General features: G+C 36.5%; 1 protein-coding gene across 1 annotated transcript; it reads right to left on the bottom strand.

Annotated features, from left to right (window-relative positions):
• Window positions 1–6,827: 6,827 nt before the first annotated feature.
• On the bottom strand, window positions 6,828–47,088 carry Decr1 (2,4-dienoyl-CoA reductase 1). Its single transcript, XM_003479888.5, has 10 exons — window positions 46,805–47,088; window positions 31,333–31,535; window positions 29,582–29,639; window positions 29,372–29,458; window positions 28,363–28,510; window positions 15,062–15,161; window positions 10,222–10,294; window positions 7,995–8,141; window positions 7,101–7,163; window positions 6,828–6,998 (listed from the first exon to the last, which is right to left on the bottom strand). Exons 1-10 carry the CDS (start codon window positions 46,871–46,873, stop codon window positions 6,939–6,941), a joined length of 1,008 nt encoding a protein of 335 aa, XP_003479936.2. The 5' UTR covers window positions 46,874–47,088; the 3' UTR covers window positions 6,828–6,938.
• Between the last annotated feature and the right edge of the window lie 9,330 nt (window positions 47,089–56,418).

The following is a 56,418-nucleotide window of genomic DNA, read 5'->3' as shown; positions in this document are numbered from 1 at the left end:
CTTCTGTCTCCAATGGTCTAAACAGGTTGTATCTTATTGGATTTTGCTATGTACGATAGTATAAGAAAAAACCTTTTAAAGACAAGGAGATTATACAGAGACCATTGTTCATTTTCTGTTAGTCGATTCTAAATACTCTATAATGCTGTCATTCTCTTAAATGGATTTACATTGTTTTGATATACTTAATGCTACAGTATATGAAGTTGTACTCAAGGACTTCAGGGAGGGAGTCAATATGGTAACTATTTTTGGGTCAGGATTAGCTGGTGGTGAAACACTATTCTGCTTAAATGGTTATGTTTTGATCTGCCCTGTTTCGCTGTTATGCCCTCTTTTTTCTCAATCTCCACTCCATTATTTACTTTTTTATTTTTATCCATTTAATTACAGGGAAAAATATAGCAGGATATAATATAGTAACCCACTTTGACTTTCTATTATCTCGATTTGAAGCCCTGTATTACTCTCACCATCTTGTTTTTGACTGAGGTTCCTATATTCTGTTTTGCTGGATAGTATCAGGTTCGAAAGTTTAGGCATCAGCTGAGAAGATAATGAGATTCATTATAACGCCCATTCTCGTTGACTTTTATCTACTTTTGAAGACCTACAATATCTCCAATGTTTTGGTTTTGTCGGTTTTATTCTTTACGGTTTTGTTCAATTGTATTACAACTAATGATATAGGCAATTCTATTAGAAATAGCGGGAGGCATTATGGTAACCATTGTTGATCACCTTGTATTATGTTTTTATATTATATATTATGTCCACCCTTTTGACTTGACCGATTCTGTTCTGTTATGTCACATTTGGTTTTACTCTCTTCCAAAAAAGCAACAAGAACCGTGGGAGCAATGAAACCCAAAATGTGTAATAGTCACTGTACAAAAGAGAGGAAAAGAAAGTGCTCTAAACTATATAACTGCATGTATATTTAAAAGTATAAGATAGAAAATGATATCACAGAGTTTTATTGGATCATTGAACAGAACTGTTTGCAGTATCATTGTTGGAATGTCCACTCTACAAGCTTTAATTTTGTGACTTGAACAATTATTTCTAAGATGGCAATATGTAATCCATTAACTAGTGATTTCCTACTGCGCATTTTTTTATTCTGTAAATCTGTATAACTTGTACCCCTTCACTGTTTTTTTTTCTTTCTTCTCTTTTCTCCTTAAATAAAAATTAAAAAAAAAAATATGAGGAACTCTTGAAGATATTATGTAAAATAACAACCCTAGTATGCTTATACCACCTTGTTTTGAAGGCCTATATTGTCAGTGTCCTGGGATCTTTGCTATTGTTGTTTATATGCCTTTTTGTTTCATGTATTTCTAGGAATTTTGTTTTGTTTTGTCTTGCTTTTCCCTCTAATACAGAAAGGATACATGTAGAGACTCATGCATGCATAGAACTTCTAAAAAGTTTATGAAAATCGATTATATAATGCATGATGAAATGACTGCTACTTTGAAGAAAAAGGGACATTAAGGTATCCAGTGCTGATTCCGTAAAATCATGATGTGAAATCCAGCAATGCTATTAGTCTCTGTTCAGAGTGATTTTAGTCTGTTTGTTTTATTTAATTTCAACATACATGAAGGGACGGACAGCCATTTTGAAAAGAATAAGAGACAGTATGGCAGCCATTGTTGACTTACCTTTTGTATGGTCTTGAAGACCTAAAATGCCTTCATCATCCTATTCTGATCAGTTTTATACTATTTTGTTTTGTGTGAATCCATTGTATGTAAAGATATGGACAACTATTTAGAAGAAACCAAGAGACAATATGATAGACAGTGAAGATTTCCAGTTGTCTTGCTTTGAAATCTGTTTTTTAACATTGTTTTCTTTATTATCTGTTTTGTTCTGTTTTGTTATGTTTAATTTTACCCTCTTAAAAAATAAATTTTTTAAAAAAGAATAAATTTCAGATATTTCACAATAAAAATGATGTAAGTAAGCTAGGTGATGGATTTGTTAACTAGTTTGATTTAATCGTTCCACATGGTATATCAAATCATGAGATTGTACTTCCATAATTGTATCCAACTATGACTTGTCAATCAAAAATAATAACTATTAAAATACATTGGCAAAAGAGGTACCAATAAGCATGTTTGAAGAAAAATAAGTTATTTTAATTTTTAAAAACTAGTTAGAAGGGCTGGGGATATAGTTCAGTGGCACAGTGCCTTCCTGGCAAGCACAGGTCATGAGTGTCCTGGTACCAAGAAAAATAAATAAAAGGAGTTTGAAAAAACATTGAGGAATATTTTTAAAGCTATAAAAATGTAAATATAATACCTATTTAATAAAAAAACAGGGATATGGATATATTTGTAGAATTAATGGAGGGGAAGGGTGTATGCACATTTATGCATCTAGTGAAAGGCAGGAAGTGGATTGTAGGTATGGAAATGGGATAAGAGTGATAAACTATTATTCATGGAAAAAAGTCAATGAACTTTCTAAAACTGGGTGTGGTGGCACATGCCTGTAATTCCAGCAATTAGGAGGCTGAGGCAGGAAGATTGCTATGATTGGGATGAGCATCTAACTCCAAATATGCACTCATTGGAGCACTACGAACAGTAGCCCAAACTATCTCCTATGAGGTCACACTACCTATCATTGTCCTCCGTCCTACTTCTAAAAGGGTCATTCTCCTTAGTTAAGTTGGCAACTCTAAAGAATACTTGACTACTTCTATCTATTCACACTCCCAAGTAGCTTATATATAAAACAGGGCATTGAAAATGCCTAGATGAGTTTTATAACCCACAAACAGTAGGTTTGGTCCTGGCTTTTTTATTAATAGTTAGAAGAACTATACATGCAAGAGTCATCACACTGGTGAGAATGCCCTCTAAATCAAAAAGATCAAAAGGAGCAGGTATGAAGCACATTATACAGTAGCTCATAACACCTTGCTTTGCCACACCCCAGTAATAAAAATTATTAGCCAAAAAGTTTGACTAAGTCATGCAACAAATATTAGGACTGGTAAATTTTGTGCCAGCCACTGTAATCATACCATTAACAGAAATTAATAAATTCCAGGGTAAAAAGTGTTTTACAGAACTGAAAAATAAGATTAAATTTTATCTGGGTTATAAAAAACTTCAGATAAAATGAGCCAAAAACGAAAGTAATCTTAATATATCTAAATGCACAAAAGCTAAGGTTTAAACTGGGATTAGACAGCCACTATACTTAGCCATAAACATAAAAATTTTACAATAAAAGCTTTCACCTGAGAACTACTAGCAACAGCTTAAAACTCAAAGGACGTGGCAGTGCTTTACATCCACCTGGAGGAGCCTCTTCTATAGTTGATAAACCTCCCTCCGTTCACCTCATCTCTGCTTGCTAATTCAGCCTGTCTACCGCCATCTTCAACAAGCCCCACTATGGAGTTAAAGTAAGCACAAGTATATCACACAAAAACGTTAGGTCAAAGTGTAGCCCATGAGGTGGGAAGAAATGGGCCACGTTTTCTTATCAAAAGAACAATTCAACATAAATCTTTTTGCAAATTAAAGATCCAAGGAGGATTTAGTAGTAAATTAAGAATAGAGAGCTTAATTGAACCAGGCCATGAAGCACATATACACCACCTGTTACCCTCCTCAAATATTTAAATTTTTAAACTCTAAAATCAATACAGTGTGAGAGGAGACAGGTCCTAACAAGGTAAGCATACTGAAAATTGTGCTTGGAAAACAAGTGTAGCTTAAACCAAAGCATTTGGCCTACAGTAGGAAGATTTTTCCCCCTTTTTTTTTTTTTTTTTTTTTTTTTGTCTTTTTGAGACAGAATTTCAGTATGCAGTTTGGGCTGGCCTTGAGCTCACTTTGTATCCCAGACTGCTCTCGAACTCACAATAGTCATTCTGCATCAGCATCCCAGGTGCTGGGATTACAAGCGTGCACCACTTTATTAAAAGTTATTAACCTGACACAGGAGTCCTATTCAGGAAAGGCTGAAAAAAGCAAAAGGTACTCAGCAAACATAGATCCCACCTGTTTACCAAAAACATCACCTCTAGCACTCCAAGAATTAGAGGAACTGCCTGCCCGGTGACAAGTCAGTTTAATGTCCACAGTGTCCTGACTGTGCAAAGGTAGCATAATCACTTGTCCTTTAAATGAGGACTTGCATGAAGGCCCAATGAGAATTTAACTGTTTCTTGCTTTCAGTCAGTGAAACTGACCTCCCTGTGCAGAGCTGAGGATCGACTAATAAGACAGAAGATTCTATGGAGCTTTAATTTATTCTTTACCACTTCCAGTTTGTAAGAACATAAAAATAAGATTTGAATTAATAATTTTGGTTGGGTTGACCTCGGAGAACAAATCCTTAGAATGATATTAACATAGACACAAGTCACAGTCTACCATCATTAATTGATCCAAAAACATTTTGATCAATGAACCAAGTTACCTTAGGGATAACAACACAATCCTGTTTCAGAGTTTATATTGACAGTTAGGGTTTACAACCCTGATGTTGGATCAGGAAATCCTAATGGTGCAGCCACTATTAAGAGTTCATTTCGTCAATGATTAAAGTGATTTGAGTTCAGACTGGAGTAACCCAGGTCAGTTTCTATTACAAATTTCTCCCAGTATAAAAGGACAAGAGAAATGAAGCAATTAATCAAATATACCTTAATAACTAAAAGATGATATCATATTACATTTGAAGTTATTTCATTCACAACCCAAGAAAAGTTTAAGATCGTGATAAATTACATAAAACTTAAAACTTTACATTCAGAAGTTCAACTCCTCTCCTTAACATTTATGTTCACAATCAAATTTTTTCTATTAATTATTCCTTTCTCCTAGCCATAGCATTTCTTACCTTAACAGAATGAAAAATTCTTGGCTACATACAAATATGTAAAGGAACAAATCTCACTGGACCCTACCTTCACAAGCAATCACAGATGCACTACAACTATTTATTAAAGAGCCACTTCACCCATCAACCTCCTGAATTCTCCTCTTTATCATAGCCCCGACCCTAGTCCTTATACTTGCTCTATACATATTAATCCCAATCCCAAGGGCAGCTGGGCTGCAAATTGAATTTAAAGCCTGTCTCAACTGCATGGTGAAACCTTGTCTCAAAAAAAAAATTAGAAGAATAAATAACTTTCTAACATTTCAAGAAATAGAAAAACAAGTAGATAGCATTAAAAAACAGAAGTGTATGCCACAAAAAAAGAAACAGTTAATTGCTACAGAATGTTAGCTATGGAGCAGGGAGTACAACAGACACTGCAAAATATATACACACAGACTACTTTAATAAACGCATAAAAAAGAAGAGGCAGAAAATAATACTCCAGAGTTTTTCTTCTAGGGATTAGTTTTTCTTTACCTATTCTTTGTACTATTACTTTCACTAAGATAGTCATGTTTTAAAAATGAAAGGATGTGAAAGATAGGAAAGCCCGCTTTTCATTTGTGTGCTTTATTATGTCAGTGTTTTTCTTGTTTCTTCTCACTTAAATCTTCATAACAACACCTTGGAGCAGACAGTGTATAAATACTATACTCTTACAGGTGATGAAAAGTAGCAGTCATGAAGCACGTATCACTATTAATCATATAACCATTGGTACTTTTTATTTTTTAACACTACTAGAAATACTAACAATTTAAAAAGAAGAAAGATGTGGATAAGAGAAACAAAAATAAAGATAAATATGAGACTTAAATAGAGACTGAGTATCTGCAGTGAAAGACGATGCAGAAAAAGTATACAAAGCTAGTAAATATAGAGCATCAAGGCTCCTTATTCTAAATATATAACATCTTATTTGTATGTTATTCATAATAGATGCAATTTACGTACATAATTAACTGTCAATGTATAAGGAGTTCCTATGAGAAGCATAGTGAATGTCATTCAAATAATAAAGTTGAATTAGTCTGTGGATCTTTTCAAATGGAGAGAGAATCTAGTCAAAGAAAGGAGATAATCAGACTAGCAAGTGAGTGGTCCGTATGAATGCAAAATGGACTTTAAAAACATAATAGGCTCAAAATTATAAGTTTTAGACTGAAGACTGGCCTATTATCTAATTCTTATTGCAAACTAGCCAGCACAAATACAAAATTTAATTAAATTATTCAGAGAATATTTTGAACTTTGTTCATCTCTGTGCAGAGAAATCTGTTCTTTTAAAGCTGAGAGGGAATGCTATGTTATAAGTGCAATTTACTCTAAAGTTGGAGACACAATGGACTCTTTCTTCCTCCACACCTTAGTACTGCTGGAACAATGTTTATCACAATGTAACATACATAATTATTTACAGGTCTGTCTATCCTGCTGGATAATGAAGTTTCGAGGGAGAAGAGCCATATGTTATTAGGTACTAAATAAAACATCTAGCTACAAAATAAGTTCTTATAAAAATGCAAGGTTTGAGTTAATATAAAACTCTCTAGAGAGGATAATTCACAAGTCTAAATGAAAACAAATATTCTGGAAAGATAGATTCTATTCAAATTTATGGTAGATCTTTTAATTTCATTGTTTCACACAATACCTAGGGTATAATACGTAACTAAATACTGCTTCCCTCATTAGGTTTCTCTTGATTTTCCAAATTACAAAGAACATCTTCCTTGCTCTGTGCTTCAAAGGACTTTTTACCTCTATGAAAGCCTGTACCTACTCTTATCCACCTAAATTTTTTAAAAAATGTGTTTTAAGAGATGATTACCCTCTTACTTACATTTAAATACACAAATGGCTACCACTGGCCTGGCGCAATAGTATGCAGTCAGCAAATGTTTGGTATTAGAAACTTTATTAGAATTCAAAATATTCAAAAGATTACAGTCAGTTTATAACATTTCCACGTCCTAATTTGGACTATATTTTGGATGAGAGCCACAGTGACTTCAGGAGCCTTTTGTATTTCGAATGAGTCCTTCTATTGTGTCCCATTCTTCTTTGGTGACCTGACATGAGAAGAAAATGTCGATTTAATGAGGTTCTCGAGTGGTTTTAAAGCCCAGCATCCTAGCTGCTAATATTATGTTAGATACACAAAAAGGCATTACCTTTCTTAAGCTGTTGAATTCACCTGAAATAAATGCTTCCTCTCCACCATCAAATCTAATGACCTGAAAAAAACATTAAAAACTCTGAAACTAACTTCATTTAAAAGTTTCTGAACTCTTATCCATTTTACCTTTCTAATCAGATGAAACTCTTCTGCAAACTTCCAATGAAAACTCAAGTGTTAAGAGATAATACTTATTTGGTTTTACTCTCTTCCAAAAAAGCAATAAGAACCATGGGAGCAATGAAACCCAAAATGTGTAATAGTTATTGTACAAAGGAGAGGAAAAGAAAGTGCTCTAAACTATATAACTGCATGTATATTTAAGTGTATAAGATAGAAAATGATATCACAGAGTTTTATTGGATCATTGAACAGAACTGTTTGCAGTATCATTGTTGGAATGTCCACTCTACAAGCTTTAATTTTGTGACTTGAACAATTATTTTTAAGATGGCAATATGTAATCCATTAACTAGTGATTTCCTACTGTTCATTTTTTTCTTCTGTAAATCTGTATAACTTGTACTCTTTCACTTTTTTTTCTTTTCTCCTTAAATAAAAAAAAAAGAGATAATACTTATGATTAAAATTAAATTGTTTTATTCTATTTAGAATCTTCTTTCTAACATCTCTACAATTTCAAAATTCCACTCAATCTTAAAGGTCATCTTAAAGCCATATCTACCAGGGTAACTTACATCTAATAAAATTATTTATCATGAAATAAACTTCATAGGCTGAAAAATATATGTATAAAATAGTTTTACATTATTTTATGGCTAAGTAAATACTCTAAATTACATGTACATTTATTCTTATCAGGATTGGTTCCAAAATAGGTCTCTTCACCCATCCCTCCAAAAAAGTCAAGAGATAAAACAATACTTACTGCACCACTAATCCAGGAAGCATAATCACTGCAAAGGAAAATAGCAAGATTTGCAAGCTCTTCTGCAGTCCCAAGCCGACCACAAGGAATTCTGTCAATCATATCTTTCTCGAATGTTCCAGTTGGGTCCATGCGGCTGAAGGCACCCTTAAAAATTAAGAAAACAATTAGGCTGCATGTGTATGTGTGTGTGTATGTTTAAATACAATCCTCTTCCTATTTTAGAAACAAATCTACCTAAAATGGAATGTTACTATATAGTATCCTCACTATACTTTAGCCCAGTAAGAAATAGCATTTTACAAAATCCTTTCACATTTACTTTAGGCTCAAGCAGGTCATTTAAAAAAAAATGCATGGAAAATGATGTTTTACTTTCATTTCTTCTTTGGAAAATCAGGACATGTACCATAGCTAACTCACAAAGTTGTTGTAAAGATCAAGTGAGCAAATATATACCAAAATATTCTGAAATATATACAAGCTTCTGTGATAGAAATAGCACTACTGTTAATTCATTTATTAAACACAGGAAAGTGACCCAAGTAGGAAATTTTTAGGAGGTGGCACCTTTTCTTCTATTTGGGCAGAAAAGCTCGTATTTCATTTGTGTGCTTTATGTTTTAGTCTTCATTCTTACTTCTCACTCAATCTTCTAAACCACACCTGAAAGCAGATAGTATATGGATACTATACTCCTGTAGTTTATAGGTTAATAAAATAAGAAGTAGTGAAGCATACAAAATAATAAGAAAATTTCTCTTTATGTTAATGATACGCAGGAGGAGACAAAGAGGTGTATATATGTAAGCTAATTAAGAAAAACGTCTGCATCTTTCTGTACTAGAGCCTTAAAGACTAATTTTTTTCTCCAATGATAGAGGTACTGGGATATAACAAACAATTTCTGGAGAGATTTCCAGTTGTCCCGGCCAGATGTAAAGCAGCCAGGACAAAAGTAGTTTTGGTCCCAATCCTGCTTTGATATTGTTCATTTCAGTTTTCTTTTAATCTCATCAAAACTGCATACCTATATCTGTGTAAGGTTCTTATCTGTATTGCTAGACTACAAGTTCCTTGACAGCAAACATTTTGTCACAAATGTTTTGGCATCCTTCTCAGTACAATTGCACACTGTAGGCAGTCAATAAATATATAAAGGGCAGGTGACTATTTGTAGATATTGAGGTCCAAGAAAGATGTTTCTATAAGTTCTTTTCTGGTTATGCTTAGCACTGGGCTACCCTGAATCATGTTTTAATATGTGCTTTTGAAGTATTATTTCACTAATGTGTTAAGATTTTTTTACCATTCAAATACTGGAAAAATAAGATCTTCAAGCAAATTTCACTCAGGTGTTTTTTTTTTTAATTTTCATTTTCTACCCATTAAACTGCTAAACCAAACTAATATGGTGATTTCCACATTAATATTTAATACTGCAGGGCTACCAACCACCAAAATGTCTTGTAACACTATTTCCAATGTGTTTATGCATTTTGAATGAATTTCCAATCTGTATCTTAGCTGGAATTGTAAATTCTAGGTTTACTTGAAAACAGAGAGAGGCATGAGTGGAGTTTTGGTGCTCACAGTAGAAAACAGAGAACCTGTGGACATTCTGTGAAACCTCATTAATAACATTAGTGATAATTATGAGTTGCAGGGGGAATCTGTAAGGATTATTATGAGAGGAGACATGCATGCCTTCAGAGGCTGTTTAATCAGACAGATGTAGGAGTTAGATGACATGCATCATTGAACATGAAAAGGCACAGACGTGAGTCAAAGGCAGTGCTACAAATAGCAAGGCCACACCTCATGACAAATTTGTACAGCCCCTTTTAAACTAAAAATACAGTTCTATTTCCATGATTTGAGAAGAAAAGACTGTCAGTCAAAATATTAAGAATCTTAAAATGTGGTAAAAATTAAGAAATATGGGACAGTAACACATTTACAGTAATAGAAGCATATTAGAAAAACTGCCAAAATTGATGATATAAAAGATGCTAAAAGATTAAGCAATTGAAACAGGTCTTATTGCAAAGTTACACTGCTGCCAGAACCATGGCTAAGTCATTATGTCTTACACTGAACAACGGGGAAAACCTCTTCCCTATAAAGCACAGCTTCAGGAAAAGCCCATCACACACAATCAGAGCACATCTAATACTATTTCATTCTTCAATCATTTACAACATTATAATGGCCAAGTAAAACTTACTTTGGTTTTTATAGGTCCTGGTTGAATTATATTGAATCTCATTCCATATTTACCCCATTCTGCTGCAAGAGACCTAGACATTAAAACAGACAAAAAAAGTTCTAAAATATTATGCCATATATGTGTGTGTGTGTGTGTGTGTGTTATATGTTAAAAATACAAATAACCAAGAATCACTTCATGCTTAATGCATGCCAGGGTTTATAATCAAACATCATACACTATTATAATTCCTTAAATTACAGATACGATATGTGAAATACAGCAAGGTTAACTCATTTGTCTCTGTATCTCTTCGAGCTAACCTATCAACCTCAAGGGTCTAGCTCCAGAGTTTGTGTCTTAATCCTTCTGCTCTATGCCCTACATTTAGGTTTCAGTGTCCCTGGTCACTATGCTACACAGTCTATCACTTATATCTTACAATAAGATCCAATATAAACACAAATTTTCATGTGGGTCTTCATTACTTACAGAAAAAGAAGAGAACTCAAGCTTTTTCTTTCACATTTTGTGGAGTTCAAATTCACATTTACAAGGTTCATTATAATTTTACTTATAATTTGTGCAATGGAACACAATGCAGCATCACATTTTCACTGAATAAAAGATGGATTATATAGCCTTAAAATATTAACCACATCCCTGTTTAACTAGAGTTTTGTGTAATTATTGAACTGAGCTTCAAAGGAAATAGGAATCTAACAAAATTTTACTAAATACCTTAAAAATATAACACTAATATTTAACATGTAACCATGATACAATCGGTTTTTAAAACGTACTTCCTGTATAGGCCTAACTTTTTTTTCAACTTCAAGTTATTTTATGAATTTATAGTGATACATATACCTATAAATCTTCAAATACATCTAGATAGATAGATAGCTTCAAAAATGATTCAAGGAGACTTTTTAAAACACACAAATAATTCAAATGAGAAAGATAAAAATGTAAGAGAAGCAAAGAAGGTGAGAGAAAAAAATGCAGGAAAATGTAAAAGGGCTGAGAATGAAGTTTTTATCTAAATCCATGATGATGTTTCATATAATTGCAAAAGGCAGGTGACAAATTTTCATGACCCCATGTAAAAACGGTAAGCCTATCTCCCCTATGAGAATTCAAAAATATAAATGAAAAGCATAAAAACAGATAAAAGGAAACAGGGAGCTAGCCCTACTGCACATGGAAAGGGGACCAAGAAGTGGAGGAAGGGGTAAGGATAGAGAGGAAGGCGGCATAAAAAAGAATTAAGACGTGTCATGTACATGGACCAAGCACCCATCATGAAAGTAGTCATTATGTGTCATACATGTATACTAATAAATAAATTAAAATTAAAAAGTAAGCCTAATCAGTTACACAGTTCACAGTGCCCACAAGAAAAAGCAAGCTAAAATTGCTCAGCAAAAGCACAAATATTTCTACTACAAAGAATAAATAAATAAGTAAAATCAGAAAAACATTTCTTCCTAACACACTTACAAAGGAAAGTTGTATAACTGTGTAATATAATAATGTTCCTAAGACACTATTTATTTCTAACAAATAAAATGCAAGTAAGGTAGCCATTCATAGAGTCTGATAGCATCGTTTCCAAGGTCAGTTCAGTTCTGTGAAGGAGAGGACATGCAGTGCAAACCGTTAATATAACTGAATTGGGGGCTGGGGATTTCGCTCAGCAGCATAAGCACCTGCCTTGCAAGCGTGCGGTCAGGAGTTCCATTCCTAGTACCAATTTTAAAAAAATTATATATATATATATATATATATATATATATATATATAACTGAATTGGCAAGTGCATTTAAAAAAAAATGGGCAGGCTTCCTCACTTGAGACAAATCATATTTTAAACTGTTTCTGTCAGTTGAGCTGATGGTGAAGCATATTAGATGATTCTACTTACCCCAGGGATGTACTCACAGGGAACCCACTCCAAATTGCTAGAGAATAACTTTGTGTCTTAACAGAATTACTCAACCAAGCAGTCTATTTCACCCTGTGAAGAACTGAGCAACCTACTGTGGAAATCTGCCCAGAGGAAGACCAAACCATTGCTGCTCAGATATATGCTAGGTAATTTTTTTCTCCTGCTTCCGGTTCTCATTAAGCTAGTTTACACACTGGAGAACTGTTGCACTATGATAAAGAATCCATCTCATGGAGTTCACTCCAGGTGTTACTATGCTAACCACAATATACCAACATGTATTAGGCATTATTATCATTCATTCAACAACTGTGTACTATGTGCTTACCCTGAGCCAACATTCTGTAAGTATTGTTAAGCTTCTAGAATGAAAATCGATCTCTGCTTTCAAGGAAGCAGTCTGTCTGTTTCCTGAGACATCAGTTGGGGAGAATAAGGAAAATGTGACTAACTCAGGAACTGTATAAAGTCTGCCACGGCTAACTGAAGGAAGAGCCACCTAAGCAGCCTGGAAGTGAGGAAGAAGGCTTCCATAAGGAAGCAGTAGTTGAGCGGACACTTGAAGAAAGATTAGACATTTGCTGTGGGAGGCAGGGGTAAGAAGAGGATGCATGGGTGTTTACAGAAACAAGGATGCTTAGGTGTCAGTATTTGTAAAAGACAAAGCACAAACAGCATCCAGAATGTGGGGATCTACACAACATATGCAGTATGACTGTGCCCTCTTACGTATGAAAAGAGGGTCAGTACGGGCTAGGGCTGTAAGGAAAGGTGCATACATCTGTTAAGTGTAATATACTATGCAGGGACATGAAGAGAGCCATGGGGTATGGTACAGGGTATGATACTGAAGCTTTAAAGGTCACAACAAAATAAATATTAATAATGTACAAATGCTGCCAAAATAGTCATGTGCAGTGTTTAATTTCTAATAATTTCTGATTTTTTTTAAAAGTAATTGTTTATACTAACACTCAACTTTGAATAAAGCTATTAGGCCTTTTGTTTGACACTTAATTCACAATGTAAGAGTTTGGACGGTGGAATCTAAAAAGAAGTGATTAAGTCATGAGGACTCTGCCCTCTGAATGGATTAATGTTGTTATCTCAAGAACGCTATAGGAAGAGTGGACTTACTGTAAATTGAGTTCAGCCCCTTCTTGCTCTCTTCCACACTTTCTCTCACTTTACATCTTGGGATGATTTAATAAAAAGATGCAGGCACCTTGATACTGAACATTCTCGGCTCTAGATTACTCAATAAATACATTTCTATCATTATAAAATACCTAGCTTCTGGAAATCTGTTACAGCCACAGAAAACAGACTAAGACAGAAAGCAGTACTTTCTCTATCAAACAAATATGTAAAACTGATCTAAATGCTAAAAGTACTTTGATATTCCTGGAAAACAAGAGCAAAATTTCAGCTCAACAAGCACTGAACGCAAACTACATAGCAGATCCTACTGGGTAATGAGAACTCACACCCCTAGAGGGAAGTCAGATAGCTGTAGGGTCATGTGTAAAAGTGTATTATGTCCTTCTGTCTGTGCTCTGCCACCCTGATATACTACCTGCATCTCAGAATCCATTTTTCAATGTGTCACCTCATGAGATAGGATTAAACAAAGTTTTATAGAACAGATGATAAGGACTGGTTAATTAATTCAGTGTAGATAATGAAAAAAAAATATGCCAGAACAAATGATATAATAAGCTTTAAAATTAAGCACCATATCACAGCAAAAATTAATAACAGCATAACTTAGATACAAACACGTGGCATACTTAAGGGAACAATAATAGTAAAGCTGATAAAGCCCAGGAATAATGGATGGAATGATACGACATCAGGTGAGAACAAGGACTGCTCTATTTCCAGTCAAGCATGGTGACGCATGCCTGTAATTCTAGCACTTCGGAGGCTGAGGCAGGAGGATCACTGTAAGTTCGAGGCTAGCCTGGGCTACGTACTCAAGGCCAGCCTGAACTATACAGCAAGACCCTGTCTCAAAAAAAAAAAAGTGTTGTTGTATTCCCATGTCCACCATATGCCTGTATCTACCACAATGGCAGGCACACTGTAGGTATGTGATAGTTAAGACAGTTACTGCTTAAATGAATTAATAAACAAAGGCCTGGACAAATTTACTTAGAATGTCATGCTGTTTGGACCTTTATTCCAAACAGTAATAGAAAATGAGCTAATGTTTTTAGCTAAAGAATAACAAAAAACATATATATTTTTAGAAAGATAATTCTGATAGAAATATAAACTTAAAAAATGAAAGGGAAAATCATCGATAGCAAAGGAATATACTGCAGGATTATTGTATTAGCCAGATGGGCAATAATGAGAATGCCCCATTACAACAAATACAATGGAGAAAGCCAATGGGGAAAAAAATTTAAAAAGCAATCATTATCTCCTAAGCAAAGGTCTAGACCTGGCAAGCGCTCAGAGTCTGTGTTACTCCCAATAACCTTACGCAGTAGGTACAATAAAAAGATGAAGATGTGTTTACAAGGTTAGAGATGACACTAATCAGGATGCGCAAAAGGACAAAAAGCCTGTGATGTCTGAAGAAGACATTAGTCACATGTGACTCTAAATGTTTTAAATTCAGGTTCTCAGTCACAGTGGCCATATTTCAAGGGTTCAATCACTACATGTGGCTCTTAGATATTGCAGATTTATAGGACATTTCCATCAAAAGTGCTATTTTAGGCAATTAGGATTCATCTAGGAAACAGAATGTGTCTCTTGGTGAACCCAAATTAGTCTTTTTTTTTTTTTTTTTTTTTTTTTTCCTCTAGATGGAAACCAGAAAACAGGAATTTAGGTCCATGAGCTACCAAAGCACTTCATTTATCTTCAGCAACAGGATGAACATAGAAGGCTCACTTGTTCATGGCTTCCACGCCAGCTTTGGAAGAAGAACTTGGTACAACAAAACCAGATCCCGACTCAGCATAGATTGTTGTAATGGCAAGAAATGCTGCTCCTGAAATTTTACAGGACACGGGTTATTAACAATACAGCTGTATCATTATACATCAAGAAAACTCGATTTACAAGAATAAGATCTGACTCATGAGGATATAACAAAACCTGGAGATTAAAAAAAAAAAAACACTTTTACTAGCTCCATACTAATCAGGGAGTAATCTAAGAATATTGCTTTGCCTTGCTAGTCTTGCTATGATTAGGTATCCCTTCTGCACATACTTGAAATTTTCTACACTTACTGAGTCAATACTGAGGCATAAATCTTGGAGGCATGTCCCTGTAATACCTCATATAACCAGCTGGATAGCATTTCCAATAAGTAGCAATCAGATAACAATACATCAGCATTAAATGAAATTATGAAAGACTAGCCATGATGGACTTGACCTCCTGCTGCATGTTTTATAAGAAAAATGATACAACCATTTTTAGATACTGCACAGCAGGCAGAAAAGGACAGGAATCTTTCACAGAAGAGGAGTCTCTGCATCATTTTTTTTTCTTTATGTCTAAGCATACCACACAGACTGTAGCAAAACAGGAATCCAAGCAGAGAATTGCAAAGAATTAAGGAGACAGAGATTAGAATTATGGAGCCTGAAGAAACTGAGCTTTCTGAGTAAGAGTCAACCCAAAGAGAAAAGTATGCTGGGACAAGCTCCATGGATCTTCAGAGTCCCTTGAGTCTGGCCAGATGCCAAGCCATCTATGTTAGATACAAGATAAACCACTCCAAGGTCTCACATATACAGGAATTCTAAGCAAATTAAATGAATACAGGGCTTTCTGTAGAAGGCTCAGAAAAGATACAGCTTAGTAGAAGAGATAAATTAGTCCAAATTAGGCTCTATGTTCACCCAAATAAATCTTTAAAATGAGATTTAAAATAATTTTAAAATTAATAAAATGAAATTCAACATATCTCAAAGGAAAATTTAAAAGTCACACACAATTTCAATTTCTGAATATATTACAGGAAAATATATATAGAGAGATATATAGATATGTGAATATATGAATATATATATATATTCCTAGAAAAAAAGGTACCTGAGAAATAATGACTGATGAAAACAAACCTCCAAATTTAGTAAAAACAATATATAATTCTACAAATCTAAGAAAATGCCAACCAGGATAATGGTTGGGGTGACATTATGGCAAATTTTAATCCCTTAACTTTGTAATAAAGAAAAAAATCTGAATACCAATAAGGAGTATGAGGAGAAATGGAGGAACACAGATAAAAACGTTCACTGATTCTCAGCAGAAACAGTGTAAGCTAGACCACCACGAGAAGATGGCAGAGTGGTAAGCAACAGAGAAAACAGCCTCTCTGAGAGTCACCATACAGACGCTGGAAGACAGCACTGTGAGGAAAACAAGGAGGAGGGAAGCGGGTCCCTGCACCCAGACATAATTTCAAGCATGAACTGAAGCCCATAGCAAGAGTGAAGAGAGAAACTTCAGCAAAGGAGGTAGCTAGCAGTGCCTTCTTCCTGAGACGGGACTCACTACGTGAGCGGAGCAGCTTGAACCTGCAGACGCACAGTAACTTGACTGCCGGTGACCCTGGTCTCTGCGCAGAGGCAGGGCAGTGAAGGGGAGCAGCAGATGTGAGACTACACTGGCTGGCAGTGAATGCAGAAGGCTTAGTCTTCCCACGGGGAGAACTGGCCAGAAGCTGTCTTAGAGACGGGCTAGCTGAGCTCAGAATCCAGAGCTGATGCTGGCTCCATCTAGTGACTCCCAGCTGGGCTCAGACCCATGAAAATTGCTCAGACAGCCGTGAGTTCAGTGAGTCTAGTCTCAGGAAGGCCTGCTGAGATTATCCAATACCCCACCCAAAAGCTACTGCTGGCTTGCTGCAATAGATCTGCATCCATCAGCACTCTGTTTCTAAAGACTGTCTACTAGTGAAACCAGAGAGAATCCTGAAAATGGACTTTTTTTTCTTTTTTTTTTCTTTCCTTCTTTTTATGAGTTGAACGTGATTCCTAGCCTCTTTGTGACTGTGATCCTGTTCTGTTTTTCCTTTTATCTCTTCCATTTCTCTTTTCCTTCAGTCATATGTCCCTATTACCCAAGGTTGGCATGATCCCCCTTTGTCCTTCAGCTTAATTCTAATCTCTTCTTACAGTTCTCTGTTTTTCCCTAATCTATTTTAAATTTTAACCCCCAAGGACAAATTGACTTTTTAAGGACTTGTATACTGCATATAATTTTGTTTTGTTTTAGATTTTATTATATAACCACAAATCTAGTTCATATGGTTAAAAGTGGGAAATTAAGAGTTAGCTCAGTTTGACATTTTCTAGACTGTGTTTGATACTGTTGGTACCACTACAGCCAAAACCAACATAACTGTTCTAAACAGCTGTTTGTCCTAATATTCCATGACTGAGATGAACTAAGGATCACAGAAAATACTGTGGCACAGTGCCAATGAACCAGGAACTGAGCCAAACAACTAAAAACATCTCATCTCTAACAAATTGCAGAGGTAAGATCTTCCAACAGACTCAAAACCCAAAAAACCAGGTACACCTAGAAGATACCTAAACGAAATAGTCATTACCTAGAGGTCCTTAGCAGTAAAGCAACCCACCATAGGCAGTTTACAAGCATCACTCCAGGAATTAAAACTAAAAACAGAAAGAAAAGAAAATGAGAACACACTTAAACAAAATGCAACCCCAGACCTCCAGTTCGCCAAAGGCAAACACAGGAGCAATGAGATGAGACAATCCAAAAGCCTCCCACCAGGCCTCTCTGAAGTGGTAACACAGAGCAATTGAAAGAAGCTCTGGAAAAAATAAAATCCGAAATAATCTCTCAGCTAAATACAGAGATGGTGTGTAAAATAAAGACCATGCTTCACGATACTAGAGCAGATACCGACAAAAAAAAAAAAAAAATAGATGAGCTTAAGAAAATTATGGAAGCTCATCAAAGGAAAGAAATGGAATTCATAAAGCAGATTCAAGCAGATATTCCAGAGAATAAAAATTTCTTGGAAAAAAAATCCATTGAAAGTATTCGAAGCAGATTAGGCCAGTGTGAGGGCAGGATTTCATATACTGAAGACAGGCTTGCAGTTAGCAACCAAGAAAAGAAAGATTTCTCAAAAATAGCAAGGGAACATGATAAATCAATCCAGCAACTGCTAGATGAGACAAAGAATAACTTAAGATTGAATGGAGTCAATGAAAAAGCAAAAGATACCACAAATGATACAAAAAAAAAAAAATGTTCACAGACATCATGGCACAAAACTTTCCTGGTACAGAGGACAATGAAATGACACCTTTAAAATACTGAAATAAAAAAAAAGTTGTCAATCATATATCCTGCAAAAGCACCCTACAAAAATGAAGTTGATGGAAGGAAAAAAGAGGTAAAAGTGATTTGGATATGATAAAGTATATGTACCATTTCCCCAAGATGAATCTAATTACTGTGTATCTCAAACATATACCAATAAACCAAAAGAACTGAGAAAAATAAAACAAAAGAGCTGAGAAGCTGAGAGAAATCACTGTCATTAGACTTACCCTCAAAAAGATTTTAAAAATAGTGGTTTAGGCTAAATAAAAATGATAATAAATAGAAATTCTGATCATGAGAAGGAATGATCAGAATAATAGAAACAGTAAATACATAAGTAAATAGAAAAAATATTATTTTGCTTAAATTTCTTTTTACAAAATGTCTGCATAAGGGTATACTAAAAATGACATTGTATATGTAGAAATGAAGAGTGCCTGGAGCACAGTACAGATTTTCAAGTTTACTGAAGGAATCAGATTAAAACTGTGATCTTTAGCTTTTGAGAAACCAGTGATTTTTCTATTTCATATTCAGACATAAAACCAGATAAGAAAATAAGTTTAGTATTTGCAGAAGAATCAAAATATATTTGTACATATCCCAAAACATAGTTTAAGAAATGTAAAGACTACGACAAACATATTTTGAAGAACATTCAAATAAGTTTTCTTCTCTCTACATATTTAGCTTCTCTTTCCGTCATCTTTTTCAGAATAGAAATAAAACCCAGTACAACCTGGAGAACATGGTGGTAGAAAAGGGGCAGGAGTGCCATTTTAAGAATAAGGGACATAAGAATGGTTACCTAGGGCTGGGGATTTAGCTCAGTGGTATAAGAGCCTCCTTGGCAAACACAAGGTCATAAATTCAATCCCTGGTACCAAAAAAATAAAAAAGGATTATTTACCTTAGTCATTCTGGTATCACCTTTTACATACCAAACTCAGCCTTTCAGATCTCCGAAAACTGTTTCCAAAATCTTACTCTGAAAGAGAAGGGAGTGTGGCAGGCTGAAGCCCATCTAGGTGGAGAATCACCAGCATCTCCTGAGAGCCACACCATGTTGGAACTTAGGACACTGGGAAACCAAGCAAGCAGCTCCCCTCCCTGGTAAGTGGCTCTGGTATGGCAGGCTGCAGCCCCTCCAGGGGGAGAACCACCAACCAGTGTCTCCTGAGACCCATGCCATGTTGGAACTTAGGATGCTGGGAAACCAAGCAACCAGCTACCTTCCCTGGTAAGCAGCTGTGGTGTGGCAGTGTGGCAGGCTGCAGCCCCTCCAGAGGGAGAACCACCAACATCTCCTGAGGTCTGCGCCATGTTGGAACTTAGGAAGCTGGGAAACCAAGCAACCAGCCTGCCTCCCTCCCTTCTAAGCAGTAGTGGTGGTGAGTAGTAGTCAGCCTACTGGTACACGGGCTGAGAGTCTGTCATTCTACTTCCCCAACCCCCCATCTCCTGCCCCCATTAGCAAATGGGAACCAGAGATCTGAGTATCTCCTTGGGAGGTTGACCATAGCAAATAAGGGGGATTTCCTTCTACCACCTCCTTGAAGGCAAATATTTTTATTACTGTTTTGCTTTATTTTGATTAATGGTACTGCTCCATTCAATATTCTGTTTTGATAAGTTCTATAATGTTCTGTATTCCATTTTATTTTGATATACATGATTGAAAGAACTATTGAGAAGATAATGAGATATACCGTGATACCTATTACTGTTATACTGGTAACCTGCTGTGAAGTTCTGTACCAGTTTCACTACACTGTCTCAGTTGGCTTTATTCTGTCTTGTTCTGTTGTATTTTACTACCTTCAAAATAAAAATTTTAAAAAAAGAAACAGAAGGGATGTAGAACATCTGTGGGTCCCATTACTGCACCAAGTGCTAATTACATCTTTCTGACAGTAAAAGCATAAAAGCTCCTTAAAAAGTGACAATTATATATACAAAGCAAATGCTCCAAGTTAGGCCATTATAAAATAATGAGAGACTAAAATTGAAACTTACTATACCTTCTGTTTTCTCCCAGTTTTATTTGCTCAGCCTAGAAAATATGGATAACCTACTGCTTATGATAAAATACTGCTCTTTTTATTTTCATCATATGAAAACCAGTGGTTAAAATTTGAAATTTTACTATTCCAATAATAATGAACACTGCATGGTGAAATAATTAGCAGTTGGACTTCAAAAAACAATCATGTTTTAAGTTCAGGTTTAGTCACAGATATATTTTTCTTGTAGAAAAATATATTTTCTCTTGTAGAAGAGACAATTATTTCAACTAAAATAATTGCCCATGGAGGAATTTGGTAAATGGTCACCTTCTAACAGTCCTGTATAAACAAAAAAAGTTAATTTATGCTATTTGGTCAAGAAAATTGAGAGGTCAAGAAAATAAAGGGAGGAAACAATGAAAGAAGTAAATAAAAGGCTATAAAAACCAATACACAGAACAATAGAACAAACTAGAGAGCACACAAATAAATCCAAATATTTATAGTCAACTGATGTGGTGCCAAAATCATTCAATGGAAAAAAGGAAGTTTCTTCAGTACTGCTTCAGTTCCTGCTGGAGAAACTACATCAAGGAGGAAACTACAGCCATGCACTCACTATATACAAAATCACTCCAAATGTAGCAAAGACCTAGACGGAAGCTCAGAAATTATTAATCAATCAGGAGAAAACATTAAAAAAAAAACTTCAAGAAATTTATATGATCAAAGATTTTTTGGACAAGAACCCAAAAACAGGCTGGGGATATGGCACCTGTCTGGCAGGTATGAGGTCCTGAGTTCAATTCCTGGTTCAAAAAAAAAAGAACCCAAAATCACAAACACCAAAAGTAAAAATAGACAAATGAGATTATAACAAATTAAGAAACTTCTGCATAACAAAGGAAACAAAAGAGGAAAAAGACATCCTACAGAATGAGAGAAAAATATTTGCAAACTATTCATCCAAGAGGAATTAAAATCCAGGATATACAAGGAACTCAAAAAATTCAAAAGCAAAAACACATGTAATCTAGTGTAAAAATGAGCAAATGATCTGAATAGACATTTCCCAAAAGAGTATATAAAAACAGTCAACAAGTACATGAAAAAAATACTTAATGTTACTAAGTATGAGGGAAACACGAATCAAAACCACAATAATATCTCACCCCAATCAGTGGTTATTTTCGAAAATTACAAATACTGGTGAGGATGTAGAGAAAGGGAAACTGTTACAATATTTCTAGTAGGAATATAAATTAGTACAGCCGCTATGCAAAACAGTTTGTAGTTTCCTTAAAAAACTAAAAATAGAACTACACATGATCCAAGAATTCCATACTGGTTAGATATCCAAAGAAATGAAGTCAATAAATCAAAGAGACAGCTGCTCCCTCCCATTCACTGCAGTACTATTCACAATAGCCAAAATAAAAAAGCATCCAAAGTTTCCATCAATGGACGAATGGATGTGCATGCTATTCAGCCATCAAATGAGTGAGAAAGCCTATCATTTATAGCAACATGGATGCACCTGAAGGACACTGGACTAAATTAAATAACCCAAGAACAGAAGACAAATACCACAGTTTACACTGAAATATACAAGCTAAACAACTTGCTCTTACAGAAGAAAGAAGCAAAATAGTGCTCATTAGAGGCTCGGAAAACCAAGGAAGCGGGGTATAATGAGAGACTGAATAACAGGTACCAAATACGATTAGATACAAAGAACATATAATCTGCTTCCAAAGGCAGCGCAGCTGGAAAGCAGGAAACAACATCTGCATATAAACTTCCCTCAAATCCTGGCTGAGTACTGAACTAAGGAAACCCAGAATGGCTCTAAGAAACTCAATGAAAAGTAACATCTGAAAGCTAAAAAAAGTGAGCCTTCAAAATCTTCAGCAAAATAAATCCAGCAATATGCAAATACATAATACATCATAAACTCACATAATTTAAGACAAATGAAATGTTGAGATAATGTCAAAGAATAATAAAAGTTATTCATATTAACAAGCAAAAGATATGGCCATCTTGATAAATAGAGGACTTAACAAATACAATATCTATCCATTATTTTCTTTTTAGGATACCAGCAAACTAGATAGCAAAGTAAAAATTCTGAAATTGGTAAAGAACATTTACAAAAACCTACTAATAAATCATAACTGATAGTGAATGCACTTTCCTCCTACTGTTAGAAAAAATGTTATTTGATTTGTTCTTGATATTAGAACAAAACAGGTGAGTTTTCACCACTGCTATTCAACATTGCACTGGAGATCTTATTTTAAAAGAAAGAAAAACAAGACGTAAAAGGCATACAAACTGAGAAAGAGGACAAAAAAATACTGTTTTTTCCCATCAATATTATCAGTGTAAAAATACCAATCTAACATAAAATCTTTAAGAGCTATTAAGTAAATCTAGTGAGCACCCAAGAAAAGGTCAGTACACAAAACCAGCTTATTGTATTTTTAAATACTGCAAACAATCAGAAAATAATATTCAGAAAATACCATCTGCATCAGCACCGAAATACGATATATCTAAGTTAAGAAAACAGATTCAAGAACTATGTCCTGATCACAGTAAAGCACTACTGATCAAAAGGATCTAAAGAAGAGAGACATAATGATGGATTGGAAGGTGTGATATTGTTAAAATGTTAATTTTTGCCAACATAAATTGAACACAATCCTAGTCAAAAATCTCTAGGCTTTTGTTTAAAAATTGTCTATTTAATTCTAAAATTTGCATGAAAATGCAAAAGACATAAAAGAACCAAAACAATTTGTATAAAGTTGGAGGACACAGTCTACCTCATTTCAAGTTAATGTTGAAGCTAATCAATATGGAATAAATAATGACATGTTTATATTATAAAAACAATCAAATAAGACACACATAGATCAGTGAAACAAAACAGCAAGTACAAAAACTGACATACATGAAATATAGATGGATAGATAGACAGTAATAGTTAGACAATTTTGACAAAAGTTCCAAAGTAATTCAATGAGGAAAGAATAGTTACATGAAAACAAAAAAAGTAAATCTCAGTTGTTACCTCAAATCTTCTACAAACATCTGAAGTGAATCATAGACCAAATGGTTCAAGTGGAAAGTTCAAGTAACTTTAAAACGTTACTTCTAACTCTGTGAGGCAAAAATTCCTCAGAATCTCAAAATAGGCTAAGCCACGGAAGAAAAGCTGGACAACCTCACATTTAAAAACTTTCTCTTTAGAAGACATTGCTGACAACATGAAAGACAAGTTCACTGATGGAACAAATATTTGCAAAACATATATCTGATAACCTCTATCTAGCATAAAAATAATTTTTCAATTATATGCAAGAAGATAAAAACTCAATATTTAAATGGGTATGAGATTTGAACAAATAGTTCATCAAAGAATACATACCAATGATAAATAAGCACTGGAAAAGATGCCAAACACAATTAGTCATTTGGAAAATGCAATGTAACATGACAAATGAGAACGCACTACACAATCTTAGGATGGCTAAAATAAGACTAAAAGAGTAAGTGGGGCAAGACTATGGAAAACCTGCAACTTCTAAATTACTATTGAGAATGCAATATGAAACCACCAATTTAGAAGTCTGAAATTTTATCCAAATTAAAGGGGTTTTTTCCTGCTCATTAAAAGACACTATTAGCTGGGGATGCAGATCAGAAGCACAGCACCTGTCTGGCAAGCGTGAGGCCCCGAGTTTGATTTCTAGTACAAAAAAAAGACTGTTAAACAAATAAAAAGGCAAACTACATGTTTATAAGGATATATAAACTATACCCTTAATACATGCAATACTTTACAAAAGAATCAGTACATACTATATGAATAACTTCTACAAATCAATAATATAAAGGCAAAAATTGTCTAAAGACCTAACTAAATTCTGAAAAGTAAATGGAAAGTAGCAAGACAAAACTTCAGGCATGAGGAAATATTCAGTTCTGATCATATAAGTTTATCAAAATAGCAGTTTGTGTACATAAAAGATCTGTACATTTAACTATGTAAATTATACAGTGATCTTAGCAAACTAAAACTATGTTGGCATGTATAATATATATTATACATTGACTCATACTTTAATCTCTCTGTAAACTTATACCACTTGAGTATTATACTGTTTCTATACTAGTAGACAAAATTATTTTTAATTATAGAGCACTTTGATATGAATGGAATGAATGAATGAATATTTATTTCTCCCCCAAATTCATATGCTAAAACCATAATTCCCAATGTGAAGGTATTTGGAAATGAGACTTTTAGAAAGAAATTAGACATGAGAATAGAATCCACACTCCAACAATGCTCTCATAAAAAGAGTAAGGGACATGCGGTCAAGGAAAGGATGTGTGAGGACACAACGAGGAAGAAAGCGTTCCCTAAGAACTTGACATGCTAACACCCTAATCGTAAGTTTGCAGTCTCCAGAACCATGAGAAGTAAGTGTTTGATTTCTAAGTGACCCAGCCTGTGATGATTGCTATAGCAGTCAAAACCAAGACAATTAACAATCCTGCTGCAACAAAGTAAGTCTTATTATATGTCCTAAAATCACCCCTTATGGTACCTACCATTTCTAGTAATCTAGGATTTGACACAAAAATTCAACCTTTTACCCATATCCTTTGTGATCAGACCCTTAAATCTTCATCTTTGTCTTCCTGACTCTTTCTCTCAATTCAATGGATGTGAGGTTCTCTTTTTCATACTGCTTACTTTTTCATGTTTATACACTGTATTTTATTGACAAATGCACTGCAGTGTATTTTCAGTATCATTTCCCAATAAAGATAAACCATATTATTTATGAACCTGTGGCTATCAGCACACAGTAGGTTAAGGTTTGCAGAAGTTTTCTACATCTTTCACTTGATCATCACTGTAAATTTTGCATCACTACTGCTTATCCCTCTAAGTCCAGCTGCTCTGTCCCTCACAGGGCCATAGTGCTCCTAATGCCATCATTTGCTGTCCCCTAAGTACACGTCAACAATTCCCACTCCAGCAAGTGAGCTTCTATCTGACAGTTACTGGTGTCTTCACCGTGACTCACCTGACTGTCCCCATTATCTTTTCTTGGCAGAATTCCTAGATGCTAGGCCACCTCATGTACTTCTAATACCTACTGCACATTGCTCCCTGAACTGACTTCCAGGCTCACACACAGTACGCACTTGGGAGATCATTAACTTGAGGTCTTTTATTGTTGATCCAGTGCCACAAGAAGGCCTTTGCACTGTATTCTTCTTACACTTAGGGCCAAGTTCTCCAACTGTCAGGTTACTGCATCAATAACTGACAGGAATCTTGGAAGAAAAAAAACTGGCTCAGATTTTTTAAAAGCCTTACTTAATATATTTTTAGTGAATTTTAATTCATTAGAATTTTAGTTCAATGTGATGAATAAAAATATATCAAAGTCTATGCTAAAATAATGAGGAGAGATACAAACCTCAGAGAGGGGATAGAGAAGAGATAATCAAGAGACAAAGTAATGAGACAAAGGTAAAATAGGAACCAAAAATGCAGAGTTGACAAAGACAAAAGATAAACAAATAGAAAAATTAAGCCCGGTGTGGTGATGCATGCCTGTAACTCCAGCACTTGGGAGGCTGAGGCAGGAGGATCATTGAGAGTTCGAGAACAGCCTGGGCTACAAAGTGAGCTCAAGGCCAGCCTGAACTGCATAGACAGTGACACCATGTCTCAAAAAGACAAAATAAGCAAATAAACACATAAATACAAATTTTAAAAAATAGAGAATGAACAAGAGTTGGAGAAAGAGGCAATCAGACAGAGTTCAGAAAGAGAAGAGCTCCAGTTTCATCTGTCCCTGCTGAGAGGAAAAAATAAAATAAAATAAAAAGTACATCCTGGGGCTGGAGATTTAGCTCAGCGGCATAAGTGCACCTGCCCTGCAAGCAGGCAGTCGTGAGTTTGATCCCTGGTACCGATAAAAAGGAAAAAGACAAAAAAAAAAAAAAAAGTACATCCCTCAACCTCCAAATCTAAATCATATACATTTTGCTATAGTGAAAATGAGTGACTAGGGATTTCTATTTCAAAAAATACATAGAGAAAAGATTCGTTTAAAAAAGCAATGCCTCCCTATTACCCTCCCTGCAGTGTCTCCATCCTTTCTCAAGCTGGGTCGAGGATTCTCCACATTGCACAGAAGAAACTGAAGCTCATAAAAACGATTCTGAACCACCTCCATGCCCTGCTTTATTCCCTCAAGCCCAAAAGACATCCTCAGAAGAGCATGAGGATTTTTCTTCTTGTCCCTGTTTAGAATGCCTTCTGACAAAGAGTCCCATCCATCAAGTCCCAATCTCAATTTATACAGGGATAGAGTCTTCACCATATCTGCTTCAGGGATGCAACATTTTTGGTTGTACACAAAAGTCAACAAGTGCTTATAAGTATGCTGGTTCTAGATACACACATACATTACATATGTATGTATATAGTTAATTATTTTATAATCTTTAATAAAGAAATCTATTCAAAGTACTAACAGAAACATTCGAAGAATTTCCATCCTAATTTACTCTCCTTTCAATCTCATCGATGTCATCTTCATCCAAACTATACACCCCTGCTAAAAATTCTCCTTATCTAATCGGTAAGGTCTCTTGCTCTTATCTTCTAAATGTCTTTATCTCCCTTGCCACGTATCCACATCCTCCCCAAAAATAAAAACTCCCCTGAATGGATCTCTTCAAATTTTTCCATCCCCCAACATGGCTGCCAGCAAACTTTCCAAAGGAGTCATATTCTTCATGACACATCTTTAGCAGAAAGAATTAGTATCAAACTCCCTGTGACCCTTAGTCAGTGATTAAACAACTTGATTAAAAGAACACCTGGCAGATTAGTAAAGTGTTTCCAGAAATAACCAACATGGGAGCCAGCAAAAGAGGGGAGAAGACCTAACCTCATTCTGGGTGGCACCATGCAACAGGTTTGCAGCCAGATAGAATGAAATGGAAAGCAGGAGGAAGTGTGCCTGCACGTGGAAAAGCCTATCCACTGGAGCAGGTGCATCTTTTCCTCCTGCCACTGCCTGCAAACATCAAACTCCACATTCTTCCCCCTTGTAATAAGACTCGTACAAGTAACCCTCCACAGAGTCCCCAGGCCTTCAATCTCAACTGGTCATTCTTGTTCTGAGGGACTAGGCATTTGCTGAATCCTTTGGCTCTTCAGTATCCAATGGCCATAATGGACTATCCTACGTCGGATCCTGTAAGTCTGATAAGACCTCTTCATAATTTTATTCTGTTTGCAATTGATTCTGTTCCTCTAACTCCAAACATATACTCCTTTTTTGGTGTTTGAACTTTCCCCGTTATACTTCAACCAACCTTCCCACAATCATTTCCTACAACTCTCTCTCCCTTTCCCTACCTAGATCTAATTCTTATTCCCTAAACACTTCTGTTTTTTCTCTCCATCTGGCCTCTATCCGACCATCACTTTTCTTTTCTCTCCTACATATCCAGATTCTTGAAAATTCTGCTCAAATTCTACTTCTCTCCTCAATCTGATCACTGACCCTTGGGAAGAGTTAGCCATTCCTGTCTGGATTTCCAATACACTTGAAACACTTATTTATTTGGCTTATATTATAATGTATGGAGTTAAAGTATTTTTTTCCATTACAATGTGAATTGAACAAGTAGATTTGTCTCATTTGTTTTTTAAAGTACCCTGACACTTAGAATAGAACGTGTGCACAGTAGGAGCTCCATAGTCAAGATGAATTAATTAAGATGACCCAATATGGGATGAATAAACAAACATACCTTTTTGTGCTTTAATTAACTGTTTTCCAATTTCCAGTGTCACATAAGCTGTGCCATTTAGAACTATATCAGATATGGTCTTCCAAGCGTTAGGAGAGAGTCTTTCAGTGGGAGAAATAAAATTCCCTGCTGCATTGTTTATCACGATCTAATAAATAAATAAGGCAAGTTACAGAAATTTCTAGATGACAACACTTTTCCTGGAGGGCTTTTATCTCCAAAATTTATTAATCCACAAAATATAGGTACTAAATAGTGAGATTTGGGTTGCTTTCATGCTTTTGGAGCCTGTAAAGATCATATTATTTCCCATTTTCAAAATCCTAAACCTCTCTTTAAATTAGAGTATACTCTATTATTAAGAAAACAAATCCAGATAAAGAATGCTTATCATGTGACTACACCTTATTCCAAGAAACTTCAAGAAATGCCTCTTAATTTCTAGTGTCATTTAACTTAATGAATTTCTTGGTTAGTGACCTATTTTTTCATTATCAACAGATATTCTGCTTCACTCTACAGCAGATTCACTATTACTGGTCATTCTGAAAATATCTTTAACAAAGAAAAGTCAAGACTGCTGGGAACAAATTGCTTCTCTCTAACAAATGGATCAAATAACACCAAAATACTCATTTATATCTCTGGCCTTACAAGGAAAAATTTGGAAATCCTTGTCGTTTTCCTGGTTTTTATTGCTTTCTTCCACTGAGAATGATAATCAAAAGTTATTAGGAAAAACGAATACTATGAATCATTTAAAGTAGATACTGTACTCTTGGATAACTGCTCTCATTACTTCACACTCTTATTTAAATACAATGAAATCAAATTTGTTGTATGATTATAAATGCATCATTAAAGTATTCCTGGAAGGAAGTAGTATAGGGAAAAAAGTCCCTCTGCACACAGCTCTTGCACACATCCACAGTTTGTTCCTTTTGTGCATCCTGGTGGGTGCCACCAACATCAAAAGCCGGTGCTTTGGTTTCATCACCATTACACTTACATCAGGATGTCCTGCGACTTTGATCATTTCCATCACAGTGTTGTGAACCATATCAGGATTCCTCACATCACACTGAATTGCATGCACCTGCAAAACAACAGAAAAAAGAATCCCACATTTTTCTAGATTTCCTGAAACAATAGCAACAGTGAATTATTGATATATATTACAATTCCTACATTTAATTTAAGTGGCTGCTGTTTAATGTACCTTATTTCCAGTTTGAGAAGAAATCTGTTCTGCAGCTGCTTTCAAAACATCAATGTTCCTAGAAATAAACACATGGCAGATATGTTGCATGAATTTTGAAATGACTTCATATTACGCTTTTCTTTCTAATTCCATAAATTAAAAAATACAGAGTATCTACGCCTGAAAAGAGAAGCACTGCTGCTGAGATTATATCCAAACACAAATCAATTCAAATGAATTCATTTTTGAAAAGTTAAATTCAAACAATTTTTCCCATCTGATACTAACTCACTGAGACAGTTACTTTTACACCAACCACTTTCACATTATCTACATATAGATTTAAATTTTCCTAATTATAATCACTGTATCTGTGCTTTTACCCAAGCCATATTCAAAAAGAAGACACATTCATGCTGTTAATAGGTTATAGTACAAATTTATAGGTTCAGATAACCTGTATGTATTCAGTCTTACTTCCTTAAGACAAATGTGTGCATACACACATGCACGCACACACACACAAATACATGAAGATAAATTGCATAGTATTAAAATAAAATATTTCAAAACCATTAAATACAACAAAACAAGAAAGTGCTGGCCACTTTGTATTTCTAAGTGACATAATGACCATCACTGAGATGACTACTATAGTTATACACCATTCAAAACTGAAGGAAAGGGTGGATTTTTTTGACCAGTCTTTACAACTCCAGACTTACATATTTATAGAGTGCCAGTTATATCCTAAAAAGAAGATACCTCTTTCACATGGCTTTATCTTCCTATATTCATTACAACAAATGATTTGAAATAGATCTTAATGAAAACAGAAGAGTCCTTTATCTTGTTACAAGGTCAGTTATGAATTGAGGCAGTAATCATTACCTCTTCCTCTGAAAGAAATATAGCCTCAAAGTAGCACTTTTTAACCCTATCTTTTTAACTTTTTTCACTTCATCTTTATATACAGAAAAGAAACTACTAGATAAGCATGCTGGTGAGTGCCTGTGTCATGGTTGGTGGCCCTCAAGCCTCATTCATTTGCATTGTGCATTTGTGATTGGTTCATTGTCTAGCGCTTGGATTGATGGTGTCAGTGCTACACTGGCCTAGGGGTGGAGCCAGGATATAACGTAATTGCAGGAAGAAGGTGTGTCTCTCTTTTGCTGGTTTCTGCCTTGCTGTTTACAGCCACCATGCACTGCGGCTCTGCCATGCCACCCTGCCTTGGAGCCAACTGAGTATGGGCTGAAACCTCCAAAAACTGTAAGAAATAAACCTTTCCTTTCCTAACTTTGGGCATCAGGTATTTTGTCTCAGCGACCAGTAAAAAGTAACTAAGACAGCCTGTAATCTTAAAACTCTGGGAAGCAGATGCAGGAGGATCACAAATTCAATCCTCACCTACCTAATTTAACAACTTAATGAGATCCATCTCAAAATAAACAAATAAAAATATAAAAAGGTCAGAGGATGTCAGTCACTATGAAGTTTCTGAGTTCAACCCCAATACCGATGACAACAACAACAACCAAAAAACAAAACCTTCACTGGATTTAGAAAGCATGTCATCAGTTTCATAATTCTCACTATTTCTATCATCTAAAATTATAACTGACTTTTTCAAAGAATGGTTATTTAAATAATCTATAGAACATTCCCTGTAAGATTAAGATGCAAATCAAACAATGCTGGCAAATAGTGCTTTCAGTGGTGTGTCACAGATGGTTTCTTCTCTCATGTGACTCCTGAGTCCAACTTACCGGCTAGCTATCACACATTCAGCACCCAAGGTGGACAGGTAAGTTGTCATTGCTTTGCCAAGGCCGGTGCCCCCTCCAGTAATAAATGCCACTTTTCCTTTAAAAGTATCAGGTGGTAGCATAGGCTTTTGAAGTGGAAGAAAGAATTTAGACTGTGGAGCATTGATGTTCTGATGTAGTGTTTTTGTTCCATGACTGAAAAACTAAAAAAGAGAACAACAAAAAAAATGAAATGTACATACACAGATTTCTACAGAAGAGATTAACTCTTTAAACTTATTCTTAAATTTAATATCAAATTTCTAGATCAATAAAAACCATGTTTTTATATTTAGTAGCTAAAACTATTGTACTGAATCAGTTATTATTTTCTGAATATTAAGGAACATAATGAAATGGTCTCAAAGCTAACCAATACATAGCAGAATTTTCTAGAAACATAATTAGTACCAGCAAGCTTTGTAACCTTTAACTGTAAGATAGGAGCACAAAACAAATCGTCTAGATAGAACACTGTGAGGTTACATGAGTTAAGTGCAGTAAAAAATAATCACAGGTGTATGGAGGGCATCAGAAGACTCTTGTTAGCAGTATGATCTGCATATATTCTCCCTGAATCTTTTAAAGAACTAATATAAGTCATTTTTGTCTTTTAAAAGAATAATTTAGTAAAAACCATATCCCATCTCTAAATTACTTAAAAATTCTTTGTAAGGCTTACTAAATCAAATTTGAAAGGGTTTTGGCCCAGACAAGACACTGTAGCCAGGAAAACCTCAACTGGAACCAGGAAGCTCCTATCTCCCCCGCCCCTAGGAATTTACCTGTGCTGCCGTCTTCCCCACCCCTGGGAATTTGCCTATGGCGCCAAACCTAGGACCAATGGGCTACCCGTGCATCCCTAATGCCCCCCCTTAGGTTCCACCCCAAACCGAGGCTACTTACATACCCCCATACCACGTGTCCACTGGAGAGATTGCTGGACTCCAGCAGTGGGGAGTGCCAGTCATCTCTCTCCATGTTCTCAGAATAAAGGGCTCTTTTTGTTTTATATTTCTCATCTTTTGGAAATACTTTTCATCTTTTGGAAATAATCCTATCAAAATTGCTCTTTGTTCTCTTCTGGTCAGTAAATTCAGCGCACATAAACTATGCCTATTATACTTAAAAATGAGGGACCTTGATGCATTTTACACTAAAAATTTTGTGTTATCCTATTTTATATTTTAGTAAATAATCATAATATTTGTAAAAAACTCAACTGATATTCTCTCACATTTAGTCATAAAAACAAACCTCAAGTGCTGAACATAGCAACAGGAGCTAACATGCATTAAGTGGTTACCAGGTGCAAGGATTAGATATTAAACTGATCACCACAACAACCACATGAAATAAGTACTATTTTATCTCCTTGTAGAGGACAGGTTTAGAGAAGTTAAAACATTGACACAGTTGCAGGAGCAAGATTAAATATGGGCTGGCAGTTCTCAGGCCCTCTATGATAACACCATTCATACTGCCTTATCTGTTTCCTGTGTATCTACTAAGCCTAATAATCACACCAGGCAGATATATGTTATTCCACAGTCAGGTGGAAAGACTGAAAGATCAAAACTGCAGAATCTATCATCTCCTTCTAGAGCATTCAGATAAGCTAAATAAGCTATCATTACTTGGATATCTAGATATCCAAGATATCTAGATATTTGCCTCAAGAAAATAATTAGAAATATGCTGAGTCACTTGGAACAATGAACATCATCAACTGGAAATTACACAAGAAAATGCTTATGCTGTGATGTTAAGTAAAAAAAGAAACAAATATGCAGTATGATCTTAACTATGAATAAAAATAAAGGCTTAGGAAAAAGGCTACAATCACAACAATAAGCATACAACAACAATAAGTACTAGACTAAATATTTACCATAGGCCAGCATCTCCTATCGACTTCGTCCACACAGCCGTGTAAGGTAAATTAGTAAAGACCTGACTCAATCCAGCAGCAGAGTGACTTCAGAGTCTACTCTTTGCTTTGTAGTTATTGTGTCTAATAAGGGTAATTTGTTTTTCCTATTTGGTAGGTTTTAAGTGTTTTCAAAATCTATTCATTAAGTATGATTTGATTTTATAATCAGGAAAAAACATGGAAAGATAAAATTTGAGAACATATACTGAAGAAAAATTTGCAAATCCAGTTATGTTTCATGCCAGTTATATTTCTTTTAGCTTCATGTTAACAAAGCACTTTATTATTATTATTACTATTACTATTATTATTTTATTTTTATTATTATTATTTTTAGGTAGCCTTTTGCTAAAGCATGATAATCCAAGCAGCCTACAATCATCTTTTTCTGCATAAATGGCAGTTTTACTTAAAGTTGCCACCGCCTCCAGGACCATTATATTAAGATGATGAATCAGGAAGTTTGCACAAGTAGGCTGGCAAATTTGTCAGTATCTAATAATAATGAAAAAAGGTATTCTAATTTTCCAAAGGCTTTACCATGAATTTTTATTGTGTTAATTTGTGTACAGAATTTGATGTGATGCGCTCTGAGAGACAATTTTAAAAATATACACATACAACTAAAAATCTATTTAAAAGCATTTTCTCAATGCTCACTGGTAGAGGAAAGCACATAAAGATGAAAAATTAACATTTAATAATAATAATAATTCCTAGTATTAAAATACAGCAGGTTATTATATATCAATCTTACCTATTTAATCTGATCAATACTGATCTTTTGAATTCATTTCCCTACAGATGCACAAAGTAGAAAACTTGATTTGCTATCTTAACTGACTTACCTTCTAATAGTTCATAGCACTTCCATGAATAAACCTTTCGTCATCTCTTTTCCTTAAGGTAAGTTGTTCATTTCAATTTAAATGATCAGATCTCACAGGATCATAACATATTCATTCATATAGTTCTACAAAAAGCATCCTAAATAACTCGAAGGTGCATTTGGTCATTTTTTTTTGAATTGTTAAAAGTGGATACAAAGTAAACTGAGTGATTTTCAAATCTTGCTTAGTAGTTTTTCTAGAAATGAGTTGTTTTTGCAGAAAGAAATAATAGATTTCATATCAAGACTAATTTCTCTGGAGATCTTTGGTGCCCTTTAATTCTTAAAACTCTTGAAAATCTTTCAATTTTGGCAAAATATTTTGCATTAGAAGTTTAAATCTACTTATCATATTTATAGCTGAATATCATAGCTAAATAAAGGAAGGTAACATTTTTCTCCTACCAGACTGATTAAGGTTCAAATTTTTATAATACAAGAAAATACTTCATTAAATTCACTCTACTCTGTTGATGTGAATTGTGGCAAGTTCTTTGGAAGCAAACTTGGCAAAATTTATCAAAATGTTAAACACAAAGACACTTTGGGGCCATCCACTCAGACTCCTTTTGTGTCTCTCAGACAGAAGCTTTCTTTCCCTCGGTAAATATTTTCTGCTCTCAGAAAAAAAAAGAAAAACAGAGAACCTTTGATGTACCTTCAGGAATTTATCTAACAGACACACTCACTCATTTGGGAAGGGTGGGGAAGCAGACACTGTGCTCAAAGTATGCACTAATCATGGTGGTGAGCACTTACCTATTATACACAAGGCCTTAGGTTCAGTCCCCAGCACCACATTGAAAGGATGTGCATAAAGATACATATGAGATTAAGAAACTAGTGCTATTTATGAGCACACTGAAAGAGTCAAATACAAATAAATTTAATACAGCAGTGAAATGCCAAGTATGGGGCACATATCTATAATTTCAACACTCTGGGAAGCTGAGACAGGAGGGTTGCAAGCTCAAGCCCAGCCTGGGCAATTTAGTGACTCAGGGAAAGCTGGTCTCAAAACAGAAAGGGCTGGGGATATAGCTCAGTGCAAGGCTCTAGGTTCAATCTCTGGTATCACCAAAAAGAAAAAGAAAAAGGGAGGGAAAGGGAAAGGGAAGAGAGGGAGAGAGTGAGAGGAGAGGAAGAGAGGAAGAGGGGAAGGAGGAAAAGGGGAGGGGAGAAGAGGGAAAGTGGGAGGAGAGACGGGGAGAGGCGGAGGGAGGGGGAGAAGGAGAGGGAGAGAGGCAAGAGGTGTTAATTTGAAAACTATAACACATCATTAATATCATTTATTAAAGAGCTACATGACATCCTGAATTCATGGGTTAGCAAAGTTATTTTATGTAAAAAATGATACTCCCTACACCAAATCAGCAGACTCAAACATATCCCTATCCTAATCCTACTTGGCTTTCTGAAAAAGTTGACAAGACTATACTAAAATTAATAAGCAATGAAATGCAACAGATTCAAAATAGTCAAAAATATGATTCCATTATCTGCAAAAAGAGTAGTTAGAACTTACACGCTGAATATAAACATTACAAATATTTGTTGAGTATGAACAATGTGAGGCCTTACTAAATATAAAACTCACAATAGACAAATATGTGTGTGTGTGTGTGTGTGTGTGTGTGTGTGTGTGTATATAATATGCTCTCATTTGTGTGGATTTCTTAAAAATTTATGTACATATTAATATATACATAAAAATTGCTAGAAGGATTTTTCATTGCAGTAACATCTTGGAAGAAAGATTTCCCATATATTCTTCATATAGCTTAAATGTTCAATAGGTACTTTAGTTAATATTTCATTAAAAGTTAACACAAGATAAAATCATATATGCAAGCAAATAGCACAAAAAGGGTGTAGAGAAAAGCAAAGTTCTAACAAGAAAAATGGCATAGAATCCATTTCATAAGGTCACGCACTAAGCCTCACATACAAATACTCGATATTCAATATGTGAATATGAGCTACATTTATGGACAATAAAATACTTCCACAGCTGTTGGGGGAAGGGAGTTCTAACTACCTGTTGGCTTAGGCCAAATGGACATTTTTAGATCAAATCTTCTGACTCAAATTCACATGTAGAGTTTTGCACATTGTCATATAAAAATGTCAGATGGGAAAACATTAGGCAGCTATATTTTTTAAAGCAGGAGACTGAAAAAAATCACATCTTTCCATTTTCAAAGCACCTCACATATTTTATACCTGTGCATAATAAGCTTTCTAAAGCTAAATCCGAGCTTACTTTGTACAGCGGCTAGAAGGCAACTGTCTGGGAATTGTGCTGTTTCCAATGTCCAGACCAATGCCACTTCATCATAGTGTATGTAGCTCACAGCACAAAGCACATAGAGACACAAGAGGCGGCTAGGTGGGACACTCTACTGGCTGTCCCAGTGCAGAAAAGGAAAATCCTGTAGAATCAAGACTCATCCTTCCCCAATAACAACAGTAAACTTGCAAACTTGAAAGAACTAAAGTGCCCCAATTCTGCCACACCCGTGGGGAGCTCTTGCTATGTCTGTGTGCATCCTTGACCATGTCTATTTTTTCATTCACTTAAATCAGAATACTAGATAGGCCACCGACATCCAGAGCTTCTGCAAAGCACAGATCTTGTTGCCACAGCAACTTGAAGGCAAGGTTGAGCAAATATAAAAGAAATTGCCTCTCTAAACTCTGAGCTCAGATGGCTAGGTTGAAGCAGCAGCAAGTAGTTGCCAGTAGCAAGGCACAAATTAAATTTTTGAATAATGAATGATACATGTGACAGAAGTGAAGATGAGTCCTTGAAAAAGGACTGTAGTCCTCTGCTATAGGTTATATTTCCCTTCCTTCTTAGAGTTCTTATGCTTGCAGTTAGATGCACACTGAACAGATGCTTCCCAACACTACAAAATAAAGGGAGATAAAATCAGAGAAAATTAGAAAGTAATCTCAAATACTCAACTGGGGTTTTCATTCCTGTCTGCTTCTCATTTAAGTCATCTTGTTGATCCCCTATTCTATTAACATGACTCTTATTTTTAAATCAAAAATCAGAACCCTTGCTTTTACAAAGGGCTAGTTTTGAGAATCTGCTATATCTAAAATACAGACATAAATATGGTACTATAATTAGGTATAGAGTTCATTCATTTATTTAATTTTAGTAAGTTTTTCCTGAGCATGGCCCTACTATGACCCCAACCACTATTCTAGGCCCTTGGTGATATATTTGGGAAGACAACAGGTAAACAAGTTAAGTGAAATATATAGTATATTAAAATTTGATATGCGCTGCAGGGGAAAAAATAAGGCATGAAATAAAGGCAGAGCACTGCCAGCTAAAATAGGGAGGTCAGCCAAGGCCCTCCTGAAGTAACAGTGAGCAAAGCCCTGAAAGAGATGAGGGATGAGTAACGGTCTCAGGCAAAAGGAAGAACATGGAGCAGATGTTCTAAGAAGAAAACTACAGGAACAGGCAGGGGGTGTTGTGCTTGGAGAAAGACAGAAGGCAGGAGAAACAGGCCAGTGGGGCAAACGGAACTGGACTGCAGGATGGGTCAGCCACTGAGCAGACACAGGCTGACTCTGAGCTGAGTGGGAAACAGCTAGGCAGTTTGAAGCAGAGGATTAAGATGCTGGACGCAGTTTCTAGAGGACCACTTCAACTGTGGTGCTGAGAACTGGGGTGGGGTGAGAAGACTGGCGGCCGGGAGACTCCTTCTAACACTATAGCAAGCCAGGTAGGAGATGATGAAGGTCAAAACGAGGATGCTATCTTCAAAAGTGGTGGGGGGCTGGCAAACACAAGTACTTGCAGTAGCAGAAATGAGGATATGATGAATTATTTCCATACATATATTGCCTATTCTGTTTCTTCTTTCCTTATGCTCGACCTCATCATACTTTGAATAGGTTGTTTAATATGGAAAAATGTATCTCGCCACGGTCATTTAACTGAGAGCTTTTGCACTAGTCTCAACTGTACCTTACTATCTTATTTTACACTGCCTTTTTATTCTAGAAAGATTAAGACTGACCTGTAAACTAAGAAGAGGAAATAGACACCCATCAGAGAGGAGGCACTGTCTATGTAAGAGATACTTAAGAGCACAGAAATGAGGAGAAACAACACACCTACACACAATATGAAAGTTAGCTTGCACCACATGCTAAGTGGCCAGGAGTGGAAAGAAGAGATGAGAAGAGATACAGACCCAAGACAATGTTACAACTGAAATAAATGAGTCCACGTGAGACCCATATTGGAGGACAAAGATAATGAGTTCTATATTAAAAACACTGCACCAGGGATGCCTGTAGAATTACATGGAGATATATACACCAGAATAGGAAATAAATTTGGAAGCACAGAGGAAAAAAATCAAGGCTAAAGGCCAATGGTAACATCATTTCACCATTCCAGCAGTGTGAAAGCTTGTAGTTCTTTCTAGTACTGCTTTTAGAGCACAGCCTAATTTCCAAGGCTCTTATCTTCCAGCATCCATAAATACTGAAGGTCTACTCAGTGTCACTGTTTGACTGTCCTCCAGCCTCTCTTCACCCAAACTATCCATAATACTGCTTCCCGAAGAACTGAAAACATGACCATGCTACTTCTTAGTGTTTCCAAAAGGTTCCCAGAGCTGCATAAAGTACAGTTCTTCAGCTTCACACAGCATACCCCAGCCATCGCCCATCTCTCCTTCCTCATGCTTCTGGAAATTCATACTCAGAAAAAAAAAAAAGTACTCAGGGTTCCCCCAAACACAACCTATTTCCTACATCTTCACCTTCCTTGAATTGCTCCCTACTGTCAGCCAACTTCCATCATCCAAACCAGCTCTCAGAGCTCTCCCACCATCACTAACACTCCTCGCAGAGCTAACGTTCTCCCTTCCACCTCTGCTTTGTTACCTACCTGCCAGCTTAGGAGTCCCAGAGCCCACTGATATTCCAAGACTGACATCACTTATTCTCTCCTCCCTCCAGCACCTCCTTAAATGCCCTCTCTGAGCGGGTGGTACTGTCTTTAGCTCAGACATTAAACAGAAAGTGGGGCTCACCATACACCCCACTTTCAAAACATCGAGTTGAGGTCATTTTAGTGCTCATAACTACACTGCTACTATGAATTCTGACCCTCTTTATTGTAGTTTTGACTTCAGGTCTCTTTCTCTCAAGTCTTACCTGAAGAGATCACCTTCCTTTTCACAGTTTTGATGCCTCTGTATCACTTTCTCTGCATGGCCCAATCCTCATTCCTCACTCACAGCCCCTTCAACCACTCTCTGTTCCTCCTAAAATTCCTCTATTTCAAATCTCTCCCCACTCACCGCTGTTCCTTAGTTGTGGCAATATGACCTTTCATCTGAAGCATCACCCAAGGTTTAACCCTTCACCTCCTTTCTTGACCCTACCCACATACTTTTGGGACAAACCTCTGTTTGGCCCACCTGCCACCCACTATCCTGTCTCCAAGTCCTTGCCTCTACATTCCACCAATAATCTCTCTTCTTGTCCTTCACACAAAACATTCTCCTGCTTAGAACTTTCTGATGCCTTTCCCCTTAGCTAACTTCTGCTGATCCTTCAGATCCCAGCTTAGATGCATGCACGCACACGCCTAAAAGAAAAAATAATTCCCTTCAAACTTTATGGGAGTAACTTAATTGCTTTTGCACCTTGGCCAGAAATCAATCGTCTGTTATGTGGGTATCTATTTTGGAACTTCACACTGGTACCTTGGTGGCTTGTCTATCTTGATATCAATGCCATTTTGTCATGACTGGTGGAACTTTGTGAAAAATCATGGGATTGAGGAGAGTTGGAGCTCTAATTTTGTTCCTTTATCAAAGTTGTTTAGACTTTCAGGAAGAAGACAAAGATATGTACTATCACCACTACTGTTCAACACAGTGTTTGAAATTTTAGCTAGAATAACCAGGCAAGAGAAACAAAGAAAAAGGATACATATACAAAGGAAAGAAGTCAAACTTCTCATTTGCAGGTGGCATGATCTTGCACAGATGACCCACCAAAAAAACTCCTAGAATTAATAAATTCAGCACTGTAATAGCAGGATACAAAATAAGTACACAATAATCAATAGCTTTCTTGCACTACAATAATGAATCCACCAAGAAAGAAATTAGGAAAAAGTACCACTCATAATACAGTAGCTTCAAGAAAATTAAATATTTAAGAATTAAGCTAACCTGGAAGTGAAAGACCTCTGCAATGAAAACTACAGTACTTCTTTCCAGGAGAACATGGTGGATAGATAACAGCAGCTAGGGAGGCTCTCTGAGATAGCAAGCTTAGATTCCAGGAATGGTGCCCTGTGGGGAGTCGTCAGCAGGGGGAGATATACCCTGCCTACCCAGGAACGAACTAAGCCGAGAGAAACCAACTGGAAATTCAATCCCGGTGCTATGATTGGAACAGCTAAAGTCTCAGTGCCGAAGCTGGAACCCAGGCCTCTGGAAACCGCAGCTTGAATTTCCTGCCACTGCTGTTGCATCTGAATCTGCACAGCAAGGATACAGACACAAAAGCTCTGAGAACGGGGAATCCACAAACCGAATTGAGAACAGAGCTAGCAGGGAGCCCTGCATCAACCTGCAGTGAGCGAGAGGAATGGGAACCCTTCCATAGACTAGGAGGCTCCAACAGAGGACATTCTGGGACCTGGCAGACTAGCCAGAACAGGACGCTGCAGTGACTTCAGTCACATATTCCCCTCTCAAGCAGGATTGGTGGGGAGCACTTGACCTGGGTGATGCCGCGGACTAAGACCCAATAGGCTAGCCCAAACCAAGTCCCTGAGCCTGGCAGTGCACCCTAATGCAGTGAAGCCTTCAGCAGGTTGACTGACACAGAGGGGCGGGCCCAGCATAGGCTGCCCTGGTCTGTGTCTCCCTGGTACACTGCAGCAGGCGGGAACACCTACCTGGCACAATTCAAACAAACTGTAACCGACAGAGAAAGAAACTGGGCCTGCTATATATGCTTGTATGGAAGGAACAAAAAGTATGGGAAGAGGGAGCAATAAGAAAGGGTCTTCAGTCCCCAATTCTGAGAACACTGATCCAGGAAAGGTTAATGCAAAGGAGAATGAGGACAGAAAACATGCAATATCAGACACGGCACCAATAGACACAAAGCAGTATCTCCGGGACCTCATAGACGAGTTCAAAAGTGAAGTATTTAACCAAGTAAAGTAAGATATAAGTAGAATAGTTAAAGAAATGCTAAGCACTTCACAAGAAAAAACAGATGGCAGAATGGAAGAACATTTAAAAAGGCGAGAACTGTTTGATGGAGAAAATCGAGAAAATGTAGAATACAAGAAGCAGGTTCAAAGAGATTACCAAGTAACTAAAAACTCTATTGAAAGCTGGCATAACAGCTTGAAAGAAACTAAGGATAGATTATCAGAACTGGAAGACAGATTTGTGATGTGGGAGCATGAAAGGAAAACCTTCTTAAAAATAACAAGGAAACAAGCAGTAACAATACAAAGGCTAGAAGATGATAAGAGGATCTATAACTTAAGAATTAAGAATGTAAAGGAAAAAGCAGGGATACAAACAAATGAACTGCAAAGGCTATTCACAGAAATAATCAAGGAAAACTTCCTTAATATGGGAAAAGGTAAAGATACTCAGTTCTATGAGACATACAGGACCCCAGCCACCTACAACCCAAACAGAACTACACCCAGGCATATAATCATCAAAATTCCAGAAATCCAATATAAGAACAGAATATTAAAAGCCATCAGAGACAAGAAACAGATCACTTACAAGGGAACACCCATCAGAATTACAGCAGACCTCTCGGCACAAACTATCAAATCACAAAGAGTGTGGAAGGAAATAATTCAAGCTTTGAAAGACATAACCTCCAGCCAAGATTGATATAACCTGCACAGCTGTCCCTAGAAATTGATGGAGACACAAGGTGCTTCCAGGATAAAGAGGAACTAGGGGAATTTGCAATCACCAATTCAACTCTACAGAGAATACTGCAGGACATTCTAAAAGAGAAAAACACCAACATTCCAGAAACAGTGGCAGAGAGGCCACAATGAATGGAGCAGAATGCGAAATGAAGAAGACAAACTGACAACTAATGACAGAAAAAGAGCTGAACAGAAATGAGGCAGAGAAGGTTGGATGGTATGAACAGCTATTTTGGCAAAAACAAGACATCATAATAGCTAGTGCTGATTTAATATCATCTTGTTTTGAAGTCCCATCAAGCTTTTGTTCTTCTGTCTCTATCGGTCTTAACATATTGTATCTTATTGGATTTTATTATATGTGATAATATAAACAAAAACTTTTATAGACAAGGAGATAATACAGAAACCATTGTTCATTTTCTGTTAGTTGGTTCTAAATATCCTGTAATACTGTCATTCTCTTGAATGGTTTTACATTGTCTTGATATGTTTGATGCTACAGTATACGAAGTTATACTCAAAGATTTCAAGGAAAGAGACACTATGGTAACTACTTTTATGTCGGGGTATCTTGTGATGAAAACACTATTTTGCTTAAATGGTTATGTTCTGACCTGTGCTGTTTTGTTGTTATGTCCTCTTTTATCTCAATCTCCTTTTTTATTATTTTAATCTTTTAAGGGAAAAATAAATTTAAAAATAACAGGATATATTATAGTAATCCACTTTGATTTCCTATTAACTTGATTTGAAACCCTGTATTGCTCTCACCATCTTGTTTTGACTGATTTTACAGTATTCTGTTTTGCTTGATAGTACCAAGTTTGAGAGTATAGGCAACAACTGTGAAGACAATAAGATTCACTATGATGCCCATTCTGGTTTGACTATTATCTTCTTTTGAAGTCCTGTAATGTCTCCAATGTTTTGGTTTTATTGGTTTTGTTCTTTACTGTTTTGTTCAATTTTACTATAACTGATGATATAGGCAATTCTTTTTAAGATAGCAAGAGGCATTATGGTAACCATTGTTGATCACCTTGTATTTTGTTTTTACATTATGTACTATGTCCATCCTTTTGATTTGACTGACTCTGCTTTGTTATGTCATATTTGGTTTTATTCTCTTCAAAAAAAATAATAAGAACTGTGGGAGTAATAAAACCCAAAGTGTACAACTGTCATTGTAAAAAAGAGAAGAAAAGAAAGTGCTCTAAAGGATATAGCTGCATGTATATTTAAGCATATAAGATAGACAACCATATTACTGAGTTTTTGTTGGATCATTGAACAGAAGAGTTTGCAGTCTCACTGTTTGAATGTCCACTTTATATACTTTAATTTTGTAACTTGAACAACTATTTTTAAGATGACAATATGTAATCTATTAACTAGTGATTTCCTGTTTATTTTTTCATTGAAATTCTGTATAACTTGTACCCTTTTTCTGTCTTTTTTTTCTCCTTAAATAAAATTTTTTTTTAAAAAAACTGTAGTACTTCGAAATAGGTATCTCAAAGAGGCATCAAAAAATAGAAGATATCCCCTATTCCCAGATAGACAGAACCAATTCTATCAAATGGCTGCACTTCCAGAAGTAGTATATAAATTTACTACAGTTCCGATCAAAACACCAACAGCATTCCTCATAGCAATAGAGAAAACCATCCTAAAATTCATATGGAACCAGATGAGACTTAGAATAGCAAAAGACTAAAGCAGGGGACATCACAATCCTAGATTTCAAATTATACTACAAATCTATAGTGATTTTTTTTTTAAAGCAGGGTACTGACACAAAAACAGACATATGAATCAGCAGAACAGAATAGACAATGCTGGAATAACCCATCTTTGACAAAAGGGCCAAAAACATTCTGGAGGCAAGATAGCCTCTCTAACAAATGATGCTAGGAAAACTACAAATGCAAAAGACTGAATTTAGACTCATGTCTCTGACCATTTATTAAACTAAAATCAAAATGGATCAAAGACTAAATATTAAAACAGAAATAATCTGCTGGAAGACAAAATATGTAAAGTTCTGACATAGGCGTCAGCAAAGACATTCTGAGCAGAACCTCAGTTGTACAAAAAATAATACTGAGAATCAACAAATGAGAACATATCAAATAAAAAAGCTTCTGTGCAGCAAAGCAAACAACTAACAGGATGAAGAGACCAACTTCCTCTGAAAAACTCTTCATACTTGGAAAAAATGTTTGGAAGCTACTCCTTGAACAAAGGATTAATATTTAGAAGACATAAAGAACTCAAAAGGAAACCTTAAAAATAAAAAGATCCAACCAAAAAGGGAGCAAGTAAAATGTGCAGATATTCCTCGGAAGGACAAAGAGCCAATAAGTGCATGAAAGAATGAGAAGGGGATCTAGAGAGGGAGGAAATGAAGAAGGGAAGGGAAAGGTGAATAAAAAGAATTAACGTGCTGAATACATGAACCAGCTCCCAATGATAAACACTCTCAGTACATGTTTATTGAATTGAGTCCAACCAGCTAATGGCACAATTTAATACAGCCTTTCAAAGGTGTTATGACAAAAGAAACACTTCTCTTGGTTATGGCAACAAAAATATTCAAATTAGGTATTTTAACTGTGACTTGCATTTGCCCTCAAAAATACGATGTTTCTCAGAATAGCCTCCCATTTCACAAAGATGCTAAGAGTTTTCTTCTTCCATGAATTCAAACTCTATCCACCATGTGTCCAGAAGGGGACAATCACACTGACAGCTGCCTCTTCTGCCTCAAAACACCAATCCTCAAAACTTCTATTTTTCGTAGCTAAAGGAACTTCAAAATTGTCAGACTATAATCAATTTTTAAGTGAGTTATTTTTCTCTTCTCAAACTATTTTACCTAACATTATAGAAACTGTGATCTAGTCTGTGCAATTTTACTACTACAATCTTAAGGATTTGTGGAGAAAAAAACAAAAGAAACACACACATACACACACAAGGCAGGAACGGTAGTACAAACCTATATTCTCAATACTCTTGAGACGTTGAGGCAGGAGGATTGAAAATTCAAGCCTAGGTAACTTAGCAACACTGTCTCAAAATAAAGTAAAATAAAAGTGAATAAAAAGTTTAAAAGACTTGAGGATGTCGCCCAGTATAAAAGGCTCTGGGTTCAATGCTCAGTATTGAGAACAAAAAAAAAAAAAATTGAACTTTTCTTCTGCACAGAGATGTTACAGGTTTCAAATGACATAGTTCTTGGAGAATTAGAAAATATAGTTCCTGTAACCTCCTCTTTAAGGAAAGCAAAAATAGTACCAACAAAATCTCAGCTGTGAACAAATCTCACTTTTTAAAATAAAGTTGTCTGCCTTATGAGAATCACTATAACCTATCCTCTGCTCAAACTACATTTAACCATATTTTCTAAAGAGAAACCATAGCTTTTATCAAGTTGAAAGGGTATTATCTGTTAGTAAAGTTTTCTACTTGACTGAAGAAATTGATAAAAGTTTAAGATGTTCTAATTTAGTTGGGGCAGAGCCTGTCTAGAATATCTGTGCAGCTTCTTCCTTTGTCTTTCCTTTTCCCTCTTGCTAGTTCTTTTGATGTGTGTATGTTATGCCATTAGGGGTCCAACAGAGAGATGTTGACACAGCAAACAAATCAGAGGGACAGCCTAAGGTTTTCATTTTGTGTTCAGTTGTTGTGTGTGAACTTTTTGTGAAAATTCAATGGTGTCATTCCTGTCATGGCTAAAGGAGCCATGAAAAAGAAATGCAGGCTCAGGGAGGCCTACTCCAGAAACTTTATCACAGAAAAAATAAAAATAAACAAAAAACGCCGTATATTTAAGACTGTATTTTCTTAGCAACGAACTACAGAACTATGATCTTACTGCCTTGCTGTCAATCAGAGCTTTGCCAGTAGAAAAGTGCCAGAGAACTTTCACCCAAAATCACTTGCACAGATAGCTCTGTATCAACACCTTTGTCCCCGAGTCATACCCATGGTGTGTGTGTCTTGGATTGCAATCGTGTTTCTTTATTCCCAAATAAAACTTCTTTACTGAAGACCCTTCACTTTTTAAAATTTTTTTGACGGTTTGTATTAATGATTAATTGCACAACCAAGATCTGCAACCATAATTGGATGTTCCTCATCAAAAAGAATTTCATATAAGGCCAGTGTTTTCTCTGGGACACACTTCCAACTGTGACCTCTCCCCTCAAAGGGCCAACTATTATGTCTCCCTATCTGTTTGAAGCGACTTTGAAACCTACGAGAACATGAGAACTCGAGGAGCCTCCTTACCTCTCAACAACACCAGGCCCACAACTGATTGGGGAATATGACCCTAACTGCTGCCCCACTCCTCGGGTGGCCCAGCCCTCGGATCGGCATGTCCTTGCGCGCACCCCCCTGCGCCCTGGGATCCCTGGCCCTCGCTCCTGGCACCCCGGGAAGCCCTGACTGCTCTCCTCCCAGCACCCCGGGAATCTCAGCCCACTCTCCCGGCGCTCAATAAGCCCAGTTCTGAAGGGCGCCCCTCTGTGCCTGGGGTCTCGGTCCTCCCGAGGCGCGCCCTCTGCAGCCTCCTCGGAGGCGGACGCGGGCGGCGGAGAGGCGGACCCCAGACCCTCCAGCGCCGCCTTACCCGCCGAGGACTGAGGCCACAGCGCAGCTGGGACGCCCGAGCAGCCCGCACAAGGCCCAGCCACGCCATGTCGCCTGCAGATCTGTCGGAAGGCAGCAGGCGAGGGGCGGGTCCGGAGCGCGGGGATCCGGGGCGGGCCGGGGCGGGCCGGGGCGGCGGCGGGGCGGGGCGGGCGGAGAAGGGCAGCCGCGCGTCCCGGGGCTCGATCGGGGGCGGCCTCTCTCCGCCTCCGGACGCTTTTCTAAGGGCTACAGGCTGAGTGTTTTGTAAGGCGGAGAGCAGCAGCCGCTAGTGCTTGTGTGAGTGGACAAAGCCCTGGGCTGTGCAAGGGTGTGCAGATTGTGCAAGGCACGCGACCCACACAGCCAGTACTTATTTTTCGGTTTTTATTTACGTTGATTCTTTAAATACACATTTAAATTTTGAAGTTCATATGGTGCAAAATTGCTTTATGTAAGAGTAATTTCTCTGCTTTAAAACAGGGCCTCACTTTCTGAAGGGCAAAATAGCTGAAGTTTCTCAGCACACACCGCTGCCTGTCGCTGAAATGCAGCGTGACTTGGACTGCACAGCTGTCCATGCCTGAAAAGTAAACACAGACCTTTAGTACAGTTGACCCTCAAAGAAAAGGGCTTTAAACTGCGCAGATCAGTTTATAAACTTTTTTATAGGCTCCCCCTAATTTGACTTGAGAGGAGAAATCTTGAAGAAGAAAAAAAAACTAGCAAACCATGTGGCCAGAAATATATTTTTTAAAAACCGATGTCACATTTGCATAAAATATATGTAGATCAGTCTGTTGTATGACTTACCACCATAAAATATACACAATCTATTTCGAAAGTTAAAATTTATCAGACTTCAAGTGCACAGAGTATTCATGGAGTTGTTTTCAGTCAAGAAATATAAACAAAGGACACAGTGAAGAACTAAATCAGAACTATTTAAAATTAACTGCAGTACAGCTATACTGCCTTGATATGTCATAGCTACCTCCTGTGGGCATCGCAATGAGCTCATAAAAATAACTCGTGGGAACTATTAGAGAGCACACTGGGGAGGCGGGGGTGAAATAAACAGCTGGTTCCAAAGGAAATGAATTTTTCCTATTAAGCAGGAACTGTGATATCTAACAACAGTGCCTGCTATGTTGCTTAGGAAAACTGGTGTTTCTCAACATTACTTTTTGTGTCAGACTGACCAGCACCTGTATGGGTCAGCTTTCTCATTGCTGGAGCATATTACCTGACACCCACAATTTAAGAAGTTTATTTGGGTAACTGTTTCAGAGGATTCCCGAGGTCTTCAGGCTCAAAGGAATATCGTGACAGAGTTGCTTAGTTGATAGCAACTAAGACAGGTAAGAGAGAAGTAGGGCCTGAGAGGAAGAGGCCAGGGGCAGATACAGTATCCAAGGTCACACTTGCATGACCTACCCAGATACAAAGTGTCCTTTACTCACCTTCTAGGTGGCACCTAAGTCAATCAAGTTGACAAACTTAATAGTCACAACATATTGTGTATACATTTAAATAATCCTTACAAATCCTTACAAATGCTACACTTATCAAACTGAAGAGAAATTAGGCACTATTGTACAGTTTATAAAATCAAATAGAATCTGAGCTCAATTCTCCTAGGCTGAAGGCTCCATGCTCTTAGGCACTATAATTATTCCTTATTGCTAGATGCAGACTTAGTAGTTAGACTGCTAGGGTTCAAACTGATCTATATATCTCACTAGATGTGTATTGCTTAGGCAGTTGTACTTTCTTTGTCTATCTTATCTGAGAAATGTACATAAGAAAGTTTCAAAAGGTTATTCTTAGGTTTGAACATTTGTTATTCTTTATCACAAGTGATGGCACAAGACTGAGCTTTTTTCTGACATTTACAATCTTTCAAGGAGACTGTCTAGAATTCTGGCTTATTACTTTTTCAATAATAAAATTGTTTCCTATTGTCTTTGTACAGAAGGTTTCTAGAGTGGTAGATTTTTTTTCCTTAATTACATTGCCCTGGTAGCAAGTATTGACCAAATCTCCTGGCACCTGACCCTAAGATATGTAAATTACAGCATACTGGACTGCTGTGGTAATGAAGCACCATGTCTTTCAGAAATCACCAGATGGTTGCTTAGCATTGTTCTGAGGAAAGAATAAAGTGACTGAGGAATTTCATAGGTTTCTGTCTGTTATTGAAAAATATCAGTAATGCTCATCTGAAAGTGAGTGAGGATTACTTCTAATGGGATATTTGAAACAAATGCCCAGCAGCAGCCTTGATAGTTAGAAGTCTGAGTGTGAGAAGAAGAGGCTAAAGTTGACAGTGTCCCCCTTTCTGGCTTTTGATCCAGTGCCCACTCTCTGGGCTGTCAAGCACAGGGATTGCTCAAGAGTGGCCGTCCAAGAATTCTGCCAAGTCTGGGGCTGAAGAAATCCTGGGGCTGCCCTGAGAAGCAAAAAGGCATGATTCTTTAAATAAGCTAAATTTGGCAGAATTAGTCCAGACCATCTGGGGTGATATAAAGAGGTCATTGTGAAATGATTCTGTTAAGATAAAATAACTGTTAGGTATATCTTATGTACCTCTGGTGCTGGAATACTTAACCCAATTTATACCTTTTAGATAACCACAAAACTTCAGATTTTCAAAGTACTTTGCACTCATTAATTAGTTTTTAAATGACTTCTGGAACGACAGTTTACCCATGATCCAATTAAATAGGGTTATTATTTGCTCTCATTCTACGAAGTCAGGTCTCAGCTCTGTAATTTGAGGTTTTACATTTTTTCAGTTTTTAGAAAAATAAGTTGTGTCAAACAGCTAATTTGATTCCAATAATATACTGGTGCTTCAATTCATTCTAATTATATGCAAATTAGTCTTACACATACTGTTATATTCTCTTATGAAGGTGAAATGAATGACACATGCAGAAGTTAAATTATTTACTCCAGTAAAATATTTTCATCGTTATTTAGCGAATAGTGTTATTTAATGAATCATTATTTAATGAATAATCTCCAGGATCATAAAATATACCCTGAATCAATCCTTGCCCTCCAAATGCTTCTCTTTCTCTTACACTCCACCCGTCATCTCAATTCCAACATAGACAACAGTTGGGACAAGAGGTGAAAGATATTCAGTGAGTAGTTGAGTTCGTACACAGTTATATAGCTGCCACGTGTCCACCACTATGTGTAGCAAAGTGGGCTATACAGTCCCAGTTCTCTACTCAGGCACCACTGGTGGGAACCAGACTGTTCCAGTCATTTCCTTACCCACACACCACTTGTAGGGACATAGTCCTGCTAGTTTGCCGCCTTGTGCAGAGGGCAAAGATGCAACACAAATGGAAATAGACTCAGTTTACACAGACAGACAACCAGCAGGCTCTTGCCTCTAGTAGAGGAGACCTGAGCATGGCTCATCCTGCTTTGTTCACTCAAACACGGGCACAAGCAACTGAAGTAATACAAGATTTATCTACCTTCCATTATCCCGTAGTGCATGTCCAGGTGAACAATTTGATCTCAGCTGTATTGACTTTTCCCTAAAACCTGCTACATGTTATCATCCCTGCATGCTGCTTTTCTCTTTTATATTCACAGAGAAGACCAATTAGGCCTCAGTTCTCCTTACCTGGTCTCCCACAACTATGGTGAATACTGAAAATACAAGCATAATTTAGACATGAAGATAACTTAGTCACCACCCCTAAAGATCAAGGAAAGAAAAAGAAGCTAATATTTGTTATATACCTATCATGTATAGCATAGTATACAACTTAATCCTAACTAAAATATTGCAAGGCAGTTATTACTTAACCCTCCTTATAGAAAGGAGGAAAGTGAACTATTTTGACAGTTACATTACATTATCTTAAAACAAATTCAAACTCTATTAAACCTTTAATTGAACCTAACTTTAAACACTAATGGGAGGGTTAATGGAATTTTGGAAAACAAGATAGTCTTCTTTGTTTATTTTAATGGTGCTAAGCAACTGAACTATTTCCCCAGCTATTTTCAAAATTTTGTTTGAGACTGTGTCTCACTGAATTTCCCAGGCTGGTCTGGAACTTCTGATCCTCCTGCTTAGGCCTTCTAAGTAGCTGGGCTACAGACATGTGCCTCCATGCCACACAGGATGATTTTTTAAATGGTCTTATAGTGAAGGGATTGCAGAGAGAAACTAAAGATACTTAGAAGAGATCACTGATAAAGTAAGACCCTAGAAGAAATGAGAGGAAATAGGTGTATGCACAAGGTGAAGAACTGTTCCTAAAGATCAAGTCATATCCAGAAGTCAGTTATGAAAAGATGAGGATATGATGTGGGTATAGATTTTGAAAGAGAAAAAGTTTGTCTCACTATAGAGACAGAGGCAGAATGCAGTCAGAAATTATAAGGAACTTGTTACATAAATATCCTTAATAAGGTGCTGTTACATATTATTAGATGTCAGGGAAAGGATTACCAGATTTGATATCAGCATGTAATAATGTAGCTCTTCAGATTTATAGAGAATAACTTTTCTTAAAACCAAGAAAAAGAACTAAAGAATTGTGCTCTGCAGTTAAAATAAATTTAGAGTTTATGGGTTTACTTTAGCTACATATTTTCAAAATGCAGTTTTTTTATTTTAAAGAGAAGAAAAAACAGAAAAATCAAGAAGCAACCAAATCAAGAAACAACAACTAAAGTAAAATGACAGCAACAAAATAAATAGCGATACAGGTTTTCAAAACAAGGTGGTAGGAATTTAACAATATTGTTATATTGCATATTGTTATCTTTAAAAGAGTTGCTCAGGTTACCAGATATAGGAATAAAACAAAATAGTAAAATGGAACAAAACATTGGATTTCCAAAGCAAGACAGAAGGAAGTCCTCCAAAGTTGCTATAAAGCTTATTGTTATCCTCCAAATAGATGCTCACACTACCAGCTTTGGGCCTGAAAAGTCAGTCAATAACAAGCACTCAGGTTTTTTGTTTGTTTGTTTACTTCAGTTGCTATCATCTCAGCCTGACTTCCATTGCTTGGAGGGAGGGTTGCTCTCCTTGTCTCCCACCCTGCACACCATCTGGCCCATAGGAAGGTGTGGTTTGCACTCCTGATTCTCTTGCCCTTCTGCATAGCTGTCCCTGGCTCATGGGAAGGCATGGTTTGGCTTCTTGATTTCCACATAGAGGCTGCACCTGGCTCACAGGAAGATATGGTTTCAGATGCACAGATTTTATCTAGGACCTTCCATTAAAAAGTTCATTATAGTATTGACTCATGGTTCGGGGTTTGTTAGAGCTCATAGCTGTAGAATTGAGAGAGTTGGGAGTAAAAGAAGTTGTGAAAATTTCAGCTCAGTACTGTGAGCTAAGCTAGAGGTAAAAATAATGAAGTTATAGATTTGGGATAAACCTGGATAGGAAGAAGAATGAAAAGATACTGACATGCTGGATAAAATGGAAAAATCAGGTGGCTTGAGGTCTGGTTAAGGCTAAACAGCAAGTATCAATGGAGTGAGCACATAAAGAAACTACAAAGCCAGGGAGCTCCCATCAGAAAGCAGGAAAACAAATGCCAGACATGATGAGTATGTGAAAATCTAGAACATGGCCCAGCAAGAGGGTCCTGTGTGTGGAAAGAGGTGAAAGTTACAGAAGCTGAGAAAGCAAAGAGAGGGAATCTTAATGTAGAGAATTATGCATAATGTTTTCCCTTATATTTTATTTGGGGAAATGACAATAATTATGATAAAAGAAAAACTTTCACATAAATGATAATGTCCTCTGTGATTCCAGGCAGGTAATGTGACATATGCATGCAGTAGGCATACCAGAAAGAGGCAGAAGGGACAGGTCGTTATGTGAAATGATCTTGACTTACAAGAGATTTTATGGGGCTGGGGATTTAGCTCAGCGGCATAAGTGCCTGCCATGCAAGCAGGCAGTCGTGAGTTCGATCCCCAGTACCAATAAAAAGAAAAAAGACAAAAAAAAAAAGAGATTTTGCAAGTGGAGCAAAATAATACACTAAGTGGAAAGTAACATTTTAGGAGAAAATGGTAGCCTTATTTGGTACATAGATATGGCAAGTATCAGTAGGAAAGTTATTGGAGCAAATTGTCCTAAAATCTATCAAAGGATGCTGTGGTCTAGGGTGAGAAGCATGTTTTATTTAAGGCACAATGTCGAGGAAGTTTCTATAAAGACACTACAGATCTAAAAGTGTTTGTTAGTCAAGAATAGAGGCAAGAGGAGGTGCTAGCAAGTTAGACAAGGCAGGGAGCATGAAGTAATAAGCAGACTAATTTGCTACTTATTTCCAAATCTATTTGCATTGTGCTCCCTCTTTTCAATTTTTCTGGACTCTGCTTGTGAGATTTGTGTGGTTGCCAAGCAACAGGCGGAAATCATGAGCTCTCAATTCTTCTTTACCATATTGCCACTATCTTCTTCCCTCCTGGCAATCTGACAGCAAATAAGGCTAAGTTATGTCTTGTAGAAAGTAGCAGAACATTTTAAGGACTATTGCACGTGATCACTGCTGATACCTGTATTAGTCAGCTTTGCATCTGTTATGGTTTCTATGTAGACACCCCCTTCAATTCTCTTGCACTCATAGACAGGTTTTTAGGATGGTGATTGGATCATGAAGCACTGTGCTAATCAAAAGTGAGATTAGAACACTGAGGAGTCCATACCTGTTAGGAGATACGGATAGGTTAGGAGATCCAAAGAAGTGGGTCAATGGGGTGTCACCCAGAAAGGTGTGTCTCTTTCCCCAGCTCTTCTCTTCACTCTCTGTTTCCTGGCAGCTACAAAGTGAGCAGCTCTCCTCTGTCCAGGGCTTTCAACTGTGCATTATTGCCTACAGACTAAACACATGAGCCAAAAATATACCTTTCCTCCTTTAAGTGGTGGTCGTCAAATTTTGTGTCCCAGTGAGGAAAAACTAAGCATCAATGTGATGAAATAATTAACAAAGGTGCTTTATGAAATGAAGAGAAATTTATTTTGGCCTTTGATTCCAGAGGTTCAAAGTTGGCTCAAACTTCAACTTTGTGCGAGGACTAAATCCGTGTTTTGAGCCTCTACACACATGGCACATCATGTCAAGAGCATTCCATCATGCTGACCAATTATATCTCAAGCCAGAAGCAGAGAAAGGTGTGGGGAGAACAAGAGATTGGGGTCCCACAATTCCTCTTGAAAGCCTCAAGGATGTAAGTCCACTAGACTTCATTATCTTGAAAGCCCATAGCACCTCCCATTACCACCACTTTAGGGACCAAGCCTTTATGTATAGACCTTGGGGGACATCCATCCAAACCAGAGCAGTGCTCAATTCAAAATATGATTATGGCCCTAGGTGGCATCTAATATGCAGAAACCAGACAGTTCATGAAGCCCTTATCACGGTATGCCTCACAGTGAGTCCACTGAGTCCATGAACCCATGTGATGGACATTTCCCTAATTCCCAAGTGTATAGCAGAAATAAATATACGTTACAGTTAGATCAACACTCTATCAGTTCCTTACCCTGTGGAATACGAGCTATCAAAATAATCAATGGCAAGTCTATAAAACTGCAAGTCAAAACAGTGAATAAAGCTAGGTGTGATAGCACATGCCTGTAATCCTAGCACTTGGAGGCAGAAGGATGGATCAGTGTGAGCTCATGGGCCACATTGGGTTACATAGTGATTTCAAAGAAAGCCTGAATTACATAATGACACCTTGCCTCAAAAAAAAGAAAAAAAAAGATAAAAATAATACAGGGAAATGGTACTGCCTTTTTTGATTATTTATACATCTCATCTAATTCACCATACTTACCCTACAAAACCCTAACAACTTTTAGAGAAAAAAAAGTAGTACTATAACATAACCAAAAACTATCCTCAATTAGATGCTGTTCCAGGCATGAAATCTTACAGGAGAAGAAAAATGTGAGCTCAAATAATTGGTTCAAACTGATTGGTATCATAAACATGTTTTTTCCCAATCTTCTCATCTAAAACTATTCACATTCATTTGGAGCAAATAGTAGAAAACATATTTACAGTGCTGTCCTATGGCTAGTTGTTTCACCTAATTTCTAACATAGTACACTCCAAATCAGAAAATCCAAAATCTGACATGCTTTAAAATTTTCATCTTTCAAGTACTATCTCAAAAGCACAAGTTTCATACCATGAAACTCTGCTTTGTGTAAAAAAAAAAAGTAAAACATTGCATCAATTACCTTCAGGCTATGTGTGTATGATGTATATGAATTATAAATAAATTCTATGTTTAAACTTGGATTCTCTCTCCCAGACATCTCATTATGAATATGCAAATATTTCAAAATCTGAAATAAACCTGAAATCCAAAAAAACTTCTGGTCCCCAGAATTTTGGATAATAGAAACTCAATCTGTATCGTTCTAATAGTTGTAAACTCCCTGCACAGACAGACTCATACAAATCGGATTAGATGAACAAGGATTGGCAAGCTGGAGGAGGCCTTGTTGAGAAACTTGAGAGTGCAGGAGAAAATTCTTCCAAATTTTTGAGCATCTGCTACATCAATGAAATTTAGAGGTTTGGGGGACCAAGGGAATACTTTTTCAGGTATTAAAAAAGATTTCCCTATTTCTAAAATATTTTTTCTAGATTATCTCATTTCCATATTTCGAGCTGTGATCCATCTGGAGTTTGTGGGACTTTTGTTTTTTACCTGGGAAGTAGAGGATCTGTCTTCATTGCTCATGTAGTATTAACAATTACCTTCAGGATCATTTTATTGGGAGGAAAAAGATCTTGCTCCGTTGCACCTTTTTAAAATTTAATTATCTTATCTCTGTGATCTCTTTAAGTCTGTGTATTCTGACCTATTTGCCTATTTTCTATTCTTGTGACAACAGAACACTGATTTAATAACTATAACTTTAAGATAGTTTTTTACATTAGTACTCCAGCTTAGTTCTACAAAATTGTCTTAGTCATACCCATCATTTGCATTTCCATGCAGATTCCTAATGTTTATCAATTTCCATCAAAAATCTTCTGGGACATTATTAAGTTTACATTGAATATATAAAGCAATTTTGGGAGAAATTATATCATAATAGCCCATGAACCAGCCCTATTATCTTGCATTTATTTAGGACTTTTGTGTCACATATTTTTTAAAACAGGACTTATACTACATTCCCAGCCCTGTATCACATTTTTAAAAAGATTTACTGCTGAATATTGGATAGTTTTGGTGCTATTATATTATTTTATATATGTCACTTTCTATTCTAGAATAAAGGTACACAATTCAAATTTATATCCAGTGATCTTATCAAAGTCAACTAAAGTTTGCCAATGGTCTTTTAGATTTTCAATGTACCCAATTGCATCATTTGTACATAATGACTTGCTCATTCCTTTCCAATTTGTATCTTTTGGTTCTTTTTCTAACGGTATAAGCAGAGCCTCCAACAGCACGCTAAAAATACATGTTAAGAATATATGTTCTAGGGGCTGGGGATTTAGCTCAGCGGCATAAGCGCCTGCCTTGAAAGCAGGCAGTCGTGAGTTCAATCCCTGGTACCGATGAAAAGGAAAAAGA

Source organism: Cavia porcellus, unplaced genomic scaffold, assembly GCF_034190915.1.
Source record: "Cavia porcellus strain 051 isolate PalLab524CR breed Dunkin Hartley unplaced genomic scaffold, mCavPor4.1 scaffold_10, whole genome shotgun sequence".
In the NCBI taxonomy this organism is placed as follows: Eukaryota; Metazoa; Chordata; class Mammalia; order Rodentia; family Caviidae; genus Cavia; species Cavia porcellus.
This window is presented reverse-complemented; position numbering and strand designations above follow the sequence as displayed.

What these genes read in the sequence shown, in the direction of transcription:
- Decr1 (XM_003479888.5), bottom strand. Translation starts at nt 46,873, where the DNA reads ATGGCGTGGCTGGGCCTTGTGCGGGCTGCTCGGGCGTCCCAGCTGCGC. An exon ending in CTTCTCAAACTGGAAATAAG is followed by an intron (nt 29,459 to 29,581) that starts GTACATTAAACA and finishes GTTGTTTTGCAG; the next exon opens with GTGCATGCAATTCAGTGTGA. An exon ending in AATTCAACAGCTTAAGAAAG is followed by an intron (nt 6,999 to 7,100) that starts GTAATGCCTTTT and finishes TTCTCATGTCAG; the next exon opens with GTCACCAAAGAAGAATGGGA.